The sequence below is a fragment of the Phyllobates terribilis genome, unplaced genomic scaffold (genome assembly GCF_046119375.1).
Source record: "Phyllobates terribilis strain yellow unplaced genomic scaffold, ASM4611937v1 Scaffold_2__4_contigs__length_985480577, whole genome shotgun sequence".
NCBI lineage: Eukaryota > Metazoa > Chordata > Amphibia > Anura > Dendrobatidae > Phyllobates > Phyllobates terribilis.
Window position 1 is genome coordinate 738942026 of NW_027362762.1, and position 72089 is coordinate 739014114.

General features: G+C 43.2%; 1 protein-coding gene across 1 annotated transcript; it reads left to right on the top strand.

Annotated features, from left to right (window-relative positions):
- Positions 1 to 7809: 7809 nt before the first annotated feature.
- Positions 7810 to 35179, top strand: MYOG (myogenin). The gene is made up of 3 exons (XM_073670711.1): positions 7810 to 8406; positions 15410 to 15488; positions 33236 to 35179. The coding sequence occupies exons 1-3, from the start codon at positions 7900 to 7902 to the stop codon at positions 33355 to 33357; spliced, it is 708 nt and encodes a 235-aa protein (XP_073526812.1). The 5' UTR covers positions 7810 to 7899; the 3' UTR covers positions 33358 to 35179.
- The last annotated feature ends 36910 nt before the right edge of the window (positions 35180 to 72089 follow it).

Sequence of the window (72089 nt, forward strand, 5' to 3'; positions counted from 1 at the left end):
CTTTGAGTAGACAATTACATAATCTAGGTACAGCAGGACAGTTTCGAAGTTTTTGTATCCTAGGCAACACTCCATTAACCGCTGGAAGGTTCCTGGGGCATTGCAGAACCCGAATGGCATGCAGTTGAAATCACTGAGGCCCATTGGTGTTGTAAACTCGGTCTTTTCTCTGTCCGCCTCTGCAAAGGGAACCTGCCAATACCCACTGGTGAGATCCAAAGTGGAGAAATAGTTAGCTGATCTCAATGCTGCTAATGATTCCTCAATTCTGGGTAATGGGTAGGCATCCTTATGTGTAATGCGGTTAATCTGCCTGTAATCAACACACATTCTCATTGTACCATCCTTCTTTCTAATGAGAACTAATGGAGCTGCCCAGGGGCTACAACTATCTCTGATCACCCCAGCCTCCTTCATCTCACGTAACATTCCTTTGACACATTGATAATGAGCTGGGGGTACAGGCCGGTACCTCTCTTTAATGGGCGGATGATCTCCCGTATGGATATGTTGGACCCCTTTTACCTGCCCAAAGTCTAGTGGGTGTTTGCTGAAGACTCGCTTATATTCTTGGACCACCCGGTATACTCCATGCTTCTGGTGCAAAGGGGTGGAGTCAGTGCCCACTTGTAGCTTCTGACACCAATCCTCCATCTGCCCCTTGGAGCCATTATCCTCTGCCGGTTTGGATGGAGGCTAGGGTTCCACTATCTTTATTGCGTTGTTACTGACAGTGAATAGCTTAGCAAGGGTAGCATACTGGGGTAAATGGACCTCTTTCTCCCCACAATTCAGGATGCATATCAGTACTCTCCCCTTGCGGACATCGACTACCCCCCTGGCTGTCAAGATGGTGGGCCTACTATCAGAGTACACGGGTTCTACCAGGGCCTGATAATCTTGACCTCTGAGACCTATTGCTGACCCACACCATATTAACATTTCACTCCTAGGGGGCATTGCAATGGGGAATGGATCACTCATCCTGACACTGCCGACTTCTCCACCAGACAGCTCTACCTGTTGTCTTTGCATCAGGGCTCTGATCTCTTTCTGCAGAACTCGCTGCTGACTGGAACTGGCAGTCTCTGCAACCTGTTTCAACAAAACAATAATTTCTCCAAGACAATTTTCTATCACATTGGTGTCTATAGTTATCATAGGATGACTTTCTCGGTGATCAATATCAACAATAATCATTCCTTGTGATGGCAATTCTACTCGGCCAACTTGGTCACCTCTTTATACCCCAACTGAGGCAAGGGCTGACCATTGCTGGCATAGATGCTAAGCTGTTCATCTGGACGGCGGGTAATGTCTGAATCAGCCCAGTATTGTTTATAAAGGATATATGGCATTGTTGTCACCTGAGACCCAGTGTCCAGCAGTGCGTTCATCGGGATGCCATCAAGCACGACAGATAGGACCGGTCGTCCTCCCACATACTTGTCTCGCCAGCTTTGTAGGCCTGGAGGTCTTACTCCTGGGGGTTGTCCCTCTGCCACAGGGGTTGCTAGTTTAAATTACAGAATCTTGTGTAGTGACCCGCCTTTTGACAGCGGCGGCAGATGGCTTATCCGTCCTGATCGTAGAGATCGCTGTTCCTCCCTCTGGTCGGTGGAATTCTTCTCTGTCATCGCCACGGGACGTCATCTGGACTGGAAGCCAGCTGGATTCTTTCTTTTGGAGACACCGGCATGGTCTGCACGGTTTTGGTTAACGCAGCCACACTTTTGGTCAGCTCCTGGACCTGAAGGCGTAGGTCTGCAGACGGGTCCATGCGTCAGCCTCCACAGGTGCTGGGGAAAAGGACGCTGCCTCCTGGTGGTATGTGATAGCTGGGCCCCGGAGGGATGCAGTGCCACCTGGGATTGGTTCCCGTAGCACCCGGATGGCTCTGTCTTTAAATTGCGCAAAGTCCAGATCAGGTTTTGCCGAGCCATAATGTGCAGCTGTGTCCGGTGAGCATTACACAGGAGCCCCTCAATAAACTGGTCAGTTAGCAATCTGTCCTCGTCTCGCACACTGTCGGGGTCTACCTGTTTAATGGCCCGCAGCGCCTCCTGCAGGTTTAGAGCATAGTCCCGTACACTGTCCTGCACCCTTTGTTTGCACCCGTAGAACTTCATCTTAATTTCTGCTGTGGTGCGGGTGTCAAAAGTATCCTTCAACCGGGCCAGTATTTCCTTAACAGTGCCTTTGTCCCTGCCCAGCCAGGACTTCACCTCTCTCTGGGCTGTACCGATTAGCTGGCCTATGAGGATGCTGACTTTTTGCTCCTTAGACAGGGGGTATACTTTAAACAAACTGCGCAGTCTCTCATCAAAGTCGCTCAGGGTGTGCGACTCTCCTGAGTACTGGGGTAACCACGCCGCCCTCGGTATATACGGCATTGATAACGGGTTGTAATATTGTTACAATACAGCATGGCTGAGAGAAGCAAAAAGGTGTTTGTAAGAAGACAAAGTTCAATTCTCCTGAAGGAAGATGAAGATGTTTCCAGCTCCAGTAAAAACAGTTCATTTATTAGAAATCTACCAATGTGAGACAAAGGATGCCTGAGTCGTGTCTGAAACACGTTACATTGTCCGTCTACCCCATTGCCTCATCCTTCATGGATTTGTAATTTTAAAGATTTCTAATAAATTAACTGTTTTCACTGGAGCTGGAAACATCTTCATCTTCCTTTGATTGTTGTAAGTCTTGCCAGGATGAATTTTCATGCTCCTGTACAATGAACTGCAACAAGTGAGCTGGCATCTCCCTCAAACTTCATTTCTCCTGTTCTGTGTTAGTTACTTGTCTCACACTGGTATCTCCCCCTTCATGTACAATAATCTCTGGAGGCCGAGTTATGTTCCAGGCAGCGTCTGCCCCATAGCCTGGATGAGGTCACTCACATATAAGAAGAATGTGGATTTCTCTGCAATAAAACATCAGATCACAGATATCAAGGTATCATTTTATTCAGCTTCCTATTACCTACACGCCCATATAGACGGATTAGGAGGGTTGATTCTACTGACAGATTCCCTTTAATGTGTGTGTATTTTAGACTATGATTCCACCTGGGGATGTTTACTGATGTGAATGGTAACTATGTCTGTGCAGCGATACAGAATATGCTAGCATACGGAGTCAGGATTTTGACCACTGGTAGCTATCAATGTACCGTAATCTTTTTGTTGGGTTGTTTTCATAGATATCTTCCCACTGCAGAAAATAAGGCTAAAGTAATGTCTTTTACAGTAGCTTTTGCATCCTCTGTTGTACACTTCTCTATTAATAATCAGTAGCATTACACATCTCATAGATAAAATTATAGGAAGTAAGGGACATTAAATAAATGTTTTGCCCATGGTTATCACATTGATGTTTACACTGTTCTCATTAATTGCGGTATCGTAAAACGATTTACCTTTTATCTTTTCTGCTGACACTTTATTGGGACACCCGATGTAAGGAAAACAGATGATGATAATAATATAAAGTTGCCTTGGGGGTTTTTTACATTTCAAGAATGCAAAAGACTGAAAGGGGTTTCCGGATCTTTGGTATTGATGGCTTGTCCTTAGGATAAGTCATCAATAATGGATGAATGGATTCAACTCACAGCACCCAACAATCAGCTGATGAAAGGGACTGTGGTGCTCTGGTGAGTGTCGATATCCCTTCATTATCAGGCGCATGACGATTGTATATTTGTTAGCACTTGCATCTCTTACTGCAGCTCAGCCCCATCCAAGAGAACTATAGTACCAGGTACATCTTCTTATTAGCAGCCTACCTATTTATGAATTTATCATATATTTATCTAGCTAACATAAAATAGTAAATCCCGCTAAAGTGCATTGTATAACTCCATCAAACAAATAGCACAACAGTCCTGCATATGTAATGTAGATAGGTATAAATCCTATATAAGTTTGATGAAAGTCCAATAGGCACGCCTATCATCCACAACTACACATGACTATTTTCCATACACCAGGAAGCCGAGAGACGATAGGAGAATATCCTTATCTTCTCTCCCTCTTCTAATTGGAAACTGGATTATCGGCACATTGGACTTCTTTGGGGTATTTTCACAAGTTGGACTTTCGTTAAACCTAGGTAGGCTTTATATCTATCTACCATACATTACATGTATAGGACTATTATGCCACTTCTCCTTGTGGAGAGTGACATGTCAGGCCTGGCATGTCAGAGTGAGGAGGATTTTACGCCATGCATTCCTCTGGGAAATTAAATATGCAAATTGCCTCTTCAGAGAGGAAGAGGAGTTGAACTCTAGTGCCACCTATTGTAAGTAGCAATCTTAAAAGCCAATATTGACCCTTTAATGGGCCTTGCCACATGACTTAGGATAAAACTTTTATCCTAAGTCATGTGACAAGGCTTATTAAATGGTCTATATTGACTTTTAGGATTGCTACTTCCAATAGGTGGCATTAGAGTTCAACTCCTCTTCCTCTCTGAAGAGGCAATTATCATAGCTATACGCTGCACTTTAGCGCGGTTTGCTATTTTAAATTGATTTTTTTCATTTGTTTACTAGCTAGGTTTAGCAGATAGCTTGCTGCTCACTGCGACTATGTGTGCCTAGGGGTGAAAGTGCCAGCACTTTTGCATATATATTTATCTAAATAATTTTTTTTTATCTTTCCAATGGAAATCATCACAACACTACAGTCTAAGACACAGGCCAAAACATTTATTTCCACTTGTTCACCACTCATCAGTCACTGCTTAAGCTACAAAGTTAGTTAAAAATAAACGGCCTTGTTTAATAGATAATGATAAGCAATATTTTGGTCCATTTCTCTATAGATCCACTTTATATATGAGATTTTTCTGAGAGGTTGCAGAAATATCATTTGTCCCCATAATAAAATGACTGGGTTGCTATGCTTGATGGTTAACAGTCTTCTTCAGCTGGCTACTCTATGTATGTATAAAGGTATAAGACGGAAGATGTGTATCATACTTACAAAAACAAGATTCATACCTAACAGAGTGAAGAGTAATCGGAGTTAATAATTGCATACTTTTTTTATATCAAAAGAAAGACAGGTATAGCTTGTCTCATGGGATGATAAACCCCTAGCACAAGAAATTAACATAAGGAAACTATAGAATCCACTTGACACCGCCATGAAAAGATGAATTCTGTATGTTAATCTTCAGTAGGTTATATGTATCTGTGCAAACCACACATCCTATGAATATATAACAATGATTTACATGTTATAGAAGCCATGAAGTCGTTAATAAAATATTAGCTTTCCACCTGTTAAATATCACAATGCTTTAGTGAAGCGTTCTCATTTTTCATGCATTTCAGATTACCTTTATACTCAGCAAATATCTGTAATTAAATCTGAGATTGATAATTACATTCAATAAACATGAAGATAACACTTATTCCCAATCCTTCATAATTCATTTAAAGGAATAAAGTAGAAAAAATTAAGCAGTTTAAAAAATGTCAGGGAGAGAAGGAGCAGTGAGCATCTAATGACGAGCACCGTATTTCTGAAATAAACCACTTATGATTGTGCCAAATATATTTTTAATAGCCGCACCATTATAAACTCAAAGAAATGGAATAAACATAAAATAAATGTATTGAGTATTTCTACCAAAATAAACATCTCATCATTCATTACTCCTTGGTGAGCTATTGTTCTTCTGACATAAGATAATTGGTATGCCTGTCACATCCATGTTTGTTCCTGCAACATTCAAGTGTCAATCAAATATATAACATCCGAATTAATGAATAAATAAATAAAACATTGCTGAAAATTGGCATTTAAGGGAGTAAATGTCTTAAAAAAGGAACATTCATGAAATTTCTCTTACATCAAAACAGATTGTTCCTTGGGAGTCCTAAATTCTAGAAAAATAAAACTTGCCACATAACAGCAAACAATATTGTTAAAGGAAAGCTTCTCTGGCCAAATAGCAGCCATTCAGATAATCAGTTCTTTATTTTTTCTTATAGAAATGTGTTCCAAGTAGGAGATCTCATTGTACTATACCCCCTAATCTACGTATTCTCTGGTCCTCATAGACCTCCTTCTCTCCTCCACACTTGTACGTTCCTCATTCAATTGCCTCCAAGACTTCTCCCAAGTGTCCCCCATACTCTATAATTCTGTGCCCCAACACATCCGATTATTCACCACAGAACTTTCATATGGAACTTGAAACTGATCTCTTCAAGAAAGCTTACAGCCTGCAATGACCCCCTGCCACTTCACCACCACCGAAGCTGCCGCAATCACCCAACCTACTGTCTCCTTCCCCATTATTCTACAGATCAGTGGTCCCCAACCTTTTTGACATTGAGAGACACATTCAGCTCTAAGCAAGGGGTCGAGACCCATATCCAGCACCCGCTCCCTTCACAGTAGTGACACCTAGAGCCCCCATTACCGGTATAATGATAGATGAAGATAGACCATTATATGCACATCCATATCTGCTCTTCTATGTGGAGCTACTCACAAAAGTCACCATCTGGAGACCTGCTCTTCATAGCTATTTGCTAGACCTGGTGCTAATGCTCCAAGCAGGCAGACAGCAGCGAGCCACACCACATGGGCCCACGAGCCACATGTTGCTCCCGAGCCACAGGTTGGGGACCCCCGCTGTAGGCTGTAAGCCCACAAGGTCAGGGCTCTCTCCTCCTGTGTTCCAGTCTGTCATTGTTAGCTTGTTCATTGTAATTTATATTTGTATTTTGTACGTAAATCCCTTTTCACATGTACAGTACCATAGAATCAATGGTGCTCGAAAAATGATTAATAATAATAATAATACTATGCCAAATAGACTGCATTGAGTTAAGTTTGTGGCTCATTCTTTGTTCTTTTTACTGTTTTATATTTTGTTAGAATAATCCTGCAGATCTGTGCTGAAAACAAACATTAGATTATCAGAATTTCAGAATTGTTAGATGCTGGATTTAAAGGAATTTCACTGTATATGTATTATTCAAGAAGAGCAATTCGATTTGTGTTGCCTTAGACTGGCATCCAGTTTGTTCCTCCATGGTAGCTTGTCTTCACTTCTGCCCTTGGCATCCTCAGTCCTACATCCTGGACACCTCTGGTGCCTACTAGGCCTTGTAATGTCATGACATGCGTATCCTGCAATGTCACAACGTTGCGGGGTCTAGTGAGCGCAAAGTCATCCAAGATGCCGAGTTGAGAATGCTGGTGGCAGAAGTAAAGACCACAGAGGTCCGGACTGGACTCTGCATCAGGACAGCCTGAGTCAAATTGCTCAACTCTATTATTTAGCCTATAGTCTATTAGTCTTTATTAAAGGTGATGGGAAAGATTTATCAATAGTGTCATAAAATACATGGATGGCATAAAAAAAAAAAAAAAAAAAAGTATTAATGGGGGGCTGGACATACACTCCAATATTGGTCCATTTGGCTTTGTAAATTTCCCCCAAATTTTCCTTTTATCTTTTTTTTTCTATTATAAATAAAATCATACTGAGAAAAGTTTTGTCTATCTAAATGTAAAAAGTTTTGATGTTTTAAAAAGAGGAAAAAGTGTTGAAAATTAATAACGTATTAATAGATATAGGTAAAGCAGAATTTCCTAAATTGTATATAGGAAGTAAATATTTTGCTACTTTTTTTTTAAACAGAATCCACTAGGGAGAATCCTGTCTATCCAGACTTTAAAAAAAAGAAAAAGTTTTGATGTCAGGCAACAGCTAAAAAGTGGATCAAATTTCGTGAACGTTTTCTATATTTATCTCTGTGATTTAATGCTGGGCAGAGGGTTTAAATGGCATCAAACAGTTGGTGTGAAGGGGAGAAGTGCAGTTGCTGTGTAGTTGTTTAGGAGACACACATCTTAACAGTTCTGAAGTATGGAACTCTTTGAAACCAGCCCTTATTTTTTCCCAGACCAAAGATTTTATGACAATGAAAATTATTTTTCTGCACGGCTCCCCACATATGATCAAGCTGGATTTCAAGATCGTGGATCAATAGGACTTTGTACTGATGGGGTTTTACTGCAAGAGGCAAGCATTGAAGAAAAGGTTTCACCCCATTCCACTATAAGTCAGCAGGACCACTGTCCTGGACAATGCCTACCATGGGCCTGCAAGATGTGCAAGCGGAAGACAGTGTCATTGGATCGAAGAAGAGCAGCTACCTTGAGGGAGAAACGCAGGCTAAAGAAAGTAAATGAAGCCTTTGAAGCCTTAAAAAGAAGCACTTTGTTAAACCCTAATCAGAGACTCCCCAAAGTTGAGATCTTGAGGAGCGCCATACAGTACATAGAACGACTGCAAACTCTGCTGGCATCTCTGAACCAGCAAGAGAGAGACCAAAGAGATTTGCTCTACATCAGTAACGGATCTCAAAGAGTGGTAAAAATCTATTTATCTATCTATCAGCATCTATAGTATCTGTCCATCAACCCATCTTGCTATCCATTTTTATGTATCCATATGAATGTGTCAATTTTTCTAGAAGTAACTGTCTACTGTATCTATTTATCTATCTAATCCATTCTATCTATCTATCTATCTATATATCTATCTGTCTATCTATCTATCTATCTATCTATCTAAATTCCAAAAAATGAAGACAGCACTCCTGTAGAAATTACAGTGATTTATTAGCGCATAAATCACTGGAATTTCTATAGGAGTGCTGTGTTCATTTTTTGGAATCTATCTACTGGGATGGTCTATACCTGGAGGACGTGCACCCGTTTTAAATTAGTGTGTTTGCTGGTGCTGTTTGGACTTTATTTTTTCTATCTATCTATCTATCTATCTATCTATCTATCTATCTATCTATCTATCTATCCATATCTATCTATCTATCTATCTATCTATCTATCTGTCTGTCTGTCCATCCACCTGTCTATCTAATCTATCTATCCATATCTATCTAACCATTTATCAACATCTACAGTATCGGTCCATCCACCCATCTAGCTATACATTTTTAAAAAATCTATAAACATCTATCAATTATCTAGAAGTAACTATCTATCTATCTATCTATGTATCTAATCCAATCTATCTATCTATCTATCTATCTATCTATCTATCCTTATCTATCTATCTATTTATCTATCTATCTATCTATCTATCTATCTATCTATCTCTCTATCCAGTCCTATCTATCTATCTATCTATCTATCCAGTCCTATCTATCTATCTATCTATCTATCTATCTATCTATCTATCTATCTTTCCGTATCCAGTATCTATCCATCCACCCATCTTGCTATCCATTTTTATGTATCTATATACATCTATCAGTATATCTAGAAGTAACTACTCTATCTATCTAATCCATTCTATCTATCTATATATCTAATCCAATCTATCTATCTATCCATATCTATCTATCTATCTATCCATATCTATCTATCTAATCCATTCTATCTATCCATCTTTATCTATCTATCTATCTATCTATCCATCTATCTAGTTATCAACATCTATTTATCTCATAACTATTAAAATCTTTCTACCAATATCTATCAACTTCTACCTGATGATATATATCTGTATGTCTATCTTTTGGTTGCTTGTTATGATTTGTCTTATTGTTACATTCGTATTGTATTGCTTACAAGTTGTTTTACATGGGACTACCTAATGCATTCTCTTAGCTCAGAGAGTTTAATAACAGGTCTGTCAGACATTAATGCTTAGCCTGACATGGATACTTCAATTTGTTTCTTCATAATGACCTTGACCAAAACATTCATTGTCCCCAGCATAACCATGCTATCAATTCAATGCAAAAAAGAAAATCACTCGACAATCACTTACATTTGCTTTCAGCCTTGCAAATAAGTATTGAATATGGAAAGTAATGTTTTTTGTTTGTGTGTTGCTAAACAGAAAATATATATTCAATTATTGTTAATTATAATGAGCTACTAGACAGATACATGCATAAAATGATAATTAATATAAGAAAAATAGATATACAATTAGATAAATAGACAGCACTGTGCTTGGATTGTGGTTGTAAAACCAATGACCCCAATTTAGTGTCCTTTAAAATAGAAAAAATTGGAGTATTTTGATATATGTTTGATATGGGTGAATAAAGTATACCAATTTTTTAACATTACAATTTGGAGAGATGACGTTTTGATACAAGATAGATAGATATGAGATAGATAGATGATGGATGGATAGATAGATATGAGATAGATAGATATATTAGATTATATAGATAGTGTAGATAGATTAGATAGATAGATATGGATAGATAGATAGATAGATAGATCAGATAGATAGATATATAGATAGAAAATAGTTAAATATATGGATATATAGATATATTGATAGATAGATAATTGATAGATAGATAGATAGATAGATAGATAGATAGATCGATATCTGGATAGAAAGATAATAGATATATGAATGGATAGATATATCAGATAGATAATAGATATATAAATAGATAAATATATTAGATAGATAATAGATATATGAATAGATAGATATATTAGATAGATAATAGATATATAAATAGATAGATATATTAGATATATTAGATAGATAGATGATGTATAGATATGCAATAGATAGATAAATAATATATATGAGATATAGATAGATTAATATCAGATAGATAAAGTAGATACATACATATTAGATATATTCATAGATATAGAGATAAGGGATAGATAGATAAATGCTGTAGATCGATGGATATGGATAGATAGATATATAGATAGATAGATAGATAGAAAGATCTATTAATTTTGGCCTTTTTATTTGGTAATTTTAACCCCTTGAGATCGTGAGCCCCGGGACACAGCACTGTTGCTGTCACATGTCACAGATGACAAGTATATACTCAACTGTCACAAGTTTATTTTCTTCCTACATTTTGGCAACACTTGAACTCCTTAGATATGTCAATGCCAGTATGGTTTTAAGAATGACCTCTGAACCTCCTAAACTGATAAAGGTCGTGTGGTCACTTAGTAGAGGAGCCGGTGATCAGGCTGTTTGGGGCAGGGTCAGGAACGCCAGTCCTCATGAGACCATCGCCCGCTGTCATGCCTCATTAAGGTTCCCCACACAGTCATGTCAGTCATCTCATTTACTAGCACCTGCCCTGCTATGTAAGTAATGCAGTGAAAAACAAATGGACATTGTGTTTAAATGGATTTAATGCTGGAAAACATCTGTTGTTAGGAAGAAAGCAGTGACATTGTGAAGCTTCCTTCATTGTACCTGAGCAATAGGGATGGGTGTTACTGTGTAGTAATCATGACAAGCAGCCACACTCACAGCGTTTGCTTAGCTTAGATTACGACCTTCATCACATATGATCCTTTATATTTTGTACGTATGAATCCACCATCAGACCCCAATGGGATGTTAATGGACGGCAGAATGTTATTTGTCATGATTCTACATCTGCTTCTACACCGTTGATTACCAGTAGCTACAGATGCAGCAGACTCCAACTTAAAGGGATATTCCCAGCTTTAAGATCTTATCCCAATAGTTAGTAGGTGAAATAATAATATTAGCAAATACCTCCAATTACAAATGTAGTATATTCTTCTGATTTGCTATGTCACTTACCCCATGTGCAGGGCATTGCAGTCGCTTAGGTATCCATGGTTACGACAACTCATATAGTGACAGTTAGTTTGTTGTTAGTGGTAGTAACCATGGATACCTTAGCTACTGCAATGCCCTGCACATGAGGTAAACCAAAAAGCGAATCAGAAAAACTATACTACATTTCTAATTGGAGGTATTTGCTAATATTATTATTATTACACCTACTACATATTGGGATAGAATCTTGGTGATGGGAATACCCCTTTTAATGGTTGGTCACTACAGTAATAGCACACCAGGCCATGGCAGTCTACACTATTTGCGCAGTGCGACCATTCTCATTCACATTGAATCAGTGGCGTACTATGTATATAGCATGGGTGCTCTAAGCTATCGCTGTAGTGTTCTGCAATTGGCAGCTGATACATCTGTCCAAAAATTACACAATCCTTTACCTTATTCTACAATCTGTGGAAGAATGAATTAAAAAGTATACAGTATGTACAGTATATCTTGTCCGAACTTTCTACCCCCATATACTTAATTATAAAGATAGAAGGCAGAACACATTTCTGGCTACATGATTTTTTCACAAAGGGCTTTTTATCCATTAGATGCTTAGATTTTTGACAATTCCCATTCAGATGAATAGAATAATTAGAGATATTCCCAAAGAGATTTTACCTCTCTCGACAATTACGACCCATCCACAGGACATGCTTTACTGTATGAAGTGATATTACCACTTTAGGGTACGTCTGAAACGCTTCTATATTTGATTAAGGGCTCATTCAGACAAGCACATTATATGTACGTGCCATCTGTTAATATCGGATCACATGGGGGCAACAACAACTAAGCAATGTTTTTTGAATAAGGTTGTTCAGATGACATTTTTTTACACATAAACCTAGTGTCCGTGTGAAAATAATTGCAGTACAAACTATTCTTTTCTATATTTCGCCTATTCAAGTTTATGGGTGCGCAAAAAAAAAAAATCGGATCATCCACATTGCATCCGTTTTTTATGGATACATTTAAATGTCTGACATAGGAAACTATTCTTAGTCTTGTAAATTGTATGAACTGCTCGTGTATAAAAAGGATGTAAAAACGGACACGCGAATGACATACGTAGATGGATAAAAATCGTCTATTTTTTTCTGGTTGAAAATCTGACGTTTTTTCTTATGGTCATCTTAGCCTGGCCTTAGGCTAATTAATTCTAACCATGATAGTAATGCCTTCAACTTATGTTTGCTTTTTATTCATAAGATTTTATATGCACTGGAATATAAAGATGGCTACTAATGGCTTCCTTATGTTTCTAGCACAGACAAGCCGGACAATAAATCCCTTCCTATATAGCGTCCTGTGTAATGAGTGACAGTAACAGGCTGTGTGTGTGGCACAGTGATTCATCCATCTTATGTCTTCAGCGAGCGGAGCTGCGGTCTCCATCTTTTATAGTATCACTTTACCTATGCATGTGCGTCCATTCATTCAGCTGGCTTACTTACGGATTCATTACCCTGAGGGCTTTACTAACATGGAGATTTGTAATCATTGATCGGGAGTCATACTCATATGTCTGTAGCAAGTTCATTTCCACTGAAAGAAAAGACAAACAGAGGGGTAATGGTGGGCTTCAGGGTGTATTATTTATGGGGCACATTACATCTACATGAATTACTATGCATTGGGTCTTCTAGTTGTTCTTCCCTGGGAGAAGCAAATAAATGGAATCAAATATGCAGTTTTGATGCTGTTTTACGCAGCATATATTTTCCATTCCTCTAAAATCCACTTCTAGCATTTTCTCTGAAAATAATACAGCAAAAACTGCACTGTGTGATTTCACCCGATGCAGCATGTTCACACTCAACAGTTTTGCAAACATACAGTATGAATATTGGGTTTGGAGAAGCAATGCCTATGTCCCCTGTGTGAACATACCCTTTATATGTGTCTTGTAACAAAATAGCATTCATTTCACAACTTTTTTTTCAACATCGTTTTTGGTAGTTCTTTATATTTTTACATTTAGAACATGTATTTTTTTTCCTGTATTTTTTCAAGTGTTATTAAGAATCCCATGGGAAATGCAGCAGGAAAACATGCCATACCTAAAAAAAAAAAAAAAAAAAAATTAGCCACCAAAACAACACAAAAATATCTCAAATCAAAAAAGCTGTGTATGAAGTGTTTCTATATTTCTTTATAAAACCTAAAGTAAAATTTGGCCACAGAATTTTTTACCTAAAAATAATAATGTGAAAAAAACAAAAAAACAACAAAAACACAATGAAAGACGTCACCAAAATGCTGTGTGTGTGCATCCAGCCATTCTACTGGTTGTCCTTGTAAATTGAAAGGTCACATACTGCATTTCAGAGGGTCCGTTTCACATTGTGTTGCTATGGTGGAGCCTAAAAGGATAAGAAGTGAAATTGTTTTCTTTTTTTTTTATTGAACCATTCCAAACTACATACCCCAGATTGTGAAATTACCCTTGAGACGCAGGTAAGATTAACAGATTTGGATGTTGCACTGCAGGCAATTTACAGAATAATAACACATGCTGAGCAGTGAGATGGATGTTATAAATGAGTAATTCTGCATTTGCAAGGACTTCTGAAAATCTGATCTAGCAAAAAGTTATTAAGCTATTAAAGTCCTGTCTGTCTATTAAATAAAAGATCCTAACCACTGCTTGTGCCACTAGTTGAGATGGTTGAGGAACCCTGAAAAGTGCTACTAAAACCTGTTTATTCTATTTTTATCTATTTACCCTAATTATGTGATATGAAATTTTTGTTTTCTCTTATATTGGCATATGTTATCTAGTATGGGTAAATAAAAAAAAATAAAAAAACGTAATATGCTTGGTATCTGCATACTCATATTGACCTGGGGAAACATATTGCCAGGTCAATTTTACCATATAGTGGACATAGTAAATTAAAAACACTGCGAAATTGCACTTTTTTTTTTTGCAATTTCACCACACTTGGAATTTTTTCATTCAAAAGTACAACTTGTCCCACAACCCCATAGAATAACATTGGTCCGAGTATAATCTGATGTTTTGTCGGATCGCACTCTGACTGAAAATACAGTTAAGTGCACAATTCCTAATGAGCATAGATCAAGTTGAAGACATATATTTCACATGCTTTTGTAACTTTTACAAAACATATACTGAAGCTAGGGAAATAGCTCACCTGAAAAAAGAGTAGAAAACACTCTCACGTGGGTCAAAAATATATAAAAGCCACTTTATTGTGCAAAAATACGTTAAAAAATCCAGCATATGGAAAACTAAACTTACGCGTTTCGAACACGATATGTGTTCTTATTATAGCACCTTTAACAAAACATAGCCATATAAAAACCTATAGTAGATGGTGACTTTCTCAACAATATTTGGATAAATCATTAGTACAAGGAAATATAAGAAACATAGTAATATTCCTTATCAGAGAATAATACTTTTCTTCTCCACGTATGAGCCACTTGCCTCCTACTGCCTCCTGAAATTCTTATTGACTCATGGAACTCCACCTCACCGAGGGATGGAGAGGAATGGTGGAGGAGCCATCAGAGCTCAGAGCTGGATTTGCAACTACTATGCTTAGCACTACATTGACACAGGAGGATAGGAATGCTTCATTTCATTGTGTGCTGTATACGGGAGTCCTCAATTCATATTTTATATTCATATTCAGTTAGCTTGTAAATAAGTACAATAATGTGTATATTTAATTTGCATACTCATGTTAATTTTTAATTTTTACTTTTATGCTTTTAGGTGTCAAGTGAGTGTGGATCAAGCTCCTCTTCTTGCAGCCCAGAATGGAACGAGTCTGATTTTAGCAGTAGCCAAAGTGGTAAGTTAGGGGTTTTAAAAAAAATTGAAAAAAAAAAAAACTATTAGTGATTTGACAGTGTCTGAATATTAGGAGTAGAATATATTTCTCAGAGACGACTTCTTCATTTTATACATAATACATGTTTTGCACCTAAAATCGAAATAACTGATCAATATTTTGAGACAAACTATAAATCTATGACATTAATTGGGTTGTTTAATATAACATAATTATTGTTTTTTTTATGTCGCATTTTTATTAAAATTCTAAAATAATACGAACAAACTACTACTACTATAAAATACCATGAAATCCAACACAAATGAAAATGAAGAAGGATTACATGATTACATTTACTAACATCTTGAATTTAAGATTTATTTAATTTTTTTTAATTAGATAATCATTTATAGGAGACAACCCACATGATCATACATTGTTACTTCCCTTGTAAATCCTATTTCATACAATTAATGTCAATAAATAATTAGTAGTAAACAAGTCAATAAAACTTCTCCACACATTATAGCAATGTAAAATTACCCCAGTTTGTCAGTAATGAAAATGACCAGTTTACCAACATTAGACCAGCAAACATAACAATTTATGCCTGGGTCATTCCATACATATGTAAATTATGTACTGATTATTTTGATCAGATCTTATAAAACAATAAACATGGTAAAATGTAAAAAAAATCTTTGAAATTAACAGTACATAAATAATAGACCATAGATATAACTTTAAAGTTTAGACTTCAGCACTGCACATTTTTACTTGCAACATGTAGATTTATCCAGTATTAGCCATCTTAAAGGTAAATTAAGAACTGTCTTTAGTCACCCAACCACTAAATAAGATATACATATCTGACATGTGTGGGTCCTTCCTCTGAGACCGATGGGCAGACATAGCCTGTGCAGCTGCACTAGGGTCCTTTACAACTACATTTTTAGAAGTAAAAGATTGTTGTATCTGGGCCCTGACCTATGCACTATGTAGCCTATGGACCTAGGAAGTTAAAGATTTTGTACCAAATTATGAAGTCATCCTCTTTCCCTAGGATAGGGAATAACTTCCTGATGGCCGGTCCATCTGCTGGAACCTCAGTGATCTAGAGAACATAGCCCCATCTGGACAGGGCAGAGGTCAAACATGCGCATCTCAGCTCCATTTATTCTCAATAAAATCATCGGAGATAACCGAATGAAGCACTTAGCTGTCCTTGACAGTGATGGGGCCGATACACAACTCTCACACATTGCCTCTTTGCTCACAGTGTCCACCCCTGCTGAGTCTTGTTGGCACTAAGAATGGAGAGAAAGTCAAAAATATGCAACTCTATCTGTTCACTTATATGGGAGTTGCAAAAGTAACTAAGCTTCACCCCTGTGGGACCTGAATCTAGCAGACATTTATGAAATATCCATTGTTCATGCCATAAATATCTCAGATAAGAGATATACACCTACTACAAGATGGGACTTATTTAAAACTATCAAATAAATAAATAAATTCATGCAGTTACTAACAGTGAAAAGACTTTTTTTCAATGACAATACCACCGTCCGAACTTCTGTCCCTGATGTCCCTCCTGTTGAAACATTATTTATGGACTGTCAATTATGACTTTAATGGACTTGAAAGCTGAGACGTTTCTTTCTTAAAAAACCTTACACTCCACATCTAAACATAAAGGTATACCCAATCCTCATTTCTACCCTTTAGTATTTAGGACTCTCATTTCAGAACATCATGGAAAAAGAACTTAAAAATCTTTTAACGACCAAGTGTGAAGAAGAACAAAACTTGAATAAATATGAGAGATTGGCATTGAAAGAACCGAGTGATAGCCCCAGTATTGTAATACGTGCTGTGTATAAGGGGGATCAGTGGTGGTTCTTGACAAAATGCTGTACATGAGAGGTTTTTTTCTATGTTATCAGATAAAATTATATGTCTTGATGGGAGGAGAAGTTTTTTTACTTAAACTCCAATCCATTTTGTACATCTATTAGATGGTATGGGAGATATATTGATGATCTCCTGTTCATCTGGGACAAGTATCTTAACCAAAATGATTTAAATTTTCATGATGGAACAACACATGAATGTAGTACCATTTTTGGATATTCTTCTTAAAAGGGATACACATAATGGCACAATACACACCTCACTTTATAGAAAACCAATCTTTGGTAATTCAATACTTCATGTGGGGAGTTGTCATCCTCATGTTATGCTCTTATGACAGGTCACTGTGCCTTCTCTGACCTGCCTCCTATTTTACATAATGCATCTAGTAGTGCGGGGCTAGGTAAAATAGGAGGCAGGTCAGTGAAGGCACAGTGAGCTGTCATAAGAGCATACAGATGAATATGTAAGCATAGCACCAGATAGAGTGCCCACCCCACAGGCCGCCACGGAGCACGAGCATATCATTATCTCCAAACTGAAAGTAAAGATTACACAAGAACCACAGGATGGATTTCATCAACCAAGGTATCATTTTAATCAGTGTAATGTTGCCCACCTGAAAGTGTATGTAGTTTACTAAGCACAATCCTGCTAACAGGTGCACTTTAAAATCTACTACATTCTCGGTTAATTAGAACAGAATATTTGATATTAAATCTTATATAAATTGCAATACCACACATGTGGTATACTGTAAATAGCCAATTTTATACTATGCCAAAAATATTACATTGTCTGCACCACTCGTACCCTAAAGAAAAGAATATCTGAGCATATTACTGCTGTGTCACCAAACTCATCTCAGGTTGGTCGTTTATCTTCGGTTTGTCCAAGCACTTTTTAGATATGCACCATGGAAATGTATCTTCATTAAAAGTCATAGGCATAGAACATGTAAATACGTCAAAGAGAGTGGGAAATTGGAGCAAGAAATTATTTGTTCTAGAGGTTTTCTGGATTCTCAAGCTTAATGCTCGCTTACCAGCGGGGCTAAACTATCGCTCTGACCTAATGTATTTTTTCTAAATGCATTTTTATGTATATCATTTTGGTTTTGTTTATTTATTTTTTTGTGGGCATCTTGAACACATAATTTTCTTGAAAATGATCTAAATTTATTACAACAGGTGTTTTGTTGTTTGTCATGGGCGGTGTCCCATTTTTTGCAGGAACTTCCGGGGGTATTTAACCTTGCGTATTTGAGAAGTTGAAACCTAACTATTCTTTGACTAAGGACTCTTAGAAGTAGTATTTTTGCCCCAAAATTTTTTACGGTGCTGGATCCCTTCCCTTTTTACTAAGAATGGAGAGGTGGTCACGAATATGCAACTATCTGTTCACTTATATGGGAGTTGCAAAAATAGCTAAGCTTCACCCCTGCGGGACCTGTATCTAGCAAGCGTTTATGAAATATCCAATGTTCATGCCATAAATATTTCAGATAAGAGCATCAAATAATGTAGTTCAGTTATGCCAGGTGCTTACATCTTTAGATATCTCCCCTGGTCCTAAGTTTGACAATTGCACTTCTGGGCAGGTTTATTACTTCTGTTTTGGAATCAGTGCTGTTTGTGTGAAAGAGGGAATGACTATTGCCTGCTAGAGACGAGCGAATCTGTTCGAGGTGAATTTATTATTATTTTTTTTAATTTTGCAAAAAAAATTTTTTTGTAATTCACCATGCGATATCAGCAAAATAGCAGCCAGAGGATGAGGAAAGGGGTGAAAAAATAAACAAAAATAATACAACGCTGCTCACCTGTCCCACCAATGCTTCCACCCCATCTGTTCTTCCGCTTCTCTTTCCAGCCACTGATGATATGCCAACTGCACTAATATGCCAAGAGCACGGATAATGTGCTGACACAGGAGGCTCTCCGTTCTGTTGAACGCAGGGTTGGAAGTCAAGAAGCCAAAACCGGATGAATGATGGTGAACCTGACTTAACTGCAGTACATTATGAAGTTATATAACTTATTTTAAATAATGATTTATGTGGCTTGTTTGGCTGCACTCTGAGTCACAAAGTTACGGGAAATTTTGAACAAATAACTGGAAATATATTTTACAATGAATTAATGTGTCATTTAGAATTTGGCACAGTCTTGTACCGAACTATATAATACATTGCTCTATCTATTAATTAACACACAGGACATTCATAAGGAATAAAGGGACTAAACAAAAAAAACGTCCATTACATTTGCCACAGGTAAAATAATTCATTTAGTACAAAATCCATGCCATAAAAATGTATGCATGGCACATCTGACTGGATTTGCATGAGAACAAAGTGTAAATGAATTGTTTTTCTAGCAAAGGTCGAAAATGTGTACTTTATGTTAATGGATTAAATAAGAACAGAGATCCCTCCAGGCTCTGAGCTTCTGCATTACAAATGATATGCACTGCTTAGAAAATCACATGTTCCCAATAAACGGTTTGTGAAGGTCATACTAGTAATAATGTGCACTAATACAAACTGCCAGCCAAAGCACAAACAAGTAATAAAGAGTCCGCTTTGTCTGAGAACTATGACCTGACTCTGAGGACATCTAATAATACGATTTCCAATGTCATTTCTGATGGGAAAGAGCTTTGTGCTGGGAAGGTATGAGTTAAGATACCTTGTATTGTACTTATTCAGAACAATATATACCATGTGTACTGGTTAACAAATGCCAGGATCCAGATATAATTAATTACATTTGCTCCTTAAAGTAAAGCTTCAAGATCTTACCTACTATATTAATGAATTACCTTGTGAGTATAAACATATATATATGTACAGTACATATATTAGACAGATGTTTCAAGAATGCTGAAATAGATAAAATTCTTTCAAAAATAGGAGTCTTAATAGGTTATTTTTATCAATTGACAAAATTAATGAATAAAAGAGAAATCTAAATCATTATTATTTGGCTTGAGCACATTTTGCCTTCAAAGCTTCAATTCTTCTAGGTACACTTGTGCACACTTTTTAAAACAAATTAACAGGGAAATTGTTCCAAATATCTTGGAGAAATAACCACTGATCCTCTGTTTATGTAGATGCAAATCCTTCTGTCTTTTTATATAATTTCAAACAGACTCGATGATATGGAGATCTGGACTCTGTGTGGACCATATCATGACTTCCAAAACTCAATGTTCTTCTTTATGCTGACCATATTTGTTAAATACATTAGCTGTATGTTTGGGGTTGTTGCAAAATAAATTTGGAGCCAATTAGATGCCATCCTGATGGTATTGCATGATGGATAAGTATCTGCCTGTATTTTTCAGCTTTGAGGGCATCATTAATCCTGCCTAAATCCCCACCTCCATTTGCTGAAATGCAGCCTCAAACTTGTAAAGAACCTCCACCATGCTTCACTGTTGCTTGCAAACACTCATTATTGTATTGCTTTCCGTCCGTTGGCAACAAACTGCCTTTTGCTGCAGCCAAATATTTCACATTCTGACTCTTTGATTCAGAACACATGCTGCCATTTTCTGCACAAAGCTCCTATGTTTTTGTGCATAGTTGATAAACTTGGCCTTGTTTCCATGTACAAGGTATGGTTGTTTGGTGGCAATTCATCCATGCAGACCACTTCTGGCAAGACTTCTAGACAGTAGATGGGTGTAGTTCCATCGCACTTGTTGCGGTCAGTTCTAAGCTGATGGCACTTCTGTACATCTTCCAATTTTGAATGCAAATAAGCATGAGGTGACTTTTGTCTGCTGCACTAAGCGTCCATGGCCGACTTCTGTTACTACAGTCCTCAATGTTGACCATTTATTGGTGTTTCTTCAAAACAGTTAAAACAGCACATCTGCTTTGAAAACTTTCCCTGGGAGAGACCTTGCTGATGTAGTATAACTACCTTGTTTCTTATTGCTCTGCTCAGTCTTGCTATGGTCTGTGATATCAAACTGTCTTCCACAACCTCACCTTTGCGGTAGAGTTTGGCCATTGCTAACCCAGTTTTAAATCTAATGAACAGCTGTTTCAACCTACATATGAAAATGATGATCATTATCTTTTGGTCTCTTTGGTATAATTGGTTTCTCATGTAACTGACTATAATCATACAAACTTTCTTTATACAGAGGAATTAATACTTTTCTGAATGCAAAGGGTCGTCACATCAATATTGATTTGACTTAGATTTATATATACTATATATATGTATATACACACATAACATGTACACATGGTGCTTATGTTACGTGAATAGAGTAGTTTAAAAAACAATATCCCACCTCACCAATCCAACATTGGTCCGATTCCAATGTTACCCAGTCAATATTTCTTACTTGCAGCAATCAGGTGGCCATGTGACTACTGCTGTCAAACACTGGAATGGGAGGGGGTTTGGAAGATGAGTATTGATTCTTTTATTTTTTTAACCAATTCTGAGCCTTTTCAAGACAACCACTTTATAGTGACTTTCAAGTTCACTTTAACCAAACACCAAGCCAATGATGACACAACTCCCTGATAAATCACCTTCTATCTTAGAAGCTGATGAACAATTTGAACTGGTATTAATATACAGTGTCCATTTTAGGACATGATCAGATATCAAAATCAAACATCAGAATGATGTCACTTTGAGTCTAAATACCCTGTCTGAGAACTGATTCTGACAAGTGATTCTGACAAGTGATTTTGACAAGTGTTATTCTGACAAGTGATTTTGACAAGTGTTATTCTGACAAGTGATTTTGACAAGTGATTCTGCCAAGTGATTTTGACATGTGATTCTGACAAGTGATTCTGACAAGTGACTTTTACAACTGTAATAATAATAAAAAAAAATGTCACTGTTCGCTGATGGGACTTGAACCCAAAATTTTATGTCTAGAAGCCAGTGCACTAACCACTGAGCTCTATACTCAGCTGTTAAAACCTGAGAGTTCTATTTGGTTATATGATTTTCAGTGCAAACCTGATTGAAACTCATTGGGACTTATGCACAGGCTACAAGCAAGCCAAATTCAAATGATGTTTGATTTTGATGTGTGAGTCTGATGTGTGACTTTCTTCAAACATCAGAATCAGAATCACAATGAATTTTACTCACCGAGTATTTTCATGGTTAATCTCATAAGGCTAGAAAAGCTGCTAGCTGCTATTGTTTGACTGGATAGTGCAATGGCAAGGCATCAGCCTCTGAAACTATAGTATCAGAGTTCAAATCCTGATAGGCATGAGAATATTTTTTGTTTTTTTTAATTATGTCTATTTAGCACACAAACTACAGGGGTGTTTTACTTTTAATTTCTGACATTCTGATTGTCATCCTGATGTGTTAAGAGTTTCAGACACACTGTCTATTTGCATGGTAAATTACATAGCCAAAGTAAATTGGGAGTTTGCAGCCAGTACTTGGGTGGATGGAAATAAAAATTTACAATAAAGAAATTTTATCTTTAGACCCCTTTAAGAAATTATGCAAATACAGATATGTAGTAAATTATTGCCTCCCAATTTACTTTGGCTATGTAATTTACCATGCAAATAAATGGCGTGTCCAAAACTCTTAACACATCAGGATGACAATCAGAATGTCAGATATTAAAAGTAAAACACCCCTGTAGTTTGTGTGCTAAATAGGCATAGTTATAAAAAAAAAAAAAAAAACATTATTTTTCCAATCGGGATTTGAACTCTGGTATTGTGGTTTCAGAGGCTGATGCCTTACTATTGCACTGTCCAGTCAAGCAATAGCAAGCAGCAGCTTTTCTTGTCTTATGAGATCAACCATGAAAATACTCAGGGTGACTAAAAGTCATTGTGATTCTGATTCTGATGTTTGAAGAAAGTCACACATCAAACTCACGCATCAAAATCAAACATCATTTGAATTTGGCTTGCTTGCAGTCTGTGCATAAGTCCCAATGAGTTTCAATCAGGTTTGCACTGAAAATCATATAACCAAATAGAACTCTCAGGTCTTTACAACTGAGTGTTTTGCTCAGTGGTTAGTGCACTGGCTTCTGGACATAAAATTTTGGGTTAAGTCCCATCAGCGAACAGTAACATTTTTTTTATTATTATTACAGTTGTCAAAATCACTTGTCAGAATCACTTGTCAGATTCACTTGTCAGAATCAGTTCTCAGACAGGGTATTTAGACTCAAAGTGACATCATTCTGATGTTTGATTTTGATATCTGATCATGTCCTAAAATGGACACTGTATTAATGGCCCCAGAGCATAAGCAAACTAGATATAGCTTCCCTGAATTTGTGGTTAGGAGGTGCTGCTTGTAATTCATCTCAGGAAGCCATTTCTAGTCGTTTGATTGACAGTTCTCAACATACATATAGGCAGGCTATAACAATACTAACAATGTATATTTATGTCTCCAGAGGCAAGAGGCGAGAGCATTGTGTAGTAAAACTAGTGGCTAAAGAGAGCACACCATAGATTGCTGGTATCCAAATGTTTCTCTCTAGTTTTTACAAAATTACATTCTGAGGATTTCAGTAATGCTGAGCGTTGTAGTTCTCCTGCGGCTAGAGAGTCACAAGATGAAGAACTTTAGAAAATTAAACTCTTCAAAGTATTGTAGAAATAATTATTAGACTATGGGATCATTATATACAAAGTAACATTGGTTAGCAAAAGAGCAATGGATTTTGATGGAGGCAATTCGTTCATAGTTTAGTATATGATTAGGATCCAACTGAACCAAATTTTTTATATTCGCCAAACTGAAGTGGACTCACTGGTGGAGATATGCGAGGTGCCAGTGGATGCTGAGAGTACCCCAGTAAACTTGTGAGGAATTTTCACTGCACACGCAGAAGTCTTGCAGAAAAGTGAAATTTATTAGATCAGTTGGTACAGGTGGTAGAATAACATCAGTGCATCTTGAATGCGATTACAGATACAATAACGTTTCGACTCAACCTGAGTCAAAAATCGCAACGCTTGATTTATGTGGGTCCACTGTGGTATCTGGTTGACTCCACAAACGGGGCTGATCAGCACCAGATACCACCACGGACCCTCATAAATCAACAGTGCTGCGATTTTTAAAAAAGTCTCATGTTGAGTTGAAACGTTACTGCATCTGTAATCGCATTCAAGATGCACTGATGTTATTCTACCTCTTGTACCAATTGTTGTAATGAACTTCACTTTTCTGCAAGGCTTCTGAGTGTGAACCACATTTTGTGGGCAGCATGCTCTATGTGTGGCATTTTTAGGGAAAAAAAGCATTTGTGGTCAAAAAAGCCACATAAAAATGCATGAAAAGTATGTCTGTTTTTCATGTCCATGTGACATCTGTGTGTGATCCGTTTTCATACATCTACACTAAAAAATGTTCATGATCAAATACAGTTTCCTAGGTTTATAATAGAAATGTATCCTTAAAAATCGGATGCCCCTCAGATGTTCTGTGTGGGCTCTGATTTTTTTTTATGCACCTATAGACTTTAATGGGTGAGTCTCATCCGAGACCCAGAAGAAAGTAGTGCATGCTGCAATTTTGCTTTTCTCATAGACAGTCAGGCCAAGAGAAAATTTTGAAAATAATTAACTGAGTAGAAATTAAAAATGAGCAATTGTCAGTACACAGTGCTATATGATATGATGATCACAATATATTAAGAGGGTAAAAAGTTTGATGGGAGGAGTACTTCTTTAATCTGAGATCAACATGATATAGGGCAGGGATGACAAACTCAAACAGAAGGCCAAAATGAAAATCTTGGAAAAAGTCACGGGTCAACCAGTTTACAGTATAATGGGCCCCACAGAGTCCTCGATACAGAATAATATGCCCCACATAGTCCTCCACACAGTATAATGGGCCCCACATAGTCCTCCACACAGTATAATGGGCCCCACATAGTTCCCCATAGAGTATAATGGGCCTCACATAGTCCTCCATACAGAATAATGGGCCCCAGAAAGTCTTATATACAGAATAATGGGCCCCACATAGTCATCCATACAGTATAATGGGCCCCAGAAAATCTTCTATACAGAATAATGGCCCCACATAGTCCTCCACACAGTATAATGGGCCCCACATAGTCCTCCATACAGTATAATGGGCCCCACATAGTCCTCCATACAGAATAATGGGCCCCACATATGCCTCCATACAGTATAATGGCCCACATAGTCCTCCATAAAGTATAATGGCCCCAGATAGCCCTCCATACAGAATAATGGGCCCCACATAGTTCTCCATACAGTGTAATGGGTCCCACATAGTTCTCCATACAGTGTAATGGCCCCACATAGTGCTCCATACAGAGTAATGGGCCCCACATAGTCATCTATACAGTATAATGGGCCCCAGAAAATCTTCTATACAGAATAATGGCCCCACATAGTCCTCCACACAGTATAATGGGCCCCACATAGTCCTCCATACAGAATAATGGGCAGCACATAGTCCTCCATACAGTATAATGGCCCCACATAGTCCTCCATACAGTATAATGGCCCCAGATAGTCCTCCACACAGTATAATGGGCCCCACATAGTCCTCCATACAGTATAATGTCCCCAGATAGTCCTCCACACAGTATAATGGGCCCCACATAGTCCTCCATACAGAATAATGGGCACCACATAGTCCTCCATACAGTATAATGGCCCCACATAGTCCTCCATACAATATAATGGCCCCAGATAGTCCTCCATACAGTATAATGGCCCCAGATAGTCCTCCACACAGTATAATGGGCCCCACATAGTCCTCCATGCAGTATAATGGCCCCAGATAGTCCTCCACACAGTATAATGGGCCCCACATAGTCCTCCATACAGAATAATGGGCACCACATAGTCCTCCATACAGAATAATGGGCACCACATAGTCCTCCATACAGTATAATGGCCCCACATAGTCCTCCATACAGTATAATGGCCCCAGATAGTCTTCCACACAGTATAATGGGCCCCACATAGACCTCCATACAGTGTAATGGCCCCAGATAGTCCTCCATACAGAATAATGGACACCACATAGTCCTCCATACAGAATAAAGGCCGCACATAGGGGTGGTGGTTCTGGTGTCGAAGGCCAAATAAAACCACCCAGCAGGCCAGATTTGGCTGATTGGCCAGAGTTTGACATGTATGATATACGGGTAGAAACGCTGATTTCAGTGATGTGTCACTTACTGGGCTTTTTGTTGAGTTTCAATAAAATAAATGTTTTATCAGCAGGATATTATCACTAGTACTCCTGCTCTGCATAACATCCCCACTACTGATTAGCAGCATTCTGCCTATGCACAGTGTACACAGGAAGCTGCCAATCAGTGGTGTGGGCGGAATTATACAGGGCTCAGTATTCAGAGAACTGGTAGATCTGCAGCAGAGAAAACAGTGATTTTGTCAAAACTGCATTAGCAGGCCAGTAAGTGATACATCGCTGTAATCAGGATCTCCGCCCCTACATCATGCTGCTCTCAGATTACAGAGCAAAAACCTAGTAACAGGTCACAAGTTAAAATGGCCTGTTTTGTTAAAGTTTGGTTATAGTGATGACTTTCTATTAAAACACCTCCTGTCTATGGAGATGGTGAGCTATTGACTTTGTAATTAGGAAGTGTTACTTGTAATTCACCTCAGGAAGTAATGTCTTGTGCTTTGATTGACAGCTGTCAACATACGTATATGTAGCTAGCCTATCACAATACTAACAATGCATATTTATATCTCCAGAGGCAACATGCGAGAGCAGCATATAGAAAAACTGGTGGCTAAAGACAGCACACCATAGATTACTGGTCCCAAATTGTTTCTTTCCTGGACTTTTGACATTCTGAGGATAACAAGAATGCTTAGAGTTGTAGTTCTCCTGCACCTAGTGCTCACAAGCTGGATCATGAAGCTCTTTATAGTATTGTAAAAATACCTAGCTCATAGGATCAGTGATCAGCAAAGTGGCAATGGATTTTGATGGCTGTTATCTGTTCACATTTCACAGACCTCGTAGGGTTGTACTGAGCTGCGTTTTTTTGACAGTTTGGGCAGAATGCCCCAGGTGGGACATTTTCTCATGCATTTGGTTATAGTCTTCTAATAATGAAAAAAAAACTAAAAAAAATGCCACAAAAACACTTATAAACGTGCATGAACACCATGGGGGCGATTCATCAAGATGGTTGATTCTCGCTTCATGAATCGGGCGAGGCCCGTGGAGGCGTGCACTTCTTTGTGCGCCTCTCCACAAATGTTACTCCAGCCTCTGCTAGAGTAAGATCTGTGGCGTAGTTGTAGCACCCTGAGGACTCGGCTGCTACAGGGGTATTACGCCTCAAGCCAGAGGTGTGATATTCCACTCCCGGGTAAGGATGGAGTGTGGAACTGAGCTCAGTTAGCTGCATACACTACATACATCCCATTTCCGGGGGACAGACCAACGGTACTCCCACCAGTTTATGTGCAGGTACGACAGTGTCTGTCCCTGGCTGGAGTGGGAGGGGGGTGGAACATCCCAGTAGTGTAGGGGCAGATAGGGGGAGCAGTCTGGGTAAAGCTAGGAGCTCATTGGGTGCTGGTCACCTGAGCTCACACATAGAGGGAGTATATAAGGTGGGCACCATCTTAGGACAGGGTCTTTGTAGAGTGAGTCAGTCTGTCAGAGTGTAACCTGAGGAGCAGAGCAGAGAAGCTCAGCCAGAAGGGCTGACAGGGAGTTGTGGTTCTGGCTGGGCCCAGCTCCAAGGCCAAGAGAGAGAGAGGAGTCTGAAGGACCCAGAGAAAACAAGAGGGAACTCCAAGAACCCAAACTTAGATCAGAGGGTGAAGAGTTGGCACCTAGGGTACCGTATCCCAAGCTGGCAGAGAGAAAAGCACACCTTAGCCAGAGACCGGAGGTCGTGGGCAGGATCTGCCACGACCCTCACCAAATCCACCAGGAAGGCAGACCAAGTATAGGGTCAGGGAACCCAGAGGAGGTGTACCCACCAAGAGACCCGAGGGAGCCGGACATAGGTGGATCCCTGGTGAGAACGGCCAGAAGAGAGGGAAAGTCAGACAGGAGCTCAGGACCACGCTCCAGAACTGCCTGGGGGTTAGCCGAGTCCAGGACCTGGTGGACGCAGCACGGCTCGGGTGGTCGCTTCAGGCCAGAGTGACCATAAGAACACCCGTAAGTAAAAACCCCTGAACTGCACAGCCCGACTCTGAGTCTTCTTGCTGATTCATCCTGCACCTTCACAACCACCATCCTCTACATCTGACCCCCTGAGGCTATACCCCTCCCGTTGGGGGTTATACTACCAAAGCTGCACACATACCAACAGCCTCAGCGGACCCTGCTGCAGCGGCGGCCTTTTGACCGCAAATCAACGGGTGGCGTAGTCGACACAAAGAACTCTAATAACATCTGTAGGACTGCCACACACTGAGCTTGACACCCTGGGCACGGACCGGGTCACCGCCACTCGGAGACTACAACCCCCATCTGATCCGGCTCCGGGTATCCCCTAAACAACACTGGCCCAGGGGGCGCGTCAACTTTGGCGTAGTCGGCAGGATAACGTGCCCGCAACAACCGGGTACTGCGTGCCTGAAGAAAAGTTCACCGTTACCTTAAAAAGAAGTCTCCCGCCGGTTCCGGAGGGTCCCCGCCAACGGACCCCATCACAGGTCGTTTCCCGCCGGTTGTCCGCCATTTGCAGCTTTTTCCCGCCACCCATGGAGTTTCCCGCCACTGGGAGACGATTCCCGCCATTTCCAAAGATTTCCCGCCTTGGAAGAGCGGACGCCATTATGGGCGTGCCAGAGGGTGGCAAGAGGCCACCTCCCATCGTGGGCCAGGTCGAAGAATGGCGCCAAAAGCGGAAACCGCGCCCACCAACAGAGACTGTGATGCTGGAAGTGTCCATCAGCGTAAGAGAACTGCCCCTGGAACTGACAATCACAAAGTTGCCCCGGGACCACCCTCAATGTGGGCGGAGACAGAACAAGAGAACGAAGATGGGTGTCGCCTGGAGCAGTCTGGAGAGAGCGCACCCGGAGACAAGACGTCTGGAAGAGAGTCCAGAGAGAGCCTACCCGGAGATGGAGGGAGAGTCAGGCAGCACCGACCCAGTGGTCAGGAGCCTGTTGCAGGTCGCCACTCCAGAAGGCCTGCTGGAGATCCTAGCACAGCTCCCCCGAGACCGGGAGTGTGCACAGACCGCGCTGGAGGGCCTCGCACGGAGGATGGCCCGGGTGCAGCGAGAGACGTTGGCGGAGTGGAGCCGAGAGATGGCCCAGCAGACCGGCACCCGTCAGCGGAGCACGCCACCCGAGACGAGGAGACAGACCGCCTCTGAGGATGGTGCAGGAGAACTGAAGGCCGGAGACGGCGCCGAGAAGGGAGCTGAACGGACGGAGGCAGGTAAAGGGGACGTCTCTACCCCGTGCCGAGAAACCGCGTACCTGCCCCAGCTCCCCGTCGCAGAGCCCGAAATTCCCCCTGCCGTGCCCGTCGCTGCATCGTCACCGCCGCAGACTAGGCCTCAACCGGAAACCGCGGCCGCGACCCCTGTGACGTCACGCGCTTCGACCCTGAGCGCGGCAAAGCAGGAAATACCATCGGCCTGGTCACAAGGCCTAGTACCCCCGGGCGCCGCTATTCCAACAGCGCCCCCTACCTCCGCGGAGCCACCGGCCTGGTCGCAGGGCCGAATAACCCAGGGCGCCGCCGTTCTTACGGTGCCCTTTGCCTTTAAGGTGCCCCAGGCCTGGTCGCAAGGCCTGGCTAACCCGGGCGCCGCTACCATCAACGCGCCCTCAACATCTAGAGTGCCGCACCTGGGTGAAAATCTATTTGCCCAGCATACGTGCCCGGATGGGCAGCCCTTCATATGGCCCCAGGAGTACATTCAGCTGGAACTCCAGAGAGCAAGGCCCATGTGCGAGCCCCTGATTCCGGCTCCGAAGCCCGTAAAGAGGACCTCGCCCCCGCTGGAGGAGGCACAGTTCGAGTGGGACCCCACTGGAGAAGACCTCATGGGGTTCACTCAGGAGACTCGGGCGGCCGCAGCGGAGCGTGCAGAGTGCTGCCGCCAGCAGCTCGAGGTCTTCAAGAAGGAGCGGAGAGAGAGGCGTGTCCGGGAACAGCAAATGCAGATAAGGAGCGCGGAGCAGAAGAGCCGGACCAGGAGGAAACCCCGTGCAGCTCATGGTCCCCGTGCCACCGGGACTGTGATAAAATTCAATATGCAGCACGGATGGGGCTTTATCAGAGACCATCAGACCCCCGGCGACGTCTTTGTAACTCGCAGAGACGTAGAAAGCCATCTGCCGGAGGGACACAGAGGTCGTGACCTGTATGTAGGGGACGAGGTCACCTTCACCCGGCACAAGTGTGCCAAAGGACCCTTACGCCCTCCATGTGCATCGCCTGACGGAGGAGGAGCTGCGGTGTGAGGAGGAGCAAGAGGACCCGGACGGGTCTGAAGAATCTAAAGAAAGAGCAGGAGGACGCCGTCGTTGAAGTACGGTAGAGAGAGACTGTATAAAGTTGCCCGTCGGGGTACCAAGAACTGTTACTTATTTAAAATATAGTCCCCGTTGGGACCAGCAGATTGAACTGAAACCCGTGTGTCCCTATTCCCACTGACCGAGGACTGAGAGCGGTCAATCCTCCCTAATACCTGGCCGAGGACTGAGAGCGGCCATATTTCCCTTGTATATAGTTGCGCTTCCTAAAGCGCCCCCTACCGGTTTTATAGGAAACTGTTTTCTTCCAAAAGAGACTGTTGCACTTTACCCGGTCACAAGTTGCACCGTGGCCGGAGGAACAAGAATGTTTCCAATGAAGAGTTTTATATGAAAAGTTTTATAATATATATATATTGTTTTATATGTTTATGATGTTTATAAAAAAAAATTGTATGTTTGTGGATGTTTTTGTTCTCTTACAGCCCGAGGACGTGCTGTGATTTACCAGGGGGGAATGTAGCACCCTGAGGACTCGGCTGCTACAGGGGTATTACGCCTCAAGCCAGAGGTGTGATATTCCACTCCCGGGTAAGGATGGAGTGTGGAACTGAGCTCAGTTAGCTGCATATACTACATACATCCCATTTCCGGGGGACAGACCAACGGTACTCCCACCAGTTTATGTGCAGGTACGACAGTGTCTGTCCCTGGCTGGAGTGGGAGGGGGGTGGAACATCCCAGTAGTGTAGGGGCAGATAGGGGGAGCAGTCTGGGTAAAGCTAGGAGCTCATTGGGTGCTGGTCACCTGAGCTCACACATAGAGGGAGTATATAAGGTGGGCACCATCTTAGGACAGGGTCTTTGTAGAGTGAGTCAGTCTGTCAGAGTGTAACCTGAGGAGCAGAGCAGAGAAGCTCAGCCAGAAGGGCTGACAGGGAGTTGTGGTTCCGGCTGGGCCCAGCTCCAAGGCCAAGAGAGAGAGAGGAGTCTGAAGGACCCAGTGAAAACAAGAGGGAACTCCAAGAACCCAAAATTAGATCAGAGGGTGAAGAGTTGGCACCTAGGGTACCGGATCCCAAGCTGGCAGAGAGAAAAGCACACCTTAGCCAGAGACCGGAGGTCGTGGGCAGGATCTGCCACGACCCTCACCAAATCCACCAGGAAGGCAGACCAAGTATAGGGTCAGGGAACCCAGAGGATGTGTACCCACCAAGAGACCCGAGGGAGCCGGACATAGGTGGATCCCTGGTGAGAACGGCCAGAAGAGAGGGAAAGTCAGACAGGAGCTCAGGACCACGCTCCAGAACTGCCTGGGGGTTAGCCGAGTCCAGGACCTGGTGGACGCAGCACGGCTCGGGTGGTCGCTTCAGGCCAGAGTGACCATAAGAACACCCGTAAGTAAAAACCCCTGAACTGCACAGCCCGACTCTGAGTCTTCTTGCTGATTCATCCTGCACCTTCACAACCACCATCCTCTACATCTGACCCCCTGAGGCTATACCCCTCCCGTTGGGGGTTATACTACCAAAGCTGCACACATACCAACAGCCTCAGCGGACCCTGCTGCAGCGGCGGCCTTTTGACCGCAAATCAACGGGTGGCGTAGTCGACACAAAGAACTCTAATAACATCTGTAGGACTGCCACACACTGAGCTTGACACCCTGGGCACGGACCGGGTCACCGCCACTCGGAGACTACAACCCCCATCTGATCCGGCTCCGGGTATCCCCTAAACAACACTGGCCCAGGGGGCGCGTCATAGTGAATGCCAGCATTCGTCATGAATTTGGCAAGCAGGAGTCGCCACACCCTGTCACACCCAGCTTTCCCCACTATGTCAGAGCTGGGGCGAAAATGGCATGAAAACACCAGAAGTCGCGTTTTTTGGGCACAACCTCGCTTTACGCAAAAAAAATGGTGATCTTTCAAAGCCTTCGTCGCCAGAAATCTGCCAAAAAACCTTTGATGAATCATCCCCATGTCTTTTTCAAGGGTGAATATAAAAGCTATTTGTGAACAAAAATCCTAAAAGTTTTGTTTTTTTACAAAAACTGAACATTTGTGCACTCAGTTGTTTGTAAGTAACTTTTAATTATCTGTGGTTTGTAGATAGGTGTCTTTACTTTTATATTGAAGTCTTTTTTTTTTCAATTATAAGCAACTTCAAAAAGCCTAAATAACATCAATGGTTTAGTGTTGGATGAGAAATGAATACATTTTATCTGTGTATTTTTTCATGTAATGACTGTATTTTATTTCTATGGCACTTGAATTAGTGCGATGATGAGGGAGCTAGAAAAGTGATCCTCATCAACCATTATGCTTTCACACCTACTTCATTAATGGCTGGAATATTTGTACTTTTTTTTGTCTTGCAGATCATCTTTTAAGTGACGACTCTTCTGAGCACCGTGACATAACCTCGTTGTCTTCCATTGTTGACAGCATCACATCTGGAGAAGTGTCCATTACCTATCCAGACCAGCATATCGGGAACTAGACATTGAACACATATTTTATTGTTCACCTTCCTGAAAGTTATTACAAGATCAGGAGTTTGTGGATTTTATAAAAAAAATTGCCTAAGGAACAAAAACACAGATAAAATAGATTTAGATTGGGGGTTCAGTGGCTGTTTGGGGACTTCTTAAAACAGAATTCATCCAATTATTTAATAACTTTATTTGTCCAACCCAGCTATTTCCAGTAGGCAACGTAACGATTACTGTAGACTATTGGTTCTTTGGACAGAGAACTTCCATGTCGTCTTATTACCACTCTACATCCATGATGATGTAGTTTGCACTTGCTCCTTAATTGTTGGTATTTTTATGTTTTGGTGTTCTGTTGAGATTCAGCACTGGAGCATGTATCAGTCATAAGCAGAACTGGAGCATGAGGTCTAGAAGTAGACATTTACTGATCTGCTACTTGGGGAAAGTCCAAAAACTGTTCAGATGTAGCCTAATAAGACTCTGTGTCCATCGCTCAGGAGCAATTCCCAAAATATACACTGATATGATCATAGACAATTATTAACCAAATATATTTAATGCAGGTATATTGTTTAAGTCCTGGAGAAATAAAAAAATATATAGCCTGCACAGAATTAAAGAACTCTAGAACAATGTGGATTTAAGGGGTTTTATGAAAACAGAAGAAAACTTCAGCTTTTTTTTTCCATAGAAAAAGTGCTTTTATTGTCCAAAGGTTGTGTCTGGTATTGCAACTCAGCCTAATTAAAGTGAATGGGGTTAAAACTTAATAAAAAGCATTGAAAAATTAAGTGAATGGGGTTAATCCGCAGTGCCACACAACTTCAAGATAAAAAAACAGCCCATTATTCTTATTTTATGAACCCATGAACCCCTTTTAGGGCACATGGCCTTATTTTCAGTCTCAGTGTAATCTGATAAAACATCAGATCGCAGTTAGACCAATGTTATTCTATGGGGCCATGCAAATGTCTGATTTTTTTCCTCGGACTGAGCAGATCCAACATTGCAGCATGCCCGAGTGAAATACGATAATTGGATTGCACTCGGCCTTGCAAGTCAATAATATCGGACTGCACTCGGATTACATCAGAGTGCAGTCCGACACAATCAAGAAGATGGCGAATTTTTTTTTATCCATCTTCTCTTCATTCGGGGACATTGAATCACACTCTGATCACACTCTGATTAGAGTGTGATTAGCATAGCCGACCCGATTATCTCGGATGAGAGAATATATGCTTGTGTGACCCTAGCCTTAAAAAAAGATTACAAAACTCTGCAAGATTCAATCCAAGACTTTTTAGATTAGATGTATAGGATCTTCAAGGAGAAAAAAAATGAATTCTCTATTTTTCTTTGCTTTCTAAAAGCTCCCAAGCTTTTGGGTTGGACAACTTTGTTTTATGTTAATTAAAATCAATGATTATTATGATATGAATGACTACTCCTTTTTGGGTCATATTTAAAGAACTGACCTGTAACATTGCCAAGATAAGGCAAATTATTTAATTAAATTATTACATTAAAATATAATTACACCTAATTAATTTAAAATAAAAAGAGATCATTTAATTTAATTTAAAAATCAATCCAGGTTCTATTTATTAATATTATAAAGAAACACCAAGAGACATTTTGTGATTTGGACAACAGAGAACAATACTTCTGATGAATTCCATCTTTTAGTATAATAATGTTTTGTAATATATATTTTCGTAGTTGTTTTTATTAAAGGGTGTGCTGTTCTGCAGAAATATTATTTTTTTTTATGTTCGGTGGGGCCAATTTTTTTAATTTGATTATAAAGTGGTTTGACCAATTTTAAATGTAACATGATTTGACATTCTTTTTTATTAAATGTGTGGGTTTGCCATCCTTTTATTTTTGCTAACTTATTTGTATGGTTTTTTTTTTATTAAAGATTTTGTTTGAATATATCAGTTGTTGTAGGCATTCTTTAAGTCTTTGTGTTTAGCTATATGATGCTTTTTCTATATTATGTCAGGGATCTCATAATACTTCTAATTACTACTAGAATCAATTCTAGCTGACCTTACAAATATGACAGACTTACAATATGGTAGGAGATCTACAAAAAAGTGAAGCATGCCTTTATAATGTATTTTTGATAACATTTCCAGAAATATGTATATCATATACAATTAGACATACAGAAAAAAATTAAACAGCACAAGCAATTAGAATATAAATTTTGCAACCCAACAACCTTTAAAATATAAAAGTCCAAAAAAGTGGTTATCACTCAATGCTTGATTCCAAAGGCAAAGTGGATATTTTATTGACCCACGTGAACAGATGGCAACGGGTTGTCAAGCACAGACAGTGTTACAAACTAGTTTATATAAACTCCTCAACATTGAAATTGCAGCATTAAGAAAGAAAACCTGTAGAATGTTGGAAATCACTGGATGGATAGACATATTAATCATATGTAAGCGATGAAAAAATGGAAACAACATTTTCAAAACATTTCGATTTATTTAGTATTGAGTATGAGCACCACAAACAGAAATAAACACACTTACACATTTTGGAATGCTATCAATGTGCTTATTAATGGTGGTCAGTGGAATGTTCTGCCACGCTGAATGTACTTGGGCACGCAAATCATCAAGGTCCGCTGCTGGCAGCTCCCTTTGCAATTATGGACCAATTACATTCCAGATGTGCACGATAGGAGACAAGTTTGAAGACACTGCAGGACATAATAGCATGATTAGGCCACGGCTGCTCAGAGTAGTTCAAGAAATACTTGTCCTGGTTTTGTTGAAAAATGGCTCCAGGGACACTCTGGAAAAATGTCCATACCATACCAGTGGTTTAACAACAAAATGAATGTAAGTTGTAACCTGTAAGTATACCTGACTAAATGTTAATGACCTGTCTCAACCCTGCCTCCTTACCGTATAGCTGCTGACCTCTGCTGTGCTCCACGTTGAGTATTACAAGTGGCCTGAAATGCCTCCATGACATCTACCTAGGCCTTTTAAGGTGCATTTGAACCCAACCCTATATCCGAGCATTAAACCAGAACTGTGTCCTACAGACTTATGTTATGAATTCTGACTTTATCCAAGTCCTCGGTTCCTGTTGTTTCCCCTGACTTATGTGAACTCTTCAGCATCTCATCAGGTTAACTCATTCATTGCTGTCTATTTCTTGAACTAGTATTAAAGTCTGTTTACAATACCTGCACCTGCTGCCGTTTAACCACTATCTGCTGTGAACATACTGAACTGTTATTGAAGAATGTTAGCATTACCTACACATTGGTGCCTGGTTCTGACCTCCCATCTTGATACTTCTGTCCTCTTGCCCCTGTGACTTCCATAATGTCCTGCATTGTCAGTTTGTCTGCTGTTACATTGCCAGTTATCAGAGTCATCACCGTACCATGTGACCACAGCCTGCTGTGCCAACGTCCGGGGTCAGTGTGTCCACCCTGACCCGCGGCATCGTGGATCCACCTCACCATGTAAGCCTAATACTAGAGGAGTCTGGCTACTGTACATTATGCCACTCCACATCATCAGAAGGCGTTTGAACAATATTGGGCTAGACTTCCAGCCACCAGTGTTTCAGTGACCTCCCTCATCACTCTCAACGGCTATCATGGGGTAGAACAAAATAGCAATGGAGACTGGAATGAAGGTCTACATTCTTCAACGATGAGTCCCGCTATTGCTTAGGATGCAATAATAGTTGGAGGTTTGTCTGGAGACTACATCGGCAATGCCATGAAGAGGCTTTATGAAGGGAACTTCACACCAGTCCTACTCCTGGTTAGAGTGGCAAAATGTGGGCAGCCAATGTATAGTAGCCAGTGTAATTTCAGTGTAGCGTAGTGTCAGTGTGCTAAGATACTCACTGATCGCTGTCTTCCACTTTATCCAGTGTTGTTCTGCTCCTGTCCTGAGACACATGATGGGAATTCAGACTTTTCAGATCCCACTGCGCTCTATGTGTGGCCCAGAAGTGGCTTTTACAATGTGAGTCTATGGAGCCTGACACTTCATAGACTTACATTGGGCCATACACAGAGCGCAGTGTGATCCAGAGAGTCCGAATTCCCATCACGTGAGGACAGAGGACTGGAACAGCGCTGTATACCAGAGAAGACAGCGATCAGTGAGTATCTTAACACACTGACACTACACTAACATTTACACAGGTTTAGGGAAAATAAAACTTAATGGGAGTGCTTCTTTAAGAACTCCTTTTTCAAGTGGACCACATTTATTCCAAAGAAACTATTCACTTATATACAGTAGTTCTTAATTTGAATGAGCGACATGTGATACAACATTAGCTGATCAATGACCTTCCGGTGGAGCACACTATCAGAAAGGGAAAGATGCGAAACAGGATCTGTCAACTCTTCTGTGCTAGGAAACACCAGCATGAAGTAATAATAATAATAATAATAATAATAATAATAATTCTGGGGCATCTTTTCATTCTGTGTTGTACTGTTACTCCTCTTTGAAATATTTGAATAAATTGACATCTGGGTGTTATCATTCCCTATGACAAAGGGGTGTTTTCCTCCACCATCTGACAATGTTAGCATTGATTGGACAGTTTTTATACTATGCATGGATACACCTCTAACTGGTAAAACTCAGCTGTCAATTTGTTGTGCTGGGGGATTAAAGGGGTTGTCCGGTCAAAACCGATAAGTCTGCAGTCACTCTGTTTGACTACAGACTTATGGATCCCCCCAGCATATTCATTGTGCACACTTGTATGGAGAGAGGCCGCGTCCTCTAGTCGGCCATGCCCACTGGTCGGACAGGGCACAGCCTCGCTCAATAGAAGTGTATGGAGAGCGAGGTCGCACCCACTGGCCGGGGGTATGCATAACTCATACATACCTTCCAGTGCCAGGTCAGAAACCAGCAAATCCCCGAAGTTCACAATGTGTACGCAGGGGGGATCCATAAGTCTGCAGTCACACAGAGTGACTGTAGACTTGTCGATTTGGACCGGACCACAGAGTCTCCTGAATTGGTATATTATGGGGAATACTATTATTTACTACAAAAGACAGATCCTCTTGCAAGGGATTCTCTCATCCAGTGCTAAAGGTTTGTTTTAGAAGATCACAAGCATTTTAAGATCTTAACAATTAGTTATTACTAAGGAAGTCATTTTTGTTCTTATATTTGCTCTGCAGAGTCTGATGAGTGGGATGTATAGAGGTGCACTGAAATCATTCCAATTCATGCAATGCATGGACAGTCAGGAGAGATTATTAGACCCATGGTGGGGTCAGGCCCTGCACCTGTAATACGGTCACAAAAATGCACATATTTTATGTTCATGTGAAGCTGGTCTTCAGGTCTGTTGAATCTGCCAAACAAACATGGAATCATAAACCTGGAATAAATAAGAATTTAATATTATATGGACAAAAAAATAAATGTTTGCAGCGCTGACTTCATAATAAGCAGCGAGTGACAGTCACGGAAGCAAAGTTAAGACAATTCGTTTTTTTGTCATTCCATTAAGTGCCATATACACCATCGTATGAATAGCTCATAACCCACCAAAACTAGAATCCTTAGATAATGTTATTGTGTTCGTCTGAAAATAACGTCATTCTGTGTTTCCAGAAATATTACTAATATTCCTAATTGGCATCAATGAATATTTAATTTCTTCCTGTTTTCTGCTTAAATTAATGAAGACGCAATGTTTTGATTCATACAAACTTTCATTATCATTCCATATGTCTTACCTTGTTCTCCCGGCTGTTAATTGATTATGGTGCCACCGCTTGCAGCCAAATAATTGCTTTATTATATTTAGCAGAAAATATGACTAAATATTTGTATTTCTGACTGTAATTTTCACTCCATAATGTAGATCATTAAAGTTTATAACATTTTATGACGAACAAAACTACAATATTCCAGCTGAGGCTATGTCTTATGGGTTGTTATTGCTGGGTTATGGCTTGTAATGACTTAATAATGGATTCATCTACTCCATAAAACTTTATTTTATGGGCTTGTGGTTACTTTTATTAGAAATATAGTTTTCTTTTTTCTGGCTTATTTGTCCTTTGTTTTTAACAAAATCCTAATTTCAATGTAATGGATTCTGATGTTGCTCCATTTCATGTCCATGGATACAAAAAAAAATGCCATAAGATACAATGGTATTTCAGGCAATGTGACTGATAATTAGGGCTTGCGCTAATAATCACTGTGTCAATGGTGACAAAATTATTTCGGACTCGCAGAAATGTGGAGTAATTACTGCAAAATTACCAGACATGCTTCAAAGTTGACTCCAGTTACTACAGTGTCATAGAGGTTACCAATTAGCAGGCAAGAGCAAGTGGTTATAAGTAAGCAATACTATTATAGAAGAATATATATTCATAAGATCAGTTCTGGTAGTAAAGAATAGTAGTGACAAGTAGTGTTGAGCCACCCCCGTAGTGTTCGAGTTCGGTTCGGTTCGTCGAACACCCGTGTGTTCGCCGAACTGTTCGTCGAACTGTTCGTCGAACACCTTCGAACACCGTTAAAACCAATGGCAGGCAAACAAAAACACATAGAAACACATAGAAAACACCTTCAAAGGTGTCCAAAAGCTGACAAACTGCTCAGAAGACACAACTAACACATGAAAAAGTGACAAGTACATATAGTCATGCGAAAAGAAAAGAGGTGGAGGAGTAAAAGGAGGGGGAGACACAGATATAGGCATGTCATGCCCTTCTAAAATCCAAAAAGTGAGAAGCCGAGACGGCCAGTCCGCTCCTGCCCGTGCCACCTCCGTGTCGCCGGGTTTGTGCCAGAGCCGCGGTGAACCCTGACGGCCAGCCCCCCTCTCCCAATACTGGTGCCTGTCCGCTGGTGGGTCGAGAGAGCCCCCCTGTGGTGGAGGCAGCTCTAAGCTTTTTAATTTAAATTGTCCCTCTAATTTGAATGAATACACTTTAAATCCATTTACAAGGATCTATTGGAGGGCAAGTCTCATGCCAGCAGCCGCGTAATTCCAGCTCCAGTAGCGTCCACTAAAGCTGCTGCAGTTAAAAAGCTTTTATAAGGATCGAGCTCGGCTGTCCACTGCAAGGCATCCTAGTGCCAGTCCCAGCCCCTATGCCTTGGGGTGCCTCCTGATGCTCTTCACTAAGTATCCCGTGGTCCCGAAGCATTTCCTTTGAAAAAATTAAGTGTCCAAACTACAGGTGGTGTAGCTTGCTTAACAGCCGGGATAATCCGCTGACTAGCAGACACTGCTACTAGGCACAAAGTATTTCCTGGGCTAGATGCAGTTAAAAATTTGTAAGTAGATACTCTCGTTGGATGCTGAGAAAGCATTCCATAGAGTCTCCTGGCACGCCATATATGATTCTCTTAAAAAGCTTGGGGTAGGGGTCTAGGGGACCCTTTTATAGCCAAAATCACGGCCCTGTATCACAATACGTCACCTAGGCTGAAGATAAATGGAACTGTAGCACCGAGGGCTCGGTTGCTACAGACGTATTGCACCTCACCCAGAGGTGTGATATCTCACTCTCAGATAAGGATGGAGTGTGGATCAGGACCCGACACCTGCATGCATTACACCACATTGCCGTGGGGCAGGGCGACCAATATGCCCCTGAGATGGGCACGACAGTCCCTGTCCCTGGCTGGAGTGGGGGGAGGGAACACTGAGGAAGGGGAACCCTGCAGTGCAGGAGCAGGGAGGAAGCAGTTCCTGGGTGCATTGAGAAGGGAGTATAAAAGGTGGGCACCATCTTAGTTCAGTGCAGAGGTCTGAGCAGAAGTGGCAGGGGCAGGGGCTCTGCATGAGCTCTGCTCCGGAGGCGGGCCTAGTAACAGAGGCCCAGGCCTGCAAGAGGGAGAAGGAAGGAAGAGGAGCGGAGAAGGCTCCAGGAACGAGGAATGAAGGGATCCCAGGGGTGCGGACGGGCGAGTCGCCACCGCACGCCCGAATCCACCTGCGTGGAGGGGTCAGGCCAAAGGGGGAGACCGGTCCCCGAACTAGTGGAGGCAGGAAACGACCCTCAGCTAGAAACCGGAGGCTCTGACATTTTATGTGGCGCAGCCCCTTGCTCCACCCGCTAGGAAGGCACCACATAGGGTCAGGGAAACTGGCGCCAAGTTTACCAAGAGGAGGCCCGAGGCAGCCGGACAGAAGTGTTGGTAAGAAAGGCCAGACAAAGGACACACAAAGGGGGTCCTGTGAAGCGCTCCAAAGTTATCTGGGAGTTGTCTGAGCCCCTCACCTGGTGAGCACAGTACGACGTGGGCAGCCGTTACCTGCAGACGTGGTCTGGATAATAAGAACTGTGAGTAAAGGCCCTGAACTGCATCACTGACTCCGTGTCGTTACTGCTGCTGCCCTGCACCATCACCCCCATCCTCCGCATACACTGCCCTGAGGCTATACTCCTCCCGTGGGGAGTTATGCTACGCTCTGCTGCACCCACAACACCAGCCTTAGCGGTCTGCCCTGTAGCGGCGGTTCACTCTGACCGCAATCCACGGGTGGTGTAGTCGGACATTTAAACATCAAAACCACATAAATAGTTCCGCCACTGGTTTGACCGCCCTGAGCCACGGAACCGGAACGCCGCCACGAAGACTACAACCACCAGCATCCACCAAAAAGGGTCCGGCTCCGGGTGTCCAAGGCCCAGGGGGTGCGTCAGAACATTTTCATCACCTTTCACAATCACCAATGGGACAAGGCAGGGATGTCCTCTGTCCCCTCTCTTATACATCCTAGTGACGGAGCACCTGCTCTCATCAATTCGCCATAACCCCAATATTAGGTGGATTGAGGTGGGAGGCACCGAGTACAAGTGCTCTCTATTTGCTGATGATGTCCTAGTATATATCACTCAATCACATATATCCATCCCTGCTGTTATGGCTGAAATAGATCACTTTGTTACATGGTAAAATTTTAAAATCAATGCAGCGAAGTCTGAGGCCCTCGATGTCTCCCTCCCTAAATCCATATAGGATTCCATCCAGTCCAACTTTCCCTTTGCCTGGCCCTCACAGGGTATCAAATACTTAGGAATTCCTATTCATAGAGACCTCTCCCATCTATGTTATCTTAATTTTGGGCCCATTATTGAACAATTCCATACAGACCACGGTTGGCAAGTTAGAACTGTAAGATTCACTACGTGAACCACTGGTGTTTTGTGGAAAAGCACATGTACACCGCGTTCCAAATTATTATGCAAAAAGTGTTTAGGAGTGATAAGGGAAGAATTTGTTTGTTTGTCAGTTAAACTCATTGATGGTGATGTGTGTCAGGGCTCTTTATATCACTGTAAGCAATTGCAGACACCTGTGCTAATTAGTTTGGCAGGTGTGTCCAATGAAAGGCAAGACTACTTAAGAAGGCTCTCTCACATTATTAAGCAGCCTACATTTTCTGCCAAAATGGGAAAGAAAAAGGATGTGTCGGCTGCTGAGAAGCAACAAATTGTGGAGTGTTTAGGTCAAGGCATGACTACAATCAACATTGTGCGATGATCAGGATGAAGTGTCTTGGCAATCAAGAAGTATGTAGCTGATTCACAGTACACACGTGTGTGTGCTGATAAGGGCAAATTGAGGACTCTTTACTACAGGCAATTACGTCAGGTTGAAAGAGCAGCGGCAAAAAAGCCTTGTCATAGCAGCAGACAAGTTTTTGAAGCTGCTTGTGCCTCCAACGTCCCCCGAACAACAAGATGCAGGGTCCTTCAGAGGTTTGCAGCTGTGCATACGCCATCCTGTCGACCTCCTCTATCCACTTCACACAAGCAGAAACGGCTCCAGTGGGCCAAACATTACATGAAGACTGATTTCAAAACTGTTTTGTTCACGGATGAGTGCCGTGCAGCGCTCGATGGTCCAGATGAATGGAGTGGAGCATGGCTGGTTGATGGACACCCCACGCAAACACGGCTACAGCGCCAACAAGGAGGAGGTGGAGTAATGTTTTGGGCTGGAATCATGGGGAGAGAGATTGTCGGCCCCTTTAGGATCCCTGAAGGCGCTAAAGATGAACTCCATAATGTATGTGGATTTTCTCAAACAGCACTTCCTGCCATGGTTCAAGAAGAAGAACCGTGTATTTCACAGCAAGATCATTTTTCTGCATGATAATGCACCATCTCATGCTGCACATAAAACATCTGCATCTCTGGCTGATATGGGCATAAAAGGGGACAAACTTATGGTGTGACCCCCATGCTCCCCTGACCTCTACCCCATTCAGAACCTTTGGAGCATCATTAAAAGGAGTGTCTATGATGGCGGGAGGCAGTTCACATCTAAGCAACAGCTCTGGGAGGGTATTCTGTCCTCATGCAAAACAATTGAAGCAGAAACCATCCAAAACCTGACAAATTCAATGGACGAGAGAGTTCAGAAGCTCCTTTCGAACAAGGGGTCCTATGTGAAAATGTAACATCACCTAGAATAAAGTTTTGAGTTGAAAACTGTTTGATTTCAGTTTCTAACAACCTGCTAATGCTTATAATTTCAAAAATGACCATTTTTTTGGTCTTTATTAAAATGAAAAGGTTGATCGAAAAGTTTGGGGGATCTAAGAGTGTGGCAACCCAGTAGTCATGATTACTTCGAATTCTGACAATATGAGGGTCATGCTGCAGGTAGTGCAGCAAGAAGGCACTTATGTGTCTTGCGCATCTCGGAGCCCCAAAATTATTTTCCGGGCTAGATGCAGCTAAAAATTATTTTTAATTTTAAATCTGGTGAAGCTTATTATAGATGGCCTAATAGGATCAGTGCTGCACACTGCTACAAAGCCCAAATTATTTTCCAGTCAAGATACAGATAAACATGATTAGTAATTTGAAAGCTTAAAACGGTTGGTAGGGTGATTTTAACCAATCATCAAGCTTTTACTCTCCCCAGGATGACACAGGGGTAGAAAAGTCGTTTCGGATCCATGATTTGTTCATCTTTATGAACGTGAGTCTGTCTACATTATCAGTGGAGAGCCGCGTGCGCTTATCTGTCAGCACACCACCAGCAGCGCTGAACACACGTTCAGACAGAACGCTGGCTGCGGGGCATGACAAGATCTCCAAGGCGTAAGTGGCTAGCTCCGGCCATTTATCCAGATTGGAAGCCCAAAAAGAGCAAGGGTCCAGTGACACAGTCGTGGCTTCAATGTTTACTTGGAGATACTCCTGTACCATCGTCTCTAGGCGTTGACTATGTGTCAGACTTCTTGTCTTCTGTGGCCTTGCAAAGGATGGGCTAAAAAAGTGGTGAAATGATTCCGCAAAATTGATGTTACCAGCAGATACTGTGGTTCTGTTATGGTTTGAGTGCTGAACACTTGACGGTCCCACGGTTGGCAAGTTGGAACTGTGAGATTCACTACGTGCACCACTGGTATTTTGTGGAAAAGCACATGTAAGATTCTGCAACAGTCTCTGCTGATACTCCTGCATGCGTGCATCCCTTTCTATGGCAGGAATAATTTCTGCAAATTTACTTTTGTACCGGGGATCTAACAGTGTGGCAACCCAGTAGTCAGGATTATTTCTAATTCTCACAATTCGAGGGTCATGTTGCAGGTAGTGCAGCAAGAAGGCACTCATGTGTGTTGCGCATCCAGGAGCACCAAGTCCCTGTTGTGTTGGTGGCGAGGTAACAATCATGCTTCCTTCCTCTGTCCTCTCCCCCCAACCTCGCACAACAGAAATGTGATCAAGGTCTCCCTCATCTGATGAGTCTTCCATCAGTTTGTCCTCCACTTCTTCCTGGGCTCCTGCACCTTCCTCACTAGTTTGGCTGCTACCATGCGCCCTGGTAAAATCATCTCCCCCACCCTCACATGCCTGCCGCCCTGGTTCTGCCGACCGTCTGGACCTTGCAGATGTTAGCCCTTCCGCATACAACTCCTCCTCCTCTACTTCCTCCACCTCCTCTTGTGCCACCACCTGACTCCGAATTCTGTTTAACATGTGCTCCAGCATGTAAATCACCGGAATAGTCATGCTGATAATGGCATCGTCAGCACTAAACATCTTCGTCGCCATTTCAAAACTGTGCAGAAGGGTGCATAGGTCCCTGATCTGAGACCACTCCTCCAGCGTGATTTGCCCCACCTCTGAATCTCGTTGGCCCAGGCTATACGTCAGAACGTATTGCACCAGGGCTTGTCGGTGCTGCCACAGTCGCTGCAACATGTGCAGAGTTGAATTCCACCGGGTAGGCACATCGCATTTTAGCCGGTGAAGTGGCAGGCCCAACGACTTCTGTAGAGATGTAAGTCGCTGAGCTGCGGGATGCGAACGGCGGAAGTGAGCACACAGCGACCGTGCCCTCTGCAGAAGGCCATCTAGTCTGGGATAGTGGGCTAAAAATTGCTGGACAACCAGGTTCAACACGTGAGCCATACAAGGCACGTGTGTGACATTGCCCCGGCGAAGGGCCGCACCCAGGTTTGCAGCATTGTCGCACACGGCCTTCCCTGGTTTCAGGTCCAGTGGAGACAACCATTCATGAAATTGGTTCTCCAGAGCTGACCACAACTCCTCAGCTGTGTGACTCACATTTCCCAGACATTTCAATGTAAAAACCGCCTGATGACGTTGAGCCCTACTGCCAGCATAGTAAGGAGGTGTGCAGGATCCCTTCTGCGCAGTTAGAAAGCTTGTGGCATGACCAGACAGGCTTTGGGTGCAGGTGGAAGACCGAGAGGAGGTTGAGGAGGCAGAAGCAGTGGAGGAAAAATGACATAAAGAGGATTGACGCACAACTCGTGGGGACGGCAAGACTTGGACAGCAGCCCCTTGTCCTGCTGTCACCATAGTTACCCAGTGCCCAGTCAGCGACATGTAACGCCCCTGTCCATGCCTACTCGTCCAAGTGTCTGTGGTGAAATGCACCCTGTCACACACAGAGTTTCTCAAAGAAGCGGTGATGTTGTGTGCGACATGCTGGTGGAGCGCAGGCACACCTTTCTTTGAGAAGTAGTGCCGACTGGGCATCTGGTACTGGGGCACTGCGACGGACATAAGGTCTCGAAAATCCTCTGTGTCCACCAGGCGGAAAGGCAGCATTTCTGTAGCCAAGAGCTTGCAGATGGTGAAATTCAACCTCTTAGCTTTCTCATGGCTAGGAGGAAATGGTCTTTTACTTGTCCACATCTGAGGGACCGAGGGCTGGCTATTGTGCTTAGACGGGGTTGATAAGGGCGTCCCCGGCAAACTGCCGGTCTGTGAGGAAGATGCAGGCGGACATGTTAGGTTGCCTTGATCCAAAGGTGGTGCTATCGATGTCGGACAGCGCTCAAGACCAGCTGGTGTTACCACCTCCAAAGAAAATGATGACCTGCCAATCACGCTGGCTGTTGCGGGTAAAGAGGTGGCAGGTCTGCGCCCCAAAACAGGTGTGACTGCTGTCCCCCCAGTCACAGAGGATGAAGAGGCCGCGGATGCACAAGATATGGCAGACGGTGGTTGGCCCGGCCGGCTAGACCGCATTGTAGCACACTGAGCTTCCCACTGCAACTTATGCTTCATGTCCATGTGCCGGTTCATGCATGAAGTACTCAAACTATGTATTTTTTGGCCTCTACTTAGCTTTTGCTGACAAATGTTACAGATAACACGAGTTGGGTCATCTTTATCGATCTGACAAAATGCCCAGGCTATGCAAGGCTTAGCACCCATGCGACCTGAAGAGCCACCACGACTTGTGGTGAGAGGCAGAGTTGTGTTTGAGGATGCAGTTGTTGACGTGCTTCCAGTACTACGTCTCTGTCCAGGAAGGCGCAACCTGACCTCGTCGTCACTAGCATCTTCCTCCACCTCCTCTGCTGACCTCATCTCTTGGCTGACTGTGGGTTGACAGTAAGTGGGATCTCCGACCTCATCATCATCACCCTGTGCGTTATCACACCCGTCGTCCTCAGAGCCAACCTGCTCCTGCCCTGACAAAAAACTAAAGTTGTCGCTCCAATCAGGTATTTGAGTCTTATCATCGTCTTCCTCATTGTCTCCACCAACAGGAGTTACAGTTTGGGAATGAGGGTCTACATTATGGTCAGAACCTTCTGCGTCTGGTCCTGGATCCGACTCATAAAGATTCTGGGCATCAGTGCAGATCATTTCCTCGTCTGGATTCACAGAAGCGCTGGAGTCGACCTCTGATTCCCAGGCTATAGTATGAGTAAACAGCTCTGCAGACTCAACCATCTGTTCTACCTCATACTCAGACGGGCAGCTGGAGATTTGGGAGCTGTGAGGAAGCAAGTGCGATTTGGGTGACACCTTTGAGGACTGGAGTATTTGTGATGTTGAAGTTGATGTGGAGGAGAGCCCACTTAAAGGAGCACTTGATATCCGTTGAAGCACCTGCTGTTTTTGTGCCTCATCTGGAATTTGTAGCGATTGGCGTGGCCGTAAGAAAGGGATCTTATCACATTGTCCGCTAAAAGAAGTAGACATTTTAGTTTGGCTGGAAGATGGTCTTTCTTCTGCACCTACCCCACGGACACAACCTTTTTTCCCCTTCCCAACACGCCTATTCCCCTTTCCACCAGCAGCAGGCCTTTTTCCACTCATTTTGGTGGTTAACTAATTCACAACTCTGGAGTTGTTTGCACAAAAAAACAATGGATGGTAACCGAGCAGAGCTGAGTGGCCAAACTGTGGTATTAGGCCAAAACTATTGGCTGGGTTAGATGCAGGAAAAAATTATTTTTAATTTGCAACCTGATGGAGGTCAGTATAGATGGACTAATAGACCAAGTCCCACACACCGCTAGAAGCCCAAATATTTTTTCAGAGCTAGATGCAGAAAAAAATTATATTCAATTTGCAACCTGCTGGACGTCAGTATAGAAGGACTAATAGAACAAGTCCCACACACTGCTAGAAGCCCAAATATTTTTTCAGAGCTAAATGAAGAAAAAAATTATTTTTAATTTGCAACCTGATGGAGGTCAGTATAGATGGACTAATAGACCAAGTCCCACACACTGCTAGAAGCCCAAATATTTTTTCAGAGCTAGATGCAGAAAAAAATTATTTTTAATTTGCAACCTGATGGAGGTCAGTATAGATGGACTAATAGACCAAGTCCCACACACCGCTAGAAGCCCAAATATTTTTTCAGAGCTAGATGCAGAAATTTTTTTTATTCAATTTGCAACCTGATGGAGGTCAGTATAGATGGACTAATAGACCAAGTCCCACACACTGCTAGAAGCCCAAATATTTTTTCAGAGCTAGATGCAGAAAAAAATTATTTTTAATTTGCAACCTGATGGAGGTCAGTATAGATGGACTAATAGAACAAGTCCCACACGCTGCTAGAAGCCCAAATATTTTTTCAGAGATAAATGAAGAAAAAAATTATTTTTAATTTGCAACCTGATGGAGGTCAGTATAGAAGGACTAATAGACCAAGTCCCACACACTGCTAGAAGCCCAAATATTTTTTCAGAGCTAGATGCAGAAAAAAATTATTTTTAATTTGCAACCTGATGGAGGTCAGTATAGATGGACTAATAGACCAAGTCCCACACACCGCTAGAAGCCCAAATATTTTTTCAGAGCTAGATGCAGAAAAAAATTATATTCAATTTGCAACCTGCTGGAGGTCAGTATAGAAGGACTAATAGAACAAGTCCCACACACTGCTAGAAGCCCAAATATTTTTTCAGAGCTAAATGAAGAAAAAAATTATTTTTAATTTGCAACCTGATGGAGGTCAGTATAGATGGACTAATAGACCAAGTCCCACACACTGCTAGAAGCCCAAATATTTTTTCAGAGCTAGATGCAGAAAAAAATTATATTCAGTTTGCAACCTGATGGAGGTCAGTATAGATGGACTAATAGAATGATGCTATGCCCAAAAGATTTTACTTCACTAGGTGCAGTAAAAAAATTGGTATTCTATACACAGGTGGTATATCTTGCAACACAGATAGGCTACTCCACTTACTAACACACTCTGCAATAGGCCAAAAAGGATTAGCTTTGCTAGATTCAGCCAAATGCTGTGAAAAAAACTTGCACAGCACTGGCACAGACCTGCCTGGCAAAAACTGATAGGAACTGATGTAACCTAGTCCTGAAAAGGACTCCAATTACAATTAGTCTTTACTCCCACAATCTATCTATTTAAGAGCACAGACCTGCCTGATAAAAGTCGTAGGAAATGCTGTAACCTAGTCCTTAAAAGGACTGCAATCACAACTATTCCCTACTCCCAAGCTATCTGTATATTTGTGCGAAAATTGGCTTGAAATTAACAAGGTATAGCGCACACAGCAACAGCGGTGCCGTCTAACACGCAGCTGCAGCAGTGAGAAAATGGTGGCGACGGGGAAAATGGCTTGGTCTTATAGGGCAATGACATGTGACATACACTGCCAATCACACATGCCCTTGCTTGTGTGAAAAAAAGCACTTCGCTCCGTGTGTGCGCTGCTGATAGGCTGACAGATTGCACCTCCCCACTGCAAATGCGGGAAAGAGAAAAAAAAATGGAGATCTTCATTGTTCCTGCAGAGATCCATCCCCTGCCCCTCCCCCCGCCGCGCTGTACACTCAAACTGCGTATTAACATTAATTTTCATCATTACTGAGAAAAAATCCAGTTATGATTTTGGTGCACGAACAGTTATCGAACATAACCTCGAACAGCCGAATTTTTCTCAAATTGTTCGTGTTCGCCGACCGGCTCGAACACCGCCCAAAACAGCTCGAATTTGAGATTGGCGAACAGTTCGAGTAGAACAACGCTCATCTCTAGTGACAAGTCAGGATAGGAAGCAGAGTGTACATAAAGACTTTATTCCAAAAACTGAACCAAAACTGTACATAACGTAGAGACCAGACAAATTCCGTAGCCGTGCGTCATAGGATTAAGACATGGACAAGAACTTCTAGCACAGTTAGTAGTACACTAATTCGGATATGAATGTGCGCCTTGGCAAAAGTACAAAATGTAACTAACTACACAACGCAATGAATCTCTACAAACACTGAATACATGAATTACATTATTGCTACACATATAAAGATGTGAGCTTCTTACAGCGCCATTTAATCAAAGTGTGTAAGTGTAGCATCCTGAGGATTCGGCTGCTACAGGGGTATTGCACCTCAACCCAGAGGTGTGATATTCCACTCCCGGGTAAGGATGGAGTGTGGATCTGAGCTCGGTAGGCTGCATGCACTACACACATCCCATTTCCGAGGAGCAGACCGACGGTACTCCCACTTAGAAATGTGCAGGTACGACCGAGTCTGTTCCTGGCTGGAGTGGGAGGGGGGTGGTACATCCCATGTAGTGTAGGGGCAGATAGGGGGAGCAGCCTGGGTAAAGATAGGAGCTCATTGGGTGCTGGTCACCTGAGCTCACACATAGAGGGATATATAAGGTGGGCACCATCAAAGATCAGGGTCAGTCTGTCAGAATCAGGAAGAGGAGCAGAGCAGAGCCCTAGAGAGAGAGAGAGTGGAGCAGAGAAAGAGAGACCCAGAGGGGGAAGCAGAAGAGAGGACTCCAAGATCCCAAATTAAAACAACGGGTGAAGAGCCGGCATCAGGGTACCGGAACCCAAGCTGGTGGGGGCAGAAACACACCCCAGCCAGAGACCGGAGGCCGTGGGCAGCGTCTGCCACGGCCACCCACCACATCCACCCCGAAGGCATACCACGCGGAGGGTCAGGGAACCCAAGGCCAAGGGTCACCCAACAGAAGGCCCGAGGGAGCTGGACCTGGGTGGATCACTAGTGGGGACGGCCAGAGAAAGGACAGAAGGAGAGCTCAGGGTCACGCTCCGGACTCGCTTGGGGGTTGGCTGGATCCAGGACCTGGTGGACGCAGCACGGCTCGGGTGGTCACTAGCAGCTGGAGTGACCGGAACATCAGCAGTGAGTAAATACCCTAAACTGCACAACCCGACTCTGTCTTCCTTTAACATCTATGCTGCACCACCACAACCCCCATCCTCTGCACCTGACCCCCTGAGGCTATACCCCACCCGTTGGGGGTTATACCATCAAAAGCTGCACCTACACCATCAGCCTCAGCGGACCCTGCTGCAGCAGCGGCCATAGTGACCGCAATACAACGGGTGGCGTAGTCGACACAAAAGAACTTTAGTAACATCTGTAGAACTGCCACATCACACTGAGCTTGACGCCCTGGGCACGGGACCGGGTCACAGCCGCTCGGAGACTACAACCCCCCATCTGATCCGGTGCCGGGTATTCCCCTCAAAAAGGAATATGTCCCAGGGGGCGCGTCATAAGCCCATCTACCAGTGATAAAGTGACTTCTCTTAGAATCGGCTTATAAAATGAATGTTAGTTGATAGAGTCACGTTGGGTTATAGAAAAAGGTGGAGGAATCATCTGAAAACTTTAAAAAGTTTAGGTAAAGACCTAAAGTTATTTTGGTAGAATTTATCAAGGACTTATTACGTCATTTTTTGTTATTTAGACTTTCTGTAGTTTAGATTGCACTAGAAAGTATCTAATGATTGACCGAAGTCAAATAAAAAACTGTTTGTTGTATCAACAAATCAATAAATTGCGCAAGCTAATATACTGTAAAAGCTTACAGCAAACTTACACATTATTCTCTTTAGGACTATTCACCGATGGTCCACAAAGAGGAAAAAAGAGACAAATCCTACTTGCCCATTCAAGATATTGGATTAGTGAAAAACAGATCGCTCATTGAGTTGTATACTGTAAGTGTGTTAACTTGAGAAGACTCCATCAGTTTTTTTTCTGCATAAGGGTAAGCAACACATGTCATAAAGGGACACAGAGCAAAAATGGATAAAAAAGAAACAAGAACAAAAAACAAACAAATACAGCACAATGATTCAAAAAAGGTCCACTTTTTCCTGAAATGAAAAATCTGATGTGTGAATTCAGCCTAACTGTGGTGGATGTGTGTCACATATGGTGAATGTATACTGCTCTTTGGTTTCTACTAAACGTAAGAAGCTCACTCTGCACAAGGAGAAACGTTACCCATTAGACCTCAGTCCAGAGCCTCTCACCTAGCCAAATCAGTTCTCATACTTTGCACTGACGAGGGCCAATAGCCCGAGACACTGTGTCTGCAAATTGAGATACAGATTTGGCTATTATCCTAAGTCATTTTGCATGACTTGTTAAGGGCTGATTTTGACTTGTAGGATTGTTGCTTCCAATAGGTGGCATACTTTGCACTGGCGAGGGCCAACAGCCCGAAACACCGTGTCTGCAAATTGAGATTCTGATTTGGCTTTTATCCTAAGTCATATTGCAAGACTCGTTAAAGGGTTGATTGTGACTTGTAGGATTGTTGCTTCCAATAGGTGGTGCTATAGAGTTCAAGTTCTCTTTTTCTCTAAAGAGGCAATTTGCATACTAAACTTTATGAACTGTTTCCTCTTGTAATAATTGCAGTATTGATTGACAATTAACTGCTGGGTACTAAAAATATACAGTATATATAGTGGTCGACACAGACAGAAAAGGGTCCATGTGCAAGAACAGTATAAGGGCCCTTTGCAGTCCATTATTCGATTCATGAATTTGTGCTTCAGCAGCACATATACTGAAATTGCAGCAAAATCGTGAAGCGTTCCATATTTTTTGTCTGCATGTAAATTGCATTGCTTCCCCTTGCCTGTAGCTTCGCTTTTAATATGACGTAATAGAGTTTTCACCATATTTGGTGAGTGCCGCTTAAAATCCTTTCCCATCAATATGAATATTTGGAATACTTTCTCATTGGTTGAGCATATGCTCAAGGAATAAGGTACCACAACCTGATCACAGAGAATGTCATCTTCATTGGGTAATAGAAGTTGATGCTATATAAGTTAATGGCAAATCTCTTTTCTTCTTTTTTTGAGACTTTGCAGTACAATAGCTCTTTTTATGAGAGAAGCTGAGTGCTGCTTTGGAGGTGATAGTGATGCCTCTTACCTCTTGGGCTCCTGTGCAGCTGCTCAGACTGCACCAATGATATGTCCTCCCCTGTATATAAATATATATACAGTATACATATGACGCGCCCCCTGGGCCATGGGGTACTCGGTAAGCCGGGCCGGTCGGTGCTGGGGGATGTCACAGTGGCAGTGACCCACTCCATGACCCAGGGCGGCCAATAAAAGGGGAATAAAGAAAAGGGAATAAAGTTTTTATATAATGTTCGTGACGCCACCTGTGGTATGCGGCTATGTGGAGCCCCCGCTGCGGTGCAGATCCTCTGGAGCTGATGGTGATGCAGCAGAGTTGGATCAGCTCTCCACAGGTAGAGCTAAGCTCCAGGGCAGTGTAGATGTTGTATGAGGTAGATATGACTAGTGCTGTGTAGTGCAGGGCGAGTGATGGTGCATTAATTATTCACAGACACTGTGGGGTGCAGTCTTCAAGCTTTACTCACGGTTTTCAGACTCCTAGATACCAGTGCCAGGATAACTGCCCACGCCATCCTGTGTTCACCAAGGGAGGGGTTCAGCAAACTCCCAGGTATCTCAAGAGTACATAACAGGACCCCAATCTGTGTGACTTCCTCGGTTGTCTTCCTGCTCTGGCTCTCACCCTCCTGCCCTGCGCCTCGCAACCAGTGTCCCAAGCCGGTAACCTCAGATTTTTGCGGGCAACCTGCAGTCCCCTGAATCCTGTGTGGCTACCTTTTCGGTGATTTAGTTGCGGCAATTAGAAACTACACCCTGAAAGTGCAGAAGCCTCCGGTTTCTAGCTGAGCCTTGTAGTTCTCCACTAGTTTAGGGGCCGGTCCCCTCTGCGGCCTGATCCCTCCACGTCCTGGTAGATTCGGGTGCACGGGTGGCATCTGCACTTCCCGTGCCCCTGGGATCCCCTCACTCCTGGAGCCTTCCTCCTCTCTCTTCCACTTCAGCCTTTTCTCCTGGGCCTCTCAACTCAGGCCCGTTCCTCCTGAGCAGAGCTCCTTCAGAGCACCTGCTCCCACTCCTTCTCCTCAGACTGTTCCCTCTGACTGTCCTGACCACTCCCAAGATGGCTCCCCTTTTTATACTCCTGCTGAAGTGCTCCCCTGTACTTCTTTCTCCACCCACACCCACTACATGGTTCCACCCTCCAGCTAGGGACCAGGGACTGTGCTCTCCCTTAGGAGCAATCTCGCCCTTCCCTCCTGAAGTGTAATGGATGCAGGTGTGTGGGTCCCGGGCAGTATTCCATCCTTACCTGAGAGTGGGATACCACACCTCTGTGTGAGATGCAGTACCTCTGTGGCGACTGAACCTGCAGGGGTGCCACACATATAGCTGCCCAATGATCACCCAGTTTTACATTTTTCTAAAAATTGTTAAATAAAGCTTTCTCTTTATATATACTTCATTGATGCCACCAAAGATTAGAGCAATGTGAAGCAGTTTTGCAGCACTGGCTAGACTACACTCCATAAGGCTATGTGCCCACGATGCAGAAATGCTCCGGATTTTTTCCTGAGCGTTTCTGCATCTCCCTGGCAGAAAAAACGCATGCGGATGTGAAGCGTTCTTCACATGCATTTCCGCATGCGGGTTGACAAGCGCTTTCCAAGCGATTTTAGTATCACTTGGAAAGTGCTTGTCAACTTGGTCACACTATATAAATCCATGCAACCGGCATGGATTTATATACTGTGACCTAAAGAATGGTATAAGAATGGTATAAAATAAAAAATAAATATATACTTACCTTCTGATGGCCCCCGCAGTCTTGCTTCGCTCCGTTCTGGCTGCCGGCAGCTCGCGGTACACTACACTGAAGGACCTGACGTCACATGACTATGACGTCAGCGCAGGTCCTTCAGTCCACCGCGACCTGCCGGCAAGTGAAGACAAGGAGAGCGGGGACCATCAGAAGGTAAATATAACATTTATTATTTATTTATTTATTTTTTTTACAGGTTCTATGGTACCCGGGTCCGGAGGAGAGTCTCCTCTCCTCTAGACCCGGGTACCATCCGCACATTGGAATGCATGGAATGCGCATCTACATATACAGTGATGCAGATTCCATGCATTCCAATGCAAGTCAATGGCGGCGAAAACGTAGCGCTTCCGCAAAATAATTGGTAGTGCTGCGTTTTTTTCCGCAATGATAATCCGCAGCTGAAATTTCTGCAGGATGTGCACAGCACATGCGGATTATCATTGGGGAACATGGCAGACCTTCTACCAAGCGTTTTTTAAGCGTTTCTGCAGTGTTTTTGCCGCTGCGGAAACGCTTAAACAACGCATCGTGGGCACACAGCCTTAGCTTTATTGAGACATCCGTTTTCTATGTACAAGTTCTATTTGTGTTTTTTACCGGATAGAATATGTACCCATTATAATCTATAGAGCTAATTTTTTTGCAGACTGTGTCCAAGTCATGGATCAAAATCACCCATACAGGTCTGCAGGTATGTGAAAAATCAGTGACAGCAAACATTGATATCCATATGCTGTCCATTTATAACATTGCAATGAGTAGGAAAAAGTTGGCAGTTTTTCTGGTTTTTTTGGCAATGGAAAATCAATGATTCTAAAATGGACACACGGACCAAACACTGATGAAAATCTGATCCAAAACACTGATGAAAATCTATTTTTGTTTTTACGAGAAAAATTACTGATATCTGAACAAGACCTTACAATATTGAGAACGGCTCTCCAACTATTACACTCGTCCACCTTGTATACTACCAACAAGTATATATACAATTGATATTCTCTGAAATGTTTATTGTTGATCATATACTGTATTGGTCTATTATATTACTATTTTTATGTTATAAAATGTTGAATATCCCATTTGGGAACCTTGCAATATCTGTAGAACATAAATTTGACATTTGTCCTCAGCTGTCCTTTGCAGCGTTTCTGACCTTACGTCTCGTGCTGTGCACATAACAGGATTCTTGTGCACCTCTTCTTCATTGTGCTGTTAACCAAATCCTGTCCTTTCCTCTTCTAGCTTTTGATACATTAATTTAGTGATTCTTATTACTACAGTTTGCGTTAGCACAATAAATTTACTACTTGGATATTTCCAGTAAGCAGGGTTAATGCACTGCAGATTGCAAAGGATACAGCCCCCCCCCCCCCGTCTTCTCCTTTTGTGCCTAACAAGATGACATATACTTTTATTCAAGGATGATTGAGCAAATTCCAAGAATAAATCAACATCAGTCTAAGCAAATTGTTGTCTTTATATCAAACTCGAAGCCACCAGCAGAAAATGCTCCTTTATATTTGTTCACTTACTTGGATAGCAGAAATCACCGTAATACATTGACAGCTCATTTTATATCCTAGAAATAAGAAGGATATAATGTTATTTTCCGCTTAGAGCTAAAAGCTAGAGAACAATGGGAAATGGAAATACATTGAAGGATCGAAAGCATTATGGTGCATGCTACATCACAGGGGAAAAAAAGAAGAGACCTATGTAAAAGTACGGCATAAAATGTTTGACAGTAATGTTTTAAGAATGGTGAATGAGAAAATATAATGTAATGAATGTAAAACTCAAACTCATGTACAACTCGAAAGAATGTATAGGAAATGTCATGATTCCTCTACTCAGTGGCCAGTCAGCCGTCCAATCTGGTGTGGGTGTGCTGAGCAGTCAGTATTGTGACATCTCAGCAGTCCAGTCTGAGGCTTGGGCGGGCTGAGCTGTCAGTGTGGTGAGTGACAGTCAAGACATCTGGGTTTTCTACGTGCGTCTCCTGTTCGGAGTGATTACCAGGCTACTTAGCTGGCTCTCTGGCTCTCTGGCTCTATGAGTGTCCGAGCAAAGGGTCTGAATACTTATGACCATGTGATATTTCAGTTTTTCTTTTTTAATAAATTTGCAAAAATCTTTACATTTCTGTTTTTTTTCAGTCAAGATGAGGTGCAGAGTGTACTTTAATGAGAAAAAAATGAACTTTTTAGAATTTACAAAATGGCTGCAATGAAACAAAGACTGAAAAAATTAAAGGGGTCTGAATACTTTCCGAACCCACTGTATATTCCTCCGGAGCAGGTCCATTTACCAGAGGTGGAGCCATTGAAAGTGGGATTTGCCAGTTTTCATGCTGTGGAGAAAAGACGCAGACATGATCTTGGATTCTGTCTATTCTGTGGTCTCGCAGGACATTTTTTAAAGAGCTGTCCAATTCGCCCTCAAATGGACATACCGTCGGGAAAACACCTAAGTCTGGGTGATTGAAGAGGGGGGAGGGTCACCCAGACTTCCAGGTACCATTTTTCTCCCCAGATAAAGTACTGATTATTACGGTATTGTCCTTCAAGAACTGGATATTGCCAGCATTGACTTTTGTTGACTGTGGGTCTGCAGTCAACTTTATTGACTCGGGAATGGTTATGAAATTAGGATTAGGGATAATTAGTCTGGAGAAAAGCATTCAAATTTTTGCTATTGACAAAGCACAGCTACTTCAGAACTTTGTTAAACAGGTAACGGTGGAGTTCACGCTTCAAGTGGGAGCCCTTCACTCTGAATCCATTTCCCATTTTGTCTTGGATAATTTACCTGCTGGGTTGGTTCTGAGGCTTCTATGGCTGCTTCTTCACAGTCATGTTATTGATTAGTGTCAGAAGAAAATTGCTGAGTGAAGCCTTAAATGTCATAAGAAATGTCTCAATTCTGTGCAAATATGCTTCTCTTGTCTGGAGGGTAATTACCTCCCCATCGTCCTTATGAGTTTGCTATTGATCTTGTCCCTAAAGTCAAATTACCTAAAGCTCGCCTTTACAATTTGTTTGGGCCTGAATGTACCACCATGAAAAATTATGTGAATTAAAGTTTATGGGAGGGTCATATTTGTCCTTCTCCCTCCCTTGTAGCTGCTGGATTTTACTTTGTAAAAAATAAAGATGGTGGCCTCCGTCCTTACCTCGATTTCCAATCACTGAACAAAATTACAGTTAAGAATACTTACCCACTTCCAATTATCCCCAACCTATATAATCAGCTGATGGGGGCTAAGTGGTTTTCTAAACTTGACCATAGAGGGGCTTACAATTTGATACACATCAAGAAGGAGTCTGAGGGTTTATTTGAAAACCTTGTCATGTCATTTGGGTTAACCAATGCTTTAGCAGTATTTCAAAACTATCTGAATGATATTTTTTTCTGATCGCATTGGGAGATTTGTTGTGATTTACCTTGATGATATTTTAATTTTTTGCCTGATTTGGACTCTCTCCAGGAACATGTCTGTGTAGTGTTACAAAGGTTAAAGGAGAATTCTTTGTTTGCTAAAATTGAGAAATCCATTTCTTCTGTTCAGAAAATTTCATTTCTGAGGTTCATTTTATCAGCTGATGGGTTTAAGATGGATCCTGGGAATCTACAAGTCATAATAGATTGGATCCAACCTAGTGACCTCAAAGTGTTGCGAAATGTTTTAAAATTTGCCAACTATTATAGGAAATTCATTAGGGTTTTTTCTCAGATTGCTAAACTTCTTACTGACCTCACACATAAGGGGGCGGATCTCAAGGTTTGGCCACCGGATGCTATTAGGGGTTTTGAAAAATTGAAACAGTGTTTAATGTCTGCTCCAGTTCTAATCCAACCTGATCTACAAGAATCATTCAATGAGAAGGTAAATGCTTCTGAGGTCGTAGCAAGGGCCATTTTATCTCAGGGTTCCAAAACTCTGACCAATTTGTCTTCTTGTGCTTTTTTCAGGAAAAAAATATTGTCTGCTGAAAGAAATTATGATGTTGTGAACCATGAGTTACTTGCTGTTAAATTAGCCTTTGAAGTATGGAGACATTAGACCCAGTGGAGCCATCACCACAGGGGGCCTCACATGTAGTCATAAGTGATGGGCTTCTTGAATATTCTTCTTTGAGCTAAAAGCAAATGTTTAAGAGGGAGGGTGTGAACACTTCTGCCTATCCAGAGCGCTGATCCCAGGGAGGGAGGAAAAGAATCCCCATATTTAGTCAGAGTTGGAAGAATGACGTAGAAGGAAGATGATCTAAGCTGAGGTCCTGGAGCCATGGATGAATGGCCTATGGAGTTTTGAAGACCTGTAGCAGGCTGGGCTGGTTCTCCCTGCTATGGTTGAGGGATCTGTCCTCTGGATTTGATGAACTTTCTTAAGGATTGTTTTTGCTGGAGGGGTATCCATGTGCTACGGTCGTGATATCCATCATCTGGAGGAACATAGGCTGTGACAGCATACTCTACCGGCGGGAGATACGAAATCTGGGAGCCAACTAAAAGTTGGGAGACAGTGAGTATCGCCTGTAAAGGGGGGAGTGGAACTACCGATCCCAGGTTGGGAACTTGTGGACTGAGGACATTGTATTTTGACCTTCTACCAAGATTTGCTGTATAACCATGGACGTAAGGAATAAAACATTGTTGCATTGTTAACCTGCCTATGTGATTATTATATCCCACAACCTCACATCTTCACAGTTTCTGTCCTTTAAAGTCTTAAGAGATTTTGTGTTCTACACAACAAAGTTAGGTGAGCAGACTACAAGAGTAATGGATGTCACACACTTTTCTTCTCCCCTTACTGCACAACCACCTACCAACCTATCATCTGGACAAACAGAGGCTGGACAGACATCTGTATGAGATGATTTAGTGAATCCTGCTTTGAGCAGGGGGTTGGACAAGATGACCCAGGAGGTCCCATCCAACTCTACCATTCTATGATTCTATGATCTGCAAATGGGTGTCTGGGCACAAGCAGGGATCTGAGAGCCCAACCAGATTTTATATAAACTGCATATATTCTCACAATCTGTAAGCAATAATGAATACACCTCTTAGATCTAATGAGGATGACTTACCTACTTTTAAAATCCACATCAGAATAGCTATAAAATCCATATGATAAAATTTCCATTTTTTTTTTGTTCAGCTAAAGAGTGGGAAAGCTCATGAATCAAATATATTCTGCCTCTATCCACCCATCCAGACTGACTGATAGCTGCAGATTGTACTAAGCAGTGTGAAATCTAAACAGAAGGAGGGAGGAGGAAGTCTGAGGAGAGGTCAATCAGAATAAAGGGGTAGAGCCTGAGCTTAATCTTTTAAAAAAAGATTATACTGTCATTCTGAATTCTATTTTCAAAATAAGTATGCCAAGTTGAAGAAATCTATAGAATGGGAATCTGTAGCCATACTGGAACTATATAAGTTTTTAATACTAGAGGTTAGGACCATCCTGAATTTGGGTATACCTTGCCGCAGGTGGGATGGCTTTTACACTTTTTTTTTTAAAAACAAAAACGGTGTTTACGAAGTACCATGTGTTATTTATATGCACTGTTGCTTTTACTTATTTACTCACAGCAGGATATATGCTTATTTTGTTTCTGTCTATTTGACGGCCAATGTGAACCTGCTCCTATTTTTCATGCATACCAACTTATACTTCAGTTCATTTTTTTCAGTTTATATAATTTGAGAGCAGCATGAGTAATTTTTATATAATTACTGTGTTCTCTGCTGTAGATGTAGCAAGGCTTAGAATGCTGAGCTCAGCATAATCCCGTCCACACCACTGATTGCCAGCTTTTTGTGTACATATACTGTGAACAATATAGATATTTTCAAAAATCTGATAATTAGTAGTGGGGTTTGAACTACACAGAGAAGGGTGACTAGGAAGCACAAGGCCGCTCATCCTGTAATAATAATTTCCTGCTGATAAAACTATGATCTTATTGAAACAACACACAGCTTTGTATCAAAACCTGCTGTCAGATTCCCTTAAAAGGCAACCTGTCACCAGGTTTTAGCTACCCTGTCTGAGAGCAGTATAATGTAGGGGAAGAGACCCTAATTCAAATGATGTATCACTTATTAAGCATGATGCTATCATTTTCATGAAATCACTGTTTTATATGCTGCACATTTTGCAGTTCTCTGAATGCTGAACTCTGTATAATCGGCTGCCCAGATGACTGATTTGCAGCTTTCTGACCATGTACAGTGTACACAGAAAGCTGCCAATCAGTGGTGGGGCCGGATTATACAGAGTTCATGAATAAGCTTTACTACCTGACAGCAGGTTTACTAGTCCTCTAAGGATAATCTACCTGTTGATAATGTAGTGAGCTGGCAGGCTCTGGCTGTTCTGTGATAATTGAAATAGAGCCTGTGACAGAAATGATTACGCAGGATGGTGCTGCCACCTTGTGGCCAGAGGTTGCACCTGCGCAGGGTGTGATGACAGAGAAAAAGACTGAGTCTCCTGTGTCCCGCCCTAGAGAGTCACGTGACCAGAGTGAGAAGCAGGAAAAAGCGCGCGAAGAGTCTGAGAGAGTCTGTGAAAAGAACCAGGACGGTGTGCAGGTCCTCGGGTGTGCCGTAGAGGATACTCTCAACGTGGCTGCTGTTATCTGACATCTTTTCCTCAGAGCTTTCCCCAGCTTCCGCACGGCTGAAGGATTCAGCTGTTACACTCCCCACTACTGGAGTGTGGACTACACAAGGGAATCCACAGGAGCTGCTATCTGGATCAGAGAGACTGTAAGCGGGACCTCTGGCGAGAGGCCGAAGTATCCCCTCCTTTCAGCGAAATTTGTTGTTCCTGTTTTTTTTTCTCGGCTGGGACGCCTTCCTGCAGAGACAGACAGGCCTGCGACGGGGGACACATCCTTCTGGAGTAAAGGACTGGTAACGTGTGAGTAGGGACAGTGAGGGTCAGCTTATAGGTTATTGCTGTGAACATTTACGGTTGTCATTTATTGTGTTCTGCTGTGTTAAAAATGTATACAAGTAAAGATACGGTTATCAAGATAGAGTCTGTGTGTGGGGATCTTGCTGGGCCAGATCATGGATACCAACGCGCGGCCTTGCCCGCGGTCACTTCATCTGGCGTAGTCGGCAGGATCTGTGACCAACAAGATTCCCACCCAGGCCACGTATACAGTCAGAAAGCCCCGCCGGTGTCTATTGTGAATCAGGTCAGGAAATTTGGCGGACGAAACTACCCTGTACCAGAGTGGGCGGAACAAGTCCGGATACTGGGGGAAATGTATAATATTGACCCTAAGACCTTGGCAGAAATGGCGGTACTGACGCTAGAGGGGGAGGCATGGACGACAGCCAGACTGGAGACGGTCAGGGGCCGGCGTACAGTGGATGATTTGGTGCGGGTGCTGGAGAACACCTATGGGCCGACCACATACCAGGGAACACTGCGACACATGTTCTTTAGACGGACGCAGCTTGAATGGGAGCATATTCCCCAATATGCGAACGCCTTTCAGGTACTCCTTGAACAAGCCTGTGGAAAAGGGGAACAACTAGCTGGTATGGCTCCTCGTGACCTGGTACTGAGAGATCAATTTGTAATAGGACTGAGAGACCAGTATCTTAACCGCACGTTACAAGACTTGATCAGGATGATGCCGACTCTTACTTTTGCTGAAGTCAAACAGGAAGCCATAGAACGTTCAAGGGGACCCGTCATGGATGTGGGGATTCCAGGTGCTGCGTGCAGATCCATATCTGACATTAAAAATCTGAACAGTGACACGGAAGACCTGAAACAGATGGTAGCAGACTTACAGAAAAAGGTATTACAGTTAACATTAGACCGACAGGGAGACCAGCGAAGACAGCCTAGCCGTCCCGTGGGACAGTGTTGGTCATGCGGTGATCCTCGCCATAGGGCAAATCGCTGTCCTCAACACTTCCCTCCGCAAAGACCTCCGTCGCACCAACGAACAAACCCTCAGTCACCCCAGCGAAGGGAATTTCGATCAGACCAGTGAATGGAACCCCAGCCATATCCACAAGCAGAGCTACCACGCCGGGCCTCACCACAATGGTCGCCGTTAAACTAGACACGCCTGCAGCTGAGGCTCTGCAGCAGGGGAGGCCAAAGAGAGGGGTGTGGAAAAACAGAGCCGACAGCGGAGTGCTCTTGCCTCGAATAGCCCGACACTTGAAGTTGTCCTGGAAGGAATTGCCGTACAGGGACTGATGGACACCGGGTCACAAGTGACCACGATCTCTGAACAGTTTTACGAAAATTACCTCAAACCAAGAACTGCTCGGGACCCAGACACCGCCATTAAGATTATTGCGGCTAATAATCTACCCATTCCAGTGACCGGAGTTGCTTGGATGGACACAAAGGCCTGCGGGCAGGACTTAGGGAAACGAGGGATCGTCATCATCAAGGAAGGTTTCGGCTCCGAGACCCCAGTGATAGTTGGAATGAACATCTTGAAAGACCTGGATCTTATGCTGTTGACAAGAAAAGGACCCAAATACTGGCAGAAAGTCACCAAACATAAGCCGACTCGTCTGGCATTCCAGCGCGTAATCCGGACCGTTGGACTTCAACAGATGGCAGAGGAACAACTACCCCTAGCCGCCATTACGGTGCCACGCCGTACTCGGATTACTTTGCCCGCTGAAAAAGAGACAGTCATTTCCTTACCCCTTAACACCCACCGACAACTTGAGGCGGTTGAAGTGTTGATCGAGCCGAGGACCCCAAGTGGGGGTAAGCTAAACCCACTAGTTGCTCGCACTCTAGCCATCGTGAGGAACGGGAGAGTCCCTGTCAGGCTAAACAACACCGCAGACGTAGGCCTAGCCCTAAAAGCCGGCACTCAACTTGCCCGGGTATATGCTCTACCCACGGAAGTGAATCCCATTGGACCCCTAAAATTCACCCCGTCTACAGAAGGCGACTGGACGGTAACCGTCTCAGCCATAAACGCTCAAGTAGACGATGAAGACATTGAGCGAAAACTACGGGAAAAAGTACAGCTAGACACGTCCCAATACACAAAACAAGAAGTGTCTCAAGTGGAGGAACTCCTGCGGGAACACCAAGACTCCTTTGCAAAGCATGACACAGACTTTGGGTGTACCACCAGTATCCAGCACGAGATACCCACGGGCGATACCCCTCCTATCCGCGAGAGGTACCGGCAGATACCACCTCAACAATACCAGGAAGTGAAAAGCCTATTAGAATCCATACTACACGCCGGAGTGGTACGTGAAAGCCAGAGCCCGTGGGCTGCACCCGTGGTGATAGTCAAAAAGAAAGATGGTTCCCTGAGATTTTGCGTGGACTACAGTAGGCTGAACGCTTGCACTATCCGGGACTCATATCCACTTCCCCGGATCAAAGAGTCACTGACCGCCCTGAAGAAGGCCAAATATTTTTCGTCCCTAGACCTGGCCAGTGGATATTGGCAGGTTCCAATGAGTGAGAAGGACAGGGAAAAGACTGCCTTCATCCTTCCCATGGGCCTGTATGAGTTCGACCGGATGCCGTTTGGCTTGAATAACGCACCGGGGACCTTTCAGAGACTGATGGAACGCTGTCTGGGGGACTTTAACTTTGAGTTTACGCTGATATACCTTGACGACATCGTGGTATACTCAGCCACCTTTGAGGATCATCTTCACAAGCTTGGCCAAGTGTTCCAGCGCTTGAGGGGACACGGCTTGAAGTTGAAGCCCAGCAAGTGCCGTCTGTTCCAGCAGGAAATCGACTACTTGGGTCACCGGATCTCGGCCGAAGGTGTCCAGCCCTCTCCGGAGAAGATAGCAGCCGTTCAAGAGTGGCCGCAGCCAACTACCGTCAAAGAAGTCCGGGCTTTTCTGGGACTGGCAGGCTACTACCGTCGGTTTGTCAAGGACTTTGCTCGGCTTGCTGAACCACTGCATGAGGTTCTCCGAGGGACCGCGAACAGTCCCAGAGGACGACGCATCAGTTGGGGGCCTGACCGAGAAAAATCCTTTCAGGCACTTAAGGCTGCTCTAACATCACCCCCTGTTCTGGCGTATGCAGATTACACATTACTGTTTCAGTTGCACACCGACGCCAGCCTTCAAGGTCTAGGGGCGGTCCTCTCTCAAGTTCAAGATAATAAAGAACGCGTGATAGCCTATGCCAGTAGGTCTCTCCGTGATACCGAAAAGAATCCCGTCAACTACAGCTCCTTCCGCTTGGAACTCTTGGCTCTGACTTGGGCTATGATGGAGAAATTTGCCGGCTATCTGACAGGAGCGGAGGTGCTGGTCATGACGGACAACAATCCTCTTGCCCACCTAGAGAATGCCAAACTAGAGGCAATGGAACAGCGCTGGATGGCCAGGCTCTCTAGATTCCAGTACAAAATTAAATACAGAGCGGGGAATGAGAATCAGAATGCGGACAGCCTTTCTAGAGTGACATCATCCCCGCCAGAGGGGGACCGGGATGAAGAGTTGGAGGAAGATGAGATGCCTGACTTTGCCCGGCTCGCAAAGCAAATAGAAGATAACCGCCAGTATGCGGTAGGAGGGATTGAAACCGTAGTGGGATCTCCCCTGTCCCAGCAAGAATGGGCCAAGCTTCAAGATCGAGATCCCGAGCACGTCTTACTGAAACAGTATGTGAATAAACAAGAGAAACCGCCCTCCGATATGAGAGCCCGACTATCGACCGGAGCCTTGGCTCTGCTTGCCCAATGGGATCGGCTGATCGTGAAAGATGGAGTCCTGTATCGCAGGGCCCTTTTATCCCATATGCTGGAGGAGTGTTTGCAGATTGTCATCCCGGTGCAGTTGGCCCATGAGATGGTGGGCGAAGCTCACAGGAGGAACAGCCACTTCGGCATAGACAAGACCCTCCGGTGGACCCAGCAGTTCATTTTTTGTCCGGGGCTCCGTAAGCTGGTTGAAAACATCTGTCAAGAATGCCGTACCTGTGAATTCCACAAGTCCGCGGAGCAGCGTGCCCCCGTCCAGACTATTAAGACGTCGAGGCCCCTCGAGCTGTTGATGGTGGACTATCTGTTGATCGGAACGGCGAATAGTGGCTACCAGTACTGTCTGGTGATGGTGGACCACTTCACGAAATTTTCCGTCGCTGTTGCTACCAGGGATCAGACTGCCGAATCAGCTGCACAGGCCATCTGTCAGCAATTCGTTCGGGCCTACGGGTGTCCGGAGCGGCTACACTCTGATCAGGGGGCTTGTTTCGAAAGGCGAGTCATTGAAGAACTCCAACGGATGTATGGAATCAAGAAGTCCAGGACCACCCCTTACCATCCACAAGGGAATGGCGCGTGTGAACGCTTTAACCGGACCCTCTTACAACTGATCCGGACACTGGCTGAAGACAAAAAGCCTGACTGGCCTCGATTCCTCCCAGAACTGCTGTGGGCCTATAATAATCAAGTCCATTCCGTCACCGGATACACCCCATACACCCTTCTCTTTGGCCGTCCAGGCAAAGGCATCCATGAGTTGCAACTGTCTAGCTCCGAAGAAGATACCTGTGGTACCTATCCTTTCTGGCTACAAACACACCGCCAGAGAATGGAGACTGTCTACCGGCTAGTAGGCCGACAAATCCAGGATCAAGTGCACGCTGACCCACTTCCGGTACAAGAGGACCCACTGAATGTAGGCCAACTGGTCCTAGTCCGTATAAAGAAACCGCTAGGGAAACTCTGGCCCAAGTGGGAGACCGAAGTCTATCGAGTAATTAGACAGCCGTACCCCGGTGGCCCCGTCTATCGAGTGCAGGGCGAAGACAGCGGCAGCATCCGAACTTTGCACCGTAATATGTTGCGCCCCTGCCGTTCCCAGCCTGACTCCCCTATTGAGATACCTAGAGAGATGGATATCACTAATACTGTCGGTGACACTGACCCCGGGGATTTAGAGATTGAATGCATGCCTACCCCTGTCCGTCCGACTGACGCACTTGAACCGATTACCTCTTCTACTGACATGTTGACTGGGAAAGAGAGTGGGGTGACTGATCGGAGAGAGGGGATCCAACCCGTTAGGCGGACAACGAGGACCACTGCAGGGGTACCTCCAGGACAGTCCTACAGAGACCAATATGTGTGGCCCTCTTCCCAGCCGCCCCCTGTCACATCCACAGCCATCGCCACCCTGGAGCCGGTCGTTGACAGGGACTGCCAACCTTTGAGTGGGGGGGCGTGTAGTGAGCTGGCAGGCTCTGGCTGTTCTGTGATAATTGAAATAGAGCCTGTGACAGAAATGAGTATGCAGGATGGTGCTGCCACCTTGTGGCCAGAGGTTGCACCTGCGCAGGGTGTGATGACAGAGAAAAAGACTGAGTCTCCTGTGTCCCGCCCTAGAGAGTCACGTGACCAGAGTGAGAAGCAGGAAAAAGCGCGCAAAGAGTCTGAGAGAGTCTGTGAAAAGAACCAGGACGGTGTGCAGGTCCTCGGGTGTGCCGTAGAGGATACTCTCAACGTGGCTGCTGTTATCTGACATCTTTTCCTCAGCGCTTTCCCCAGCTTCCTCATGGCTGAAGGATTCAGCTGTTACACTCCCCACTACTGGAGTGTGGACTACACAAGGGAATCCACAGGAGCTGCTATCTGGATCAGAGAGACTGTAAGCGGGACCTCTGGCGAGAGGCCGAAGTATACCCTCCTTTCAGCGAAATTTGTTGTTCCTGTTTTTTTTTCTCGGCTGGGACGCCTTCCTGCAAAGACAGACAGGCCTGCGACGGGGGACACATCCTTCTGGAGTAAAGGACTGGTAACGTGTGAGTAGAGACAGTGAGGGTCAGCTTATAAGTACACGTTATTGCTGTGAACATTTACGTTTGTCATTTATTGTGTTCTGCTGTGTTAAAAATGTATACAAGTAAAGATACGGTTATCAAGATAGAGTCTGTGTGTGGGGATCTTGCTGGGCCAGATCATGGATACCAAAGCGCGGCCTTGCCCGCGGTCACTTCAATAAAACTGTGATTTTATCAAAACTACAGTAATCAGACCAGTAAGTGACACATTGCTAGAATCAGGGTCTCTGTCTCTACATTATTTTGCTCTCAAATTACGTAACAAAAACCAGGTGACAGGTTCCCTTTAAAAACATAAGCAATTTGCATTGTGAAATCTAATGTCAGAAATGCTTTAAGGTTTGGTGTAAAATGACTGAGATATTATAACTGTGATGGTCAGTCCACCACAAGCAGTCCCTTAGGTCTCTGTCACTCTGCTATAGATCCTAGTTCTGTTACACAATGAAATGTGTCCTCGTAACAGAAGTTACACAATAGAGTGGTATAAATCTTCACACTGTTAGGCTATGTGCCCACGTAGTAGATTTGATGCAGAGCGTTTTTGCCTCTCTCTGGCAGAAAAAAACGCCTGCAGATTTACATGCGCTAATGAAAAAGTTAAAAATAAAAAAAGCCTGTATACTCACCTCTCCGGTCTGCTCCCGGCGGCGATCCTCTCTCCTCGGCATCCTGCAGTGTACTGGCAGGACCTGCGGTGACGTCATTTTGTCAGCTGATGGTCACGCGACCATCACCTGACCGCTGACGTCAGCGGTCGCGTGACCATCAGCTGACTAAATGACATCACCGCAGGTCCTGTCAGTACATCACGGGATGCCGAGGAGAGAGGACGCGGACGGGAGAAGATTGGAGAGGTGAATATATAGTTTTTTTTTATTTTTAACTTTTTTATTTCTTTTTTTCACAGCGTGGTAGCCGGGATGAAGAGGAGTTGTAGTCTCCTCTTCATCCCGGGTACCACACGCACCGCGATTACGCCGCAAATTCACGGCCATTGAATTTAATTGAAATGCAGCAAATCCACATATACCTGCGGGTTCCTCAATGGCCGCAAATTTGCGGCGTAATCGAGGTAGAAATGGTCATGCTGCATTTTGCAACGCAATGCGAATTTGGCGCGCTAATCAGCGCATCATGTGCACAGCACATCCGAATTCACATTGCTTTGCATGGCAGACGGTTTTACAAGCGTTTTCGCGGCCGTAAAAACGCCACAAAAACGCTACAAAAACGCTACGTTGGCACATAGCCTACATCTCACCCAGCCAGCACCAAACTATGCTTGCTAAATGTAATGTATATTGTAAGTACACCCCTCCCTTTGTGAGTCCTGCACATAATGTTAAATTTACGAGATATTTAAATATCCTTATTTCAGCACTAACATTTTCAATTATCATGTCTCTCATGAACTTCTATTCGACTGATGCTGACTCCTGGTCTGGACTCCCATTTTTTGAGTATTTTGATTTAATTTTAATCCTGCCACATGATAAATATGTGCTTATCTGGGCTTCACCCTTGACTCAGATATCTCAACTTTCATAACTTATTGCTTTTTGAGCTGTGGCTCATCTGACTTCTGTTTAGATGATCCTAGGTATTATGCTTTACCACCCCTGGCTTGCTCTTAGCTCTGCTGTACATTGTTTCTAGGTTTGTCTTCTGGTAGCTTTTAGTGATGAGCGAGAATGCTCGCCACTGCTCGGTACTCGCCCGAGCATCTCAGTACTCGAGATGCTCGGAGCTCGCCGAGTACTTTCGAGATGCTCGGGCGGGAGCTCGGGTCCCCTCACTGCATGTCTGGCGCTATTTAGAGCACCAATCATGGAGGGATTGTCTGCCACTCACTGTAATGCCACAGCCATGGTGGTTGTGGCATTACAGTGATTGCCCAAATCGATGGGAACAGTGCTCACAGTGAAACATGAAAAGCCGGCAATTCAGCAGTGGCATACACCGGTACCCGACAATTTAGAACAGAAAGAATAGAGCATCACACATAGATTAGATAGATAGAAACATGTCAGTCACATATATAATAAGTACAGTGACAGTGTTGGTTACTGTACTTGTCATTTAGTGTTAAAGGATTTATTTAAAAAAATAATAGTGTTTTCATGCACCGTCTCTTTAAAAAAGCTGGCTGGCAATTCAGCATTGGTACCCGACAATTTAGAACAGAAAGAATAGAGCATCACACATACATTAGATAGATAGTAACATGTCAGTCACCTATATAATAAGTACAGTGATATTGTTGATTACTGTACTTGTCATTTAGTGTTAAAATAAAGGATTTATTAAAAAAAAAATTGGTGTGGGGTTCCCCATAATTTTAGTCTCTAGCGGAGGTTAAGCAGATGGCTGGGGCAGATGTTTGAAGCCTGGGAAGGGGGTAATACCCACGGAGCTACCCAGGCTACTAATATCAGCCCCCAGCTGAATACCTAGCCTTTACTAGCTATTAAAATGGGGGACCCAAAAAAAAATGATGTGAGGTTCCCCCTATTTTAATAGCTAGCAAAAGCTAGGCAGACAGCTGGGGGCTGATATTAATAGCCCAAGAAGGGTGCCATGAATATTGGCCCCCTCCCAGGCTAGAAACACCAGCCGTCAGCCGCCCCAGAAATGGCGCATCCATAGGATGCGCCAATTCTGGCACTTAGCCTTGCTCTTCCCACTGCCCTGTAGCAGTAGCAGTGGGGTAATAGGGCTGGGTTTGATGTCAGCTTAAAATGCCAGCTGACATCAAGCCCAGGTTAGTAATGGAGAGGCGTCTATAAGACACCCCCATTGCTAACCCCATAGTCTAAGTTAAAAAAAACACAAACACCCAGAATAAAGTCCTTTAATTGAAATAAACACACAATTCTTTAATGTTCTAAATTAAACCATACTTACCGTATCGCCCATTCCAGGTGAAGCCAACGATCTCCTGCAATAAAAGTAAAATAATAAACCAACATCATCCTTACCTTTCCATGGTTCCCAGGATGGCTTCAGCTCTGCTACATTCACATGACAGGCTGGATCGCAGCCGAAAGCTGCCATCCAGCTTGCCATGCCGCAGACACTGAGAAGCACAGGCATGCTTGCGCTCCTCAGTGTCTCGCTGTGACGGCATCCAGATGAGCCGAGTTCATGTCCAATGAACTCAGCTCACCTCATGCACGTCGCTGACAGCGTGGGAGAATTCTCCTGTGCTCAGCGCTTGAGCAGGAGAATTATCCCAAGCTGGGATGGCATTGAGATGACAGGCTGGATCGCAGCTGAGCGCTGCCATCCAGCTTGTCATCCTTCAGAGACACTGCAGAGCGCAAGCATGCCTGCGCTCTGCAGTATCTATGAAGGATGGCATGCTGGATGGCAGAGTTCAGCTGCGATCCAGCCTGTCATCTCAATACCATCCCAGCGTGGGAGAATTCTCCTGCGCTCAGCGCTTCAGCAGGAGAATTCTCCCACGCTGGGATGGCATTCGGATGACAGGCTGGATCGCAGCTGAGCGCTGTCATCTAGCTTATTATCCTTCAGAGACACTGCAGAGCGCAAGCATGCCTGCGCTCTGCAGTGCCTATGAAGGATGGCATAGTTACATAGTTTATGGATCCTATGGATGCGCCATTTCTGGGGCGGCTGACGGCTGGTGTTTCTAGCCTGGGAGGGGGATAATATTCATGGCACCCTTCCTGGGCTATTAATATCAGCCCCCAGCTGTCTGCCTAGCCTTTGCTAGCTATTAAAATAGGGGGGACCCCACGTCATATTTTTTTTGGGTCCCCCATTTTAATAGCTAGCAAAGGCTAGGTATTCAGCTGGGGGCTGATATTAGTAGCCTGGGAAGCTCCGTGGGTATTACCCCCTTCCCAGGCTTCAAACATCTGCCCCAGCCGTCTGCTTAACCTCCGCTAAAGACTAAAATTACGGGGAAACCCACGCTAATTTTTTCTTTAATAAATCCTTTATTTTAACACTAAATGACAAGTACAGTAATCAACACTATCACTGTACTTACTATATATGTGACTCACATGTTTCTATCTATCTAATCTATGTGTGATGCTCTATTCTTTCTGTTCTAAATTGTCGGGTACAGATGCTGAATTGCCGGCCGGCTTTTTTAAAGAGACGGGTGCATGAAAACA

Excerpts from the sequence above, each read along its gene's own strand:
- MYOG (XM_073670711.1), top strand. The coding sequence starts at position 7,900 with ATGGAACTCTTTGAAACCAGCCCTTATTTTTTCCCAGACCAAAGATTT. Across the intron at positions 8,407-15,409 it reads GTAACGGATCTCAAAGAGTG|GTGTCAAGTGAGTGTGGATC; the intron begins GTAAAAATCTAT and ends TTATGCTTTTAG. Across the intron at positions 15,489-33,235 it reads TTTTAGCAGTAGCCAAAGTG|ATCATCTTTTAAGTGACGAC; the intron begins GTAAGTTAGGGG and ends TTTGTCTTGCAG.